The sequence below is a fragment of the Mixophyes fleayi genome, chromosome 5, assembly GCF_038048845.1.
Source record: "Mixophyes fleayi isolate aMixFle1 chromosome 5, aMixFle1.hap1, whole genome shotgun sequence".
In the NCBI taxonomy this organism is placed as follows: domain Eukaryota; kingdom Metazoa; phylum Chordata; class Amphibia; order Anura; family Limnodynastidae; genus Mixophyes; species Mixophyes fleayi.
The window spans coordinates 52,621,114-52,693,202 of record NC_134406.1 but is presented as its reverse complement, the minus strand read 5'-3'; positions in this window follow the sequence as shown (position 1 = coordinate 52,693,202).

Below are 72,089 nucleotides of genomic sequence, written 5' to 3'. Positions count from 1 at the left end.
TTTAGTGCCCCCCCCCCTCCCCCTCCCTGCATAGAGGCACCAGTCCACAGGATTCCCCTACGGCATGGGGATCCCACGCTTGTGGTCTCCCTTTTTTAGTGGAAAACAGACCATGCTAGGGACTGGCTAAGGATTGTGGGAGAGGGACATACTGATATTTATTAGACAATTTTTGACTGAATCTTGAACGATTTGCAAATTAATTCACCAATTGCAAAACTCTGAAATTCAGCTGTATTTTCCAAATTGACTGACTCAATTTGCCAATCTCCTTGCAAATCCACATTTGCGCTGTGAAATGCAACATTTAAAAGATGTTTATGCATTTTAGAGTAGGATAGAGGAATATTAGAATATGGTATGTGTTTACTGTTACAGTGTATACAGTATTTTGTAATTATGTGTTTCTTGTTTTGAGTTAGTAGTAGTTAAAGAAAATATAACTCATGCTTAATGGTAGATGTAAAAATGCAGTTAACCGTAAACGTGAATAACATGGTATACTTGGTACAATCACATGCTATGGGTTAAGCATCTGTATATAAAGCTGCTCTCCCTACAATACTTGCATTATACTGGCTGCAGTAGAGGGTTTGGAGAAAAACACACAGCCTACCCCCCCCCCCCACCCTTGTAATTAACCACTCCTAAGGGATCAGTAAAACAGATGTAGGTTGACGACAATGAATGCCACATCTTGTATGTTAATTAAAAAACATCATTATGTGTACATGGTTTACAAGTACACATTAATCATTTTCCAACCACACATGTAGATTACATTTTTATTTTTGTAACATTGTTTGCTTTAAATGCCCCAAGTTCAATTGAAACTTAAAGTGGAGATACATTCAAAACAAATGAGGTATCTATTCACACTTATGAAAGGGACTGATGAGTATTTTACATAATTTAAGGAACAAACTCACAAAGGATGTATGGCTATCTGTGGTACATTGTGTGTAACGTGACTGTCCACTTTGAGGACTACGTTGTCAGTGTACATGGGCAGACCAAAAGTGCATGACGCAGCATTCAGTCTTTCCAGTATTTAAAGGCAGTACAGTAAGTACTGACAGTGTTGTCCTCATAGTGCTCAACTAAATACGCACATATGTTGTTAACCAGTATATCCTTACTGGGTGTCAGAGCCGTATCTAGCGCCTGAGGCGAGAAAGACAAATGCCGCCCCCCTAGCCCTCAATTTTAACTGAATGAACCTAAAATATTCCTAAATTGTGCCCCCTGCTGGGTGTTATTACTGCTGCTGTGCATTTAACTAGGACCTACTACTATTACTACTGGGCATCTTCCTGATAATACTGCTACTGCTGTGCTTATTACTGTACATCTTTCTGGATATTACTGCTTCTTCCGGCATTTTATTGAGCATTACTACTATTGAAGAAGATATAACCGGATATCTTATTATGCATTACTTCTACTGATGGCATCTTATTGACAATTACTTCTACTACTGCTGTGCATATTAATTGTCAGTACTACAGCTGGGAATTTAACTGGACATTACTGTTGCTGCTGGGCAATATATTTGACATTGTTGCTGCAGGGAATGTTAGCAGTTATTGTTACTGTTGCCGTATTTTTGGGCATTCCTATTTCTGCTGGACAGATTGTTATGTTAGGCATTGCTGCTAATAGAAATGTTATCAGACACAACTGATTTGCATATTTCTGGGCCGTTCTACTGCTCAGCAATTACTTTGGAATACTGTTACAGATGGGTACTATCAGTGATACATTATATATTCTGCCTTACAGCACTGGGGTCATGAGTTCAATTCCTGACCATGGCTTTATCTGTGAGGAGTTTGTATGTTCTCCCCATGTTTGCGTGGGTTTCCTCCGGGTGCTCCGGTTTCCTCCCATAATCCAAAAACATACTGGTAGGTTTATTGGCTGCTATCAAAATTGACCCCAGTCTGTCTCTCTCTCTCTCTCTCTCTCTCTCTCTCTCTCTCTCTCTCTCGGTCTGTCTGTGTGTGTGTGTGAATTTAAACTGTAAGCCCCAATGGGGACTGATATGAATGAGTTCTCTGTACAGTGCTGCGGAATCAGTGGCGCTATATAAATAAATGGTGATAATGATGATGATATAGAGCTGAACACTACCACTGGCGATGGTTTGTAAAGTTTGCCTTCACAAGGCATCTCCGCTTTAAATTTCCTCTGCAAAGTAACCGATTTCCGGAGACTTGCAGAAGCGGATGTTTCATGCATTTACCCCATGATGATGACACCAGCAGCACAAGCTAACTACATCTGATTGGCTGCTTGATCCCTCCAGCTGATAGTACTTCATTCAGTAGTGGCTATATCGCAGACACGCCATCCATTCGGATTACTTACTTGTCACTTCCTTGTGAACAATTGCACTATAGAATATTCCCATTAGACTTATAGAGCAGTAAACAACAGATATAGGGGTGGTTTGTATTTAATTACATTTTATATGGAATATGTGAGTTTTACATTTATTACTGACAATGTCAAGACACTATTCTGTGAGACAGCAATGCTAATGACTGTTCCACCCTGCTGCCCAGCCACTGTGCCACCATGCTTATTAATAATAATAATTATAATAATAATAATAATAATAATAGTGATAATAATAATATTATTACTATTATTATTAGTACCATTATTACTGTTGTTATTATAAACATTATTTATAGAGCACCAGCACACTCCCCAGTGCTCTACAATAGGTGAGATACAGTATTAGCAAACAGACAAAGCGGTATGGGGGCCCTGCTCACAAGCTTACAATATACTGTATAGGAAAATAGGAACTTGATGTGTAATAATAATATATATAATAAAAACGAAGATGTACACTATAATCAGTAAATATATACAAGCATTTTGTCATCTAACACATTGTACATTTGAGTTATATTTAACCAACCTAACATTTTAAAAGATTGACTCATCTCAGACATTTGTGAGAGATGTTTTTTAAATAAATAACCCAAAGAACGTGGTCTAGAATAATGGAGCACTCTGAATATTGATAATATACACATATTCATTTAAAGAAAGTATATAGACTAAAGTCAGTAGTTCAAGATATTTATGATAATTGTCTAATAAGAGATGCCCCTTTTGTGGACCCTTATGCACTCAGACAATTTCCATGCAATAAATGTTCAACATGTCTAAATACGCCACTCTCGGCTATTGTAGTGTCACAAATTGTTCAGAATGAAAGGTTTTCTTAATGTTTAAACCAGCTGGACATAATTTTTATTAAATAAAAGCACCATTCATACTCTGATTTCACAGAGGATGCCTGTAGTTTAGTTGGAGACAGGTCAGGTATTTATAAACTCATAATGACAGTGGTTTAATATGTGAAACTCTACACATGCTAATAAATCATAATGTCTTACAAATGATGACCAACAGGACGTCATGCAACAGAATCCATAACTAATCCATAACTAACTGATCTCAAACAGGTTAGTACAGGGTTCATGTGCGGTTTGGATTTTTCATCTATGATGGTACCTAACTAGTTTCAAAAGCTGGGTACACACTACAGAAATTTCGACCAACTTTTTATGCCGAGCGATTTTACATGCGATCGATGTTCCGATCGCTCGGTCCATGGACTGCATACACACTAGCCTTGTTTAGAACGATAAAGGGAAGAGCGGACGTCCCTTTAGCGACTTTTTACAGCCATGTTGTCGTGAGCAATGACTGTAATTTCGTACTCACTGTTGTGGATCGGTGGGAAGTTTATACACACTACACAGCGGAAACGAGATTGGAATGAAAATATTAAACGGTACGACCAACCGAATGGGGCGATAATCGTCCATTTGGGCAGACTTTCGACCATCGTGTCACTACACACACTGACACGACTTTTGAACGAGCAGTCGTATGTTGGCTGATTGAGCCGATTATTGTACGAAAACAGTGTAGTGTGTACCCAGCTTAAGTCTGAGAAGACGTAGTGGTGGTTTTATCACTGACAGATTTAATTTGGCTACAAGGACTCAGTTAAGTAAAGTACAAACAAATGTTTGCACCCACTATACAAATAAACACACTGTCACACATGATTTTACTAAGCTTCTCAACATGGCCTTCAGAGAAGTTCTGCCTGAATGATGAATACTATCTGTGCAAATGCTGTCACCTCTACCTACAGACCGCAGAATCCTTGTCTTGTCTTCCAATCTGTTCCAGCTTTTCTGTCACATCATCTGAATACTGTGGATGTTCACCTGTGTAACTCATTAATCAATCATTGCTTTTATTAAGAACTGTTCAGTGATCTCCCCTATCATCTGCAATGTTAATGTATCATGTGCTTATTTATATTGAAAAAGACTCTCTAATTCTAGAGGTTATTGAAATTTTGAATATAAAGTTTAAGACATAATAACACATGGGAAGAAATGACATGAAATGGTGACAGATAAAATGACATTAGAAAGAAACCATGGACATTTTGATGTGTTGGAAAGTTGAACAGCTAATGACACCTGAAAGCACCAACAAGAGGTAAGATAGAGGAAGAAAGAGAGGAAGAAAGATGACGAGTTAAAGCATTGAGAAGATAAATACTATAAATGAATCTGATAATCTGATTTCCATTGTCAAAATGTGCTGCATAGATCATATGTACATTATTTGCATATATTTTAAGTACTGTTTGTGAACGTAATGTAATACAGTATGTTTACAGCTAGATGGGCATCAAGAGTAGGGGCCTGATTCATTAAGGAACTTAAATTAAGAAGTTTCTTATTTAAATCTCCTGGACATAACCATGTTACAATGAAAATTAGTTTTCTGTTTTGCACATAAGTTAAGTACTGACTGTTTTTTCATGTAGCACACAAATACTTAATAGCTTATTTGTACACTGAAGTTGATATTTGTGTGCTACATGAAAAAAAACAGGCAGTATTTAACTTATGACTTAAATAAGAAACTTCTTAATTTAAGTTCCTTAATGAATCAGGCCCTAGGTCTTCCACAGCGTTTTGCAATCAAGGCACCATGTGACATGAAGGGTCTTCCATACATTCAAGTCACCTCTTGCTTTATTTAGCTGTCAAATGAAGTAAAGACATTTTGGATCCTATAAATATTATTTATGTTAATCTTCATAGGTCAGATGTCAACAAAGACTGACCTGGAAAAACAGGACACATGAAAACCATATGATGTTACATAATAACATATGATAAAAGTACTAGTCAATCTTGCAAATGTTAGACTAGTTTCTGCAGCATTTCCCCACCAAGAAATGTATGCTATAATGTTTCGGCTTACAAACCCTCATCCCATTCTACACCTTACAATGCCATTTTCAATGTTATTATAAGTGTCCCTTAATCATAAAATGCCAACATATTATATAACACTATACATTGAGAGGATCATAATACAAATAAATTATATTAAATGGATGGTAAAGATTGCCATGCCCAAACACTCTCAGAGGTGTGGGGAACAATTGATACATAAAGGAGCAGAATATCTGGTGGTGGCGAAAGTATGTGTGGCTGCTGAAAAGCAGAAGCACTATCAGCGATAAATCTTAAAGCAGCGATTGACGACTGGTAATTCTCTGCAGCTACCGGTGGGGTGGTATGGTTGGGATGAGAAGAGACTGTGGAAAGTGGAGACATGAACGATGAGCTTGTCATTGTAGAAATGTAGACAGTCACCCGTTGGTAACATTGATTGTCCTTTATCATTTATCTTCCCTGAATCTCCATCTTCTTCTGGTTCTGGAGAAGGTTTTCACTTTTATACTGCATGGTCAGTCCTGTGGCATCTGCCAGCACAGAGCTGCTGCGTACCTGGCACTTTTCTTTGGCATCAATCTAGTTGTGAGACACAGAACTAGGAATTATACTCCTAGGCACCACCATGCAATTTTCCACTGCCCTAACATTGTTTCAAGTGTTTTATGAGTGTCTGTGAGAAGATGATTAAGTAAGATGTAGCGTCATCATGCATTATCTATATATACGTTTTTCATCACAATTATTTTTTTTCTGTGTGTTCTTTTGTGACTTTATATTCCACATATGTATTGATAGTGCCCTACAGTGTATTGTCTATTAGAGTAGAAGTTCCTTTTGATCCGTTCCTTGATGAACATGCGTATGCCCGATGTACGTGTATTTTTTTTTTAACGCACATTATGTTTGTTTTGCGTTTGTTATTGGATCAAGCCCTCCATTTTTTTTCGTCTCTGATCTCACTGGTCTCACAATGAGAATTTTAAGAAGTTGCATTCCAGTTCAGACCAGTGTCAGCTACTGTCAGCTTATTTATGAGTGTCTCTTAGGTATTTACTTGACTTCCCATCGTTTGAAGCCAGTAGCAATACAAAACAATGAAAACATAACAAAGGAATGGCAGACTTCTTGCTGTTGCTGATAAACTACAATTATGACTGTCACTACTCTTCAAGCGTTTCCCACGAGTCTCCAGGATTAAACTGGTAGACATTTCCTAATTTGAACCATCAATTGTACAAACTCTTTAACAAGCAGAAAGAAAGTTTACAAACTCTCTCTATTTTCAGTGGCTGTGAGAAAATGTAATGAGATATTAAAGAACATTTATGAAAGTGCAGCCCACACATCACAAATGCCATTTGGTCTTATTTTTGCACAACTGTGCCTGATCTTACACAATGTGCACAAAACTGGCATGTTGACATTTTGGGGTCTGAGGGGTGCAAAATTTTGCATTTTGTTGTCGGAGAAGCTGGGTGGATCAGAGGCGGTCATAACTACATGCAAGTTAGGCATTCTACATCTACAAAGTTAGACAAGTTAGGCATTCTACATCTACAAAGTTAGACAAGTTAGGCATTCTACATCTACAAAGTTAGACAAGTTAGGCATTCTACATCTACAAAGTTGGACAAGTTAGGCATTCTACATCTACAAAGTTAGACAAGTTAGGCATTCTACATCTACAAAGTTGGACAAGTTAGGCATTCTACATCTACAAAGTTAGACAAGTTAGGCATTCTACATCTACAAAGTTAGACAAGTTAGGCATTCTACATCTACAAAGTTAGACAAGTTAGGCATTCTACATCTACAAAGTTGGACAAGTTAGGCATTCTACATCTACAAAGTTAGACAAGTTAGGCATTCTACATCTACAAAGTTAGACAAGTTAGGCATTCTACATCTACAAAGTTGGACAAGTTAGGCATTCTACATCTACAAAGTTAGACAAGTTAGGCATTCTACATCTACAAAGTTAGACAAGTTAGGCATTCTACATTCTAAAAATTCTGCATCTAATTTTATGTTCCCTAATGCCAAAAAAAGTAATTTATATGAACGTCAAGAGGTGGAAAAAGGCACAATTACAGGACACAACTGTGATGGACGTGGGATGTAGTGGTAGATATGGGACTGTTAAGTACAGGGTATTGTACTGTTGGTACAGAATAATGTTATGGTGGGTGCAAGGTTATTATGCACAGGACACAACTGTGGTGGGCACAACTTTAAGTGAAAGGTTATTATGATTTGGTAAGGGTTGAATATGGTGGTCACAGGATAATGGGGGCATGAGGTTGTCATGCTGGGCTCTACATGGTGGGCATGGGGTTGTATTATGATGCTGTTATGCTGGATGCAGGTCAGCATAAGTCTAAATTTGCTGGGTGTCAGGCTATATGCGGTGCACATGGGGTGTTATGTTTGCTATGACACTGCTATGTCTGCATTTTCACCATACTATGCATGCCAGTTATTGCACTGTATACCATGCTTAGCTAAGGATACTGTGATTATCCGTTTTGCCCATACTACACAAACTATTTCCATCATAGCACGCTTTGCTTTCTGGCCCTCCATAGCAGAGAAGTTGGACAGTACTGAATACATAAATGAGGCTCAACAGAATGTTTTTTGTAAGAATAAATGAACATTTTAAATGAATGAAGGTGATGAAGTGAGAGAATGCTGGAGTTTGAAGTGACAGTTTTACACTTTCCACCATGCGCATTTCTGGCTGGCTGCGTAGAGCGTTTTCACAAGGGAAGTTAAAAAAAACAAAAGGGTTTTGTGGCAGTCAGACTGTTAGGAACTTTGGACAGAAAAGAGATGTGCAGCATACCAGCGTGTCTTACAATTTATAAATGGTTCTTAGAATACACGACAAGGTGTCACCCTTGCAAAATAATGTCAAGCTACAAGTGTGATGCTAAACTGTAAAAAGTTAACTTTATTAAATGAATATGATTGTTCAAACAAAAACAACAATATATCCCTATAGATTGTAAACTTGTGTGCAAGGTCCTCTTACCTCTTTGTCTGTTTGCTAATACCCGGTGTTGTCTTTCTCACTGTGTTTGTTTCCAATTGTAAAACACAGCAGAACATGCTGGTGTCAGATAGATAAATGTTAATAATAATAGTGATAATAATAACAGTTGTTGTAATAATAACAATAATAGTGATATTAGAGACATCAGAACTCTGCAACATGAAACCAATAAGAAAATGCCCCCGCTGAAGGTGTAGCATCCTCCTGTGTTTGTTGGTTTTTATCAGCAGGTCTTGTATAAGCAAGGGATGTTTCTTTAGGATTTAAATATAAAAACAGAGGAATTAGAGCATTTTCCTCCTGGGTCTAATTAATATCACACTAGGGGTCAGACCTCCTTCTCCTCAGGCTGATAATCTTCTTTGTTCTTCTCCAGTATGTGGAATGCATCTTCTTTTCCTTGAAAGGTGACTGTAAAAACTTCCCTTTTTTTTTAAGTAATTTGTCATACAAATACTCCACAAAGCTGCTAAGTATAGCATGAGACTCACAGTGACATAAAGCAAAGTATCTCATGCTGATAGCACAATCCTGCTTAAAGTGACAATGAGTTAACTATTTATTAGCATACCCTCTGGTTTAAAGCCTGACTTGAATTTAATAGACATACCACTTTCAATTATACTAATAAATCTATGACAGACAACAACATTTTTCATACTAGCTTTACTCATATTGGTGAAATGGGCACATTTGCATTGAAACTATAGCAACCAAAAAGGAATTAACTTTTATCTGCTGAGTGCAGGATAGGCAATGAAAGCAAAGTTCTGATTGGCTGCTGTGTGTAAATCAATTTGCCTGAAAAAAAAAACCAACTATTTCCCCAATACTGCGCAATTAAAGCAATGAAGATGTACACAACTCTACTAGTAAGTAATTACTAATCTTCAATCCCATCTACCAGCCAAAGAAACATTTAATGGTACAAAATGAGTGAGTGAGGAGCAAGTTTTGTGGTCTGGTTCAGGTATCAGTGTTAAATGGGACATCTTGGGGGATACTGTATACTGATTAATAAGTTGGTGCAACATTTTGAGGCGTCCACAGAGATAATGACATTCCGTGAACCTATGGTAAATAGCTCCATAAACCATTATTTTAAAACACTTTGAAACGGTGAGTACAACAGATATATGAAAATGCCAGTTGTACTGCTCATTATTTTAATGCAATACATGTTTTACATGGCAACCAATGAACTGAATCAGCATGGATGGCTTCACCAATGTAAACTCACACTATGGTATATAAGGTATGTTATATATGTGCTTGTTTCGTCTTGAAAAGGGCAAATTTTCTCATTTAAATATAACCTCCTTATAACTAACAGACCTGGGAAGCTTTTTCCCACCAACTCCTTTAGTCCCAGGTTATTCTAAGTTCACAGTCTGGAGTTTGAGCATTAATAGTTGCAGATAGAAATTGTGGACGCAGCTAATTGACGCACTTTGGCGTCAGCCACTATCTTCAGAAATGTACATTAAAACTCTAACTTGTGATCATGGCACTACGAGCACCAGGGCGAGTGAGGCTCCCAAAATGCAGGAGTTTGATCCCAAGGTCCCCTGCAGTTGATGATCAACGTGTTATTGTCAGATTGTCATTGTTCACGGAGACTGACCACGTGATTGTGCTACTTGGAGAAGGATGGATTCATTCCAAAAATAACACATTTTCAAGGGATTCACCTTTATTGGAAAGAAGCGTAGCATAAACAATGTGTGTATTAAGGGTTTCATTTAATATGTGATAAAGAGAATATCTAACACCATGATGGAAAACAGTCAGTAGTTCAGATGTTACTAAGTTGTGTCTTGAATGACATTCGTGCAGGAACTGACCTATCAACCACTGAAGAGCTGGAGGACGCCCATGTGTCTATCTATCTATTAATAGATTATTAATATATAAATTAAGTGAAATATTTATACACTACGCCCCAACTAATAAATATGAGAGAAAAAACACATACAAAGTGATCAATAAAGCAAAAGTTTACATTTATTAATTGAAATTATTTTGAATACAACTTTAATAAAACAAAGCAGCAACGTGACAAAGCAGAGTGACACTAATATTTTTAACAGTACATGTTATAAAAGTTTTTTGTCATTCATTACACAGGATTTAAAATATTTTGCTAATCATTTTTTAATCTTTACCAATAAAATATATAAATATTTTATGGAAATATAATCACTTGTGAATAATCCAATGGGAGTTAGAAATTAAAACGCCCCTTCACTCCCCTAAAATCTCGCACAATTTTTAATGCGCGGGGGCAGCGTTCCCTCTTTTTCAATTGAATTGCAAGAGTTTTCCCGCTGCGTTAACTCAAATACTTTACAATGCACAAATCTATAATTTTAACAATTTTGAGATGTTTCGGAGGTTTTAAAAGATGTCAATTTTGATGGATATGCACCTTTAATATATTTTTAGATCTAAAAATAGCCAAAAATAGCAATTTTAATGTTGATTTCAGCAAATCTCCACTTACTAGAAACCTCAATACATCTGTATTGATATTATTAGCAGAAATATGTTCTTCTATATATGTTATTATATTACCAAACCTTATGAAAAACCTACGTGGAACGTAGATTTTAATGTAAATAATTAATACACTTACAAATTAAAGGATACTGACAATGCAAAAATTATATACTATTTAAATTTTCAATGTATGAAATACATTGATGCTAATTGTTGTCCTATAAATATTTCATAGTATTTTAGGGACTGAGAAGACTTAACTATGAGATGGTGTATTCAATTTAATCAACATGGGTCCCATAAATGCTATTAGGCAGCACTGTACAGAGAATATGTAATTATTTGTATCAGTCCTTGAGCCATTGGCGCTTGCAGTCTAAAGTTCCTACAGCGCAAAAGTTCAGCAGACAAATAACCTATCAGTATGTGTTTGGAATATGAGAGGAAACATCTGCACCCAGAGGAAACACATGGCAATACGGGGAGAACATAAAAACTCCACACAGAATAGAGGTCATCACCCCAGCGCTGTGAGGCAGAGCAATGCTAACCACTTTGGCACCATGGTGTCTATTTAGAGCGCCATGTCTAAAACTAAAAGCCCATTTAAAAATAACACAATCTCTTCCACACAGCCCCAGATATTCCCCTACTCATGACATTGTGTATGGCATAACTGCTAAGCAGCAGCAATTGTTTACTATATACAGGGCAGTATGGTGTTTTTTCCTGATTTTGAGATAATAATTACGTTTCCATTTATAAACTGGAGTGGAGAAACCATCTTGATTTGTCAGTTTATTTTCTAAGATTCCAGATGTTAGGAACATACTTAAATTTATTAGAATATGCATTAAAATATTGTAGAAGGTGGCAAACACTGACACCCAGAATAAGGAAACAGAAAATTGGAAATTATAATAAAGATCCAGTACTGTTGAAGCTATAAATCTCATCCTTCTGGCTCCCAGCTGATTGAGATGCCAGCTTGTAGAATTCATTAGTGTTCTACAAGCAAATTGATATTATGTAAACAACATACTCAGTTTAGATTACTCTCTAGGAATGTGCTTGGGATTTAAATAGCCAAATGTAGATATAGCATGCAGGAATGTTAGCACACATTTCTTATTGAAATACAGATAAGCAAATCTAGTAGAAAAAAAATCACTGATTAAAGGATAATTCCACTAAAAAACTATTTGTTTTATCATCGTAATTAAACGAGATATATTAAACAAGAAGCTGTCATTTGCATGCACTTCTCCAAAGTCCCCCATCCAGTGGGTCCTGTTCTGCATCTAAGGTGCAATTCAATTGGTTGCGAGGTGTCTCCGAAACTGTCAGCGGAGACAAATCACATCTGAGTTTTTACTAAAATATCTGCTAGTTTTCACCCGCCGTGTCCCATAGAGACGCGAGTAGAAAATGAGCAGAGATCTTTGACCGTATTGGACAACAATTTGCGCCGCCGGACATCGAGGAGAGGTCTGGCTGTAACTCACGGCCAGTAGAACTCTTCCTTAAAAATCCAGAGCAGGAATTCTGCTCTCCATTGAAAAAAAAATCTAATAAAACATAAAAAATGGTTCCAAGATAATATTCATTACCCTTTCCACTAAGCTATGAACTGACACAGTTTAATTTTGGCTTTTTGTTGAATTTTTCACAGTAAAAAATGTCAAAATCTCCGAAGTTCCAAAATGATTTCACTTCCCTAATGACTATCATAACCAAACCACCAAATCTTATTATCACAAACGAGCTTTTGTTATTTAAAAAAAGTTGGCATGTATGCATTACTTATTGTTCACAGTTAGTAACTGACCTTCAGTTGTGTGATTTGATTCTAATTGAGAATTATTCAGTACATACTAAGAATTGCATCTTTACGGTAGGTCTATTTTGTTAGATGCCTTGCTAAAAACAACAAGAACAAGATCTCACCTAAACCATCTCTCTTTCATATGTAGCCAAAAAAGACAGAGCAAACATAGGGGGCACGGGAAATTATATGTAAAATATAATGAACGGCTGTCGCACTTCCATTTCTGGCATTGCAAAAATGCTTCCTCTGCTTTGTGGAGTAGTGGTGTGCGTTACCTCTGTGGGCCTGAGTCATTAAGGAGAGCAAGGCAAAAAAAGGAGTAAATTTGATCCTGGACAAACCATGTTACAATGCAAGGGGTGCAAATTAGATTATTATTTTGCACACAAGTTAAATACTGGCTGCTTTTCCATGTAGCACACAAATACTTGATAGCCTTATTTTTACACTGAAATGTAAAGTTAATCTAGGACATGCAGGACCCCAACTATAAACCTGTCCCCACCTCTTACATTTACCTCCCCCTTGAAACCAACATGGTTTTGCCAGGGTGCAAAGTAACTCCTTTTTATTTTGCTTCACTCTTATTAAAGACTCAGGCCCATATGTGTAATGTGTGTAGTGCATGTGTTGTAGTTTTTGACAAAAACATTAAACATTTGAGTATTTTTACCCAACTCTCCCGAAATGTCTGGGAGACCCCCGAAATCTGGGTAGGTCTCCCAGACTTCTGGGAGAACAAGCAAGTCTTTACTAGCCAAAATGACGAGATTGCAGTGAATCGCCTCATTTTGGCCCCCGTGACAAAATGGCGCTTCTGTTGCAGGGCCAGGCCAAAATGACGCAATTGACTGCACCCTGCCCCTTCCAGACCTCCAGCCACGCCCCCTGTCCGGGATCTTACAGACTTCATTATTTAAAAGTTGGCAAGTATGTTTTTACCACATATTTTGGTATACTTATATTTTTCTTTAATTGTGTATTTAATGGGAGAAAGAGACCTGTCAGACAGCTGTGCTTTGTGTGCTGATTTTGTCTGTGAAAAGCTGGTGAATAGTAGAGGAGCTGAAGTAAGTATGGTGAAGGGTTGTGCTGGGTGTTTATGAGCAGTGTAATCAACTGTGAAGTGTATAATCTTAGTCACCTTTATCATGGATAAGACATGTCCTAAAATGGACACCATAGTGAAATATACTGCATGCTAGTGGCCTATAGCAGCCAATCAGATTCTAGCTATCATTTATTGAGTACATTCTACAAAATGACAGCAAGAATCTGATTGGTCGCCATTGGCAACATCTCCACTTTTTCAAACCCACACTTTAGTAAATATACCCCAAGGAGATTCATGGTCATCCAAAAGAGCAAGGCCTAAGTGCTGTTTTTTTATAATGAGAAAAATATACAGCTGTGCTTTGTGATAGAATTCTCTTTTACATGTCTGCACAAAGTTAGCCACCTTTTGAGCAGCTATAAATATTCATAAGTATTAATGAGAGTGTGAACATTACACCTCATGTACTGGAGGGAGCATGCTCACAGTGCTCCTGAGATACGTGTTGTGACATCATCAAGTTGACACCTTTCAGCACATTAGCTCCAAATGATCACAGATTAAGAACTTCTGACCACACCAGCGGCTAATTTAAATTCTCAAGTTGGGGCTTTCGGTTTCGCTGTGCATGAGCGAGCTGAATATCCCCAGAGACTGGCCCAGCAATGCGGTGGTACATTAACCCTTGCAGCTATGGGCCAATATTGCCACGACAGCTGAGCGAAAGATTTTCTTGCAGCCACAAGTGATTTGTTTATCGCCACAAGAAGCGAGTAATAATAAACATCCTTATCACCACATTTTGATGAATAGGGACTTATATTTCCAGCTTTTTATATTTCCATGGTTTTTATCACTGCTTTAAATTTGGGGAAAAATGTATGCCTTCAGCCATGTTTCAAAAAGAAAAAGAAAATAAGAACATAGTATAATTACAGGACCACAATATAAATCAGGATCATTGTAGTTTTGCGCCAAGTCTCACCAACAGCTTGTCTTCTGTAGGCAGAAATTATCTTCTATGGAACTATTTTCATAATGATAATTTTACAGTTCCTAAGATGAACCCATAGTATTACACAATAGAGTTTAAGAAAGATCACTATTCTGTGGTCTGTCACCAATACTGAATACGTCATTGCTAGATGATCAGGCTGCTGTACATATCTCTGATATTGGTCACTTTCCTACTCTGACCTACACTACACCATTAACTACTGAAGATTTGCTCTTTGGACTACGAATAAATTACCATCAGACAATACTTAGACCAAAATGGCTTCTGTGCTCTACTAAGAGTTTGCTTGCCAAGAACCCCCCTCGGATCTCAGTCAATTGTGAAATAGTAGTAAAGCCAGATGCCAAAGGCAAAAGTGAATGTCCAGTTAACTTTATAAAATCATGCTCTACCCTTTGGGCGTCACTTCTTAGGGAGATTGCTGGGCCTGATTCAGTAAGGAAAGTAAGGCAAAAAAATGTAGTAACTTTGAACCTTGGCAAAACCATCTTAATTTGGAGGGGGGGAGGATAAATTTAAAATGTGAGGACAGATTTATAATTGGGGTAGAGCATGTCCTAGATCAACTTTAAATATCAGTGTACAAATAAGCAATCAAGTATGTGTGTGCTACATGAAAAAACTGCCAGTATCTAACTTATGTGCAAAATAATAAACTAATTTGCACCCCTTACATTGTAACATGGTGTTGTCCAGGATAAAACGTACTCAAAAAAAAAAGAAATAGGTTCTCCTTTCCCTCAGCCTCCAGTCAGCAAAATTACCTAATTTAAAACCTTTCTCTAAAATAATAATAAAAGCAAAAGCCTTGTTGCTGAGCTATGTATTGCTATTTTGTACGGCACAAGGCATATCTCAGGTGAAAACTCTTGCAAAACTCTATGTAGATGCCTTCTTTATTTCTACAGAACAGAATAAATGCAGAGCCATCTTAACAGCATTATGGTCCCCCGGGCAAAGCAGTGCGCTGGGGCCCCTACCTACACAACCAAAATCAGTGTTTAAACATTAAAAAAACATGCTGTATAACTCTTACCTCAATGCTGTATCCAGCGGAGGAGGGTTCAAAGGACTACATATAGTCTCTTAACAGTACTTCACAATCGCTGTGGAGGGAACTATTAAAGTTGGGATAAAAAAGTCATAAATACCCATAACACCATTTCACATGCCATCAAACCTAACTAAATGCCCCTTGCATGCCCATCAGATCTCTACATATCTCCTTAACATCCACATGAGCTACTTTTGTCCCCCTTCATTTATCCCGTTTCACACTCTGTGCCCTCCATTACGCTGCTATTTGCCCCCATCACTTACCTTTCTATTGCCTTCTTATCTTATTGTTGCTCTTTACTGTTTTCTTTCTTCCTTGCTTGTCCATCATGGCTCCTCTTGGTACACTCCTCACTGAAAATGTTTGGCGTGATGACGTCCCGCCCGACATTCAATGCGAGCGCAGCAGGGAAGAGGGAAAGCGGGATGGAGCCGGATTGCCGCAGCGAACTGATAAGATTTTTTTTTCTTAATTACTTCCGGGCTCTGCCTATGGGGCCCCTATGCCTGTGAGGCCCCCGGGCAATTGTCCAGCATGCCCAATCGAAAAGATGGCTCTGAATAAATGTATCCGAAGCTATAACAACTGAGTGCATACACCCTACATGTCTGAAGTGCTTAAAAACCAAGTTTGCCAAGCAAACATTGTATAATTTATCACAAATTTGACACTTGGCAGATAATATATTTTATCTTGTCAGAGCATCATTAGAACAATCCTACTCAAATTAGTACAAATGCAGTGCAGATAAATGTATGCCTATAATATATGTACTATAGTGACCATATACAATGGATGTACATTTTAGTTCTGCACTGCTGTGTTTTCAGTCTATCTGTAGAATAGAAATAGTTACATAACCATTATATTATCACCATGCTTTGAGCATAAGAGTGTCGCTTATGGAATAGTTTCTGGATTATATACAATGATAAAACTGGGCCTATTCAGTAGCATGCCAAGTACTAATAATAATGACAATCTCACCATGCAGTAGCATTTTTTATTGTCACCCGAGTCATTGTACTGTGTATACCTCCCAAACGTCCCGATATAGGCGGTATAGTTCTGGTTTTAGGGCTCGGTCCCGGCATCCTGATCGGGACAGCTTTGGTGGGAAAATTGGGAGGTATACTGTTTACTATAAACGGCTGCTGTACTCATGGCAATTAAGGGGTTTGGAGGGGAGGAGAAAACTGGGCATCCCCACACGTGCCAGTGCTGCCCACCCAAATGTTGAGTGTTCAGTTGACAGTTACTTTTTAATGGATGGTTTTGTGTTGGTGCCATCTGGCAAAAAAAAGGCTGGAAAAGTAATAAACTGAGCAGGACAACAACTCTGTATATTTACCATATAGACAAACTATTTACTATTCACATTTGCACTAAAACAATAGCAGCGAATGAGACTTTTGTTTACATTCTTTCTCACCTGTACTAGACACATGAGAGCTAATTACTGATTGGCCGCTGTAGTTTTAGTGCAGATTTGCTCCTTTAAGCAATGATAGTAAATAACCCTCTCTGAGCTACAGACAATACTGTCAGCAAATGACAGAATCACTTCATTTAAAATTTAAAGAATTCCTCCTGACCATTTAAGAGAGAGAAGAGAGATAATCATTGTCCACAATATTTCCTCTTTTGCACAGTGAATACATACATACACTTAAATATTACATTATTTACTTGAAGAATGCTAGTATTAAAATAAAGATATATCAAGTACTGATCCACTGCACCAATACAAAAGATTCTACTTAGATTGAGTGAGCGGTCTTGCCACTTTTTCAACTGAGATTTTTGTGAATAAATTAGCTGCTGTAAACTAGTGCCGTGTGAGCTCAAATTTTAGGCTGGCACCACAAGGAATTAAATTAATGTAAACATTTGCAGTGAAGATATAACAGAGTTGTATCAAATATATATATATATATATATATATATATATATATATATATATATATACACAGGGTGATTCAAAAGTCGCAGTACACCCTTTTATTTCAAAAACTCTACAGGAATTGGGCCGATTGGCCGATTTCAAGATGGCGCCCATGTCTGGTACATACCGTAAAAGATAGACCACGTCACCCATACCTTACTGGAGTATTCAGGTTTCCCATTTTCCTGTAGAGTTTTTGAAATAAAAGGGTGTACTGCGACTTTTGAATCATCCTGTATGTATATATATATATATATATATATATATATATATATATTACACCACCAAAATATAAGTACTGTGACATTCATGGAGACATTTAAGTTTATATCATTTAGCTTTGTGGTTTAAATGGAAATTTAGAAGTGGCGGTATGAAAACTGTAAGTGAGTGGAATGTACGTTTACGTTTACAAAGAAGGAAGTAGGAGACGTGGCGGTATGGTATACTAGCATATAAACCCCGACATCCACCACTGATTTAGCCTCATATATCCTTATATCGCCTAATATACCTCCATACAGAATAAGTCTTCACTCCCTGACTCCATCTCTATCTCCTGCTTCTCATAATATAAAAGCAGGGAGCATAGCGACAGAAGACTTTGCGATATGGTCCCAAACTATGTCAGTTGGTGGGACATAAGTGTGACTTCACCACACAGTATTACTCCCACACACAAACTACTATTTATTACTGTGTCTTTACTGTTTGCCTTGCTATTACTTTAATTAAAGGGATATTACAATAAAAAAAAATCAAAATCTGTTGTGCACCAATTTCTCCAGCAAGATGATATATTTTGCAAAATAGCAACATTTTGTCTGGATAATGGACAGTCAGGGAGCTTTACAGTCTAATTGTCATTTTTTAAAATGTGCAAAAATCCCTCTGATTTTGGCAATCAATACTTTCAACGGGAAGTTGTGTGTTCATTCTAGAATCTACTTCATAAGAGACAGTGGCTCTAACGCACAGTGGAACTAGTGTAATTAAATACAACTAATGAAAATCTTGATGAAAGGCATCATGTACATTGTGTGTTATTCTATACCTCAATGAGCACTACATTAGGTGAAATCTGGAAAATTTCAAAGGGGGAGGGGTGTTAAATGTGCCAGCGGAAAATGTTTTGTCATGAGTTTTTATGTTTGTAACCCTGCACACAAGTACAGTCATGGGCAAAAGTTTTGAGAATGACACAAATATTGTTTTTCACAAAGTCTGTTGCCTCAGTTTTTACGATGGCAATTTGCATACACTTCAGAATGTCATGAAGAGGGATCAGATGAATGCAATTAATTTAAAAGTCCCTCTTTGCCATGACAATGAACTTTATCCCAAAAACAATATTTCCACTGCATTTCAGCCCTGACACAAAAGGACAAGCTGACATCAGGTCAGTGATTCTCTCGTTAACACAGGTGAGAGTGTTGACGAGGACAAGGCTGGAGATCACTCTGTCAAGCTGATTGAGTAAGAATAACAGACTGTAAGCTTTAAAAGGAGGGTGGTGCTTGAAATCATTGTTCTTCCTCTGTTAACCATGGTTATCTGCAAGGAAACACATGCAGTCATCATTGCTTTGCAAAAAAGGGGCTTCATAGGCAAGGATATTGCTGCTAGTAAGATTGCACCTAAATCAACTATTTATCAGATCATCAAGAACTTCAAGGAGAGAGGTTCAATAGTTGTGAAGAAGGCTTCAGGGTGCACAAGAACGCCCAGCAAGCACTAAGACCATCTCCTAAAGTTGATTCAGCTGCAGGATCGGGGCACCACCAGGTAGAGCTTGCTCAGGAATGGCAGCAGGCAGGTGTGAGTGCATCAGCACGCATAATGAGGTGAAGACTTTTGGAAAACGGCCTGGTGTCAAGAAGGCCAGCAAATAAGCCACTTCTCTCCAAGAAAACATCAGGGCCAGACTCATATTCTGCAAAAGGTACAAGGATTGGACTGCTGAGGACTGGGGTAAAGTAATTTTCTCTGATGAATCCACTTTCAGATTGTTTGGGTCATCTGGAAAAACGCTTGTCTGGAGAAGGAAAGGTGAGGCTACCATCAGTCCTGTGTCATGACAAAAGTAAAGCATCTTGAGACCATTCATATGTAGGTTTGCTTCTCAGCCAAGGGAGTGGACTCACTCACAATTTTGCCTAGGAACACAGTCATGAATAAAGAATGGTACCAAAAGATCCTCCAAAAGCAACTTATCCCAACCATTCAAGAACAGTTTGGTAATGAACAGTGCCTTTTCCAGCATGATGGAGCACCGTGCCATAAGGCAAAAGTGATAACTAAGTGGCTCAGCAAGCAAAACATCAAAATTTTGGGTCCATGGCCAGGAAACTCCCCAGACCTTAATCCCATTGAGAACTTGTGGTCAATCCTCAAGAGGCGGGTGGACAAACAACACCCACAAATTTTGACAAACTCCAAGCATTGATTAGGCAAGAATGGGCGACCATCAGTCAGTATGTGGCACAGAAGCTGATTGACAGCATGCCAGGGCGAATTGCAAAGGTCTTCAAAAAGAAGGATGAACACTGCAAATATTGACTCTTTACATAAACTTATTGTAATTGTTAATAAAAGCCTTTGACACTTATGAAATGCATGTAATTTTACTCCAGTATACCATAGCAACATCTGACAAAAAGGTCTAAAACACTGAAGCAGCAAACTTTGTGAAAACCAATACTTCTGTCATTCTCAAAACTTTTGGCCATGACTGTACAATAAGTATATTAATTGTACTGCTTTCTTGGCAGTGACCAAGGAGTTGCAAACACATTAATCCATATACAATTGAGCTAAATGAGATATTCTATTATTTGCTCAAAGCTTAGCCTATTCTTTCATTTTCATTTCACAATGTTTAAAGAACAAATAAATACAAATATTCTAAAAACTGCACAGAGCAACTTCAATTATATATTTCTATTTCTTTAAAATGTGTGACATAATGCTGAAAAATGTTATAGATATAATGGAACATCTACATGTGTGACTGCTGTGATCAAACACAACCTATCACAACCTATGAATATTCCCCAGAAAATAATATGTCATTTAATTGTATTTCGTTCTAATGACTCTAATGCTGCATCTCTTCAATGCTGCATTTTGTGTAGAGCATTTAGTCCTAAGCTAAACAGTTTGATGGGCAACAGTGGTATTAGCTGCAAGTCATTAAACTCTTGCCAATTAAACTTCCAGGGCCTGAGTCATTAAGGAGAGCAAAGTATATAAAAGGAGTAACTTGCACCTGGGTAAAACCATGTTGCATTGGAGGGGGAGGTAAATTTAAAATGCAAGGACAGATTTATAGTTGGGGTAGGGCATGTCCTTGATCAACTTCAAATTTCAGTGTATAAATAAAGCTATCTAGTGTTTGTGTGCTACATGAAAAAACAGCCAGTATTTTTCTTACATGTAAAATAATAATCTAATTTGCACCCAATTCATTGTAACATGGTTTGTTCTGGGGAACATTTACTCCTTTTTTACCCTACTTTCCTTACTGACTCAGGCATAACAAAAATACAATTAGTAAAATGTTAGGTACATTAATAAAAGTGTCTTTGTTGTAACTATGTTGTACCTAGATATACTTTTCTTTTGAACCATATTTACCAACCATCTTATGACACTATTTTATTTCTTGATCTGTGCCATGTAATATGTGTTCAAATTCTGATTTCATAAGAGAGCAAGAACATAATTGTGACATTTATATTTTATACACAGCACTGATTTATCAATCTCAGAACAGAGAAAAAGTGCTCTACTGGTCATGGCAGTAGAACACATAGTGACGGATTAGAAACATTTTCATGTGCTTACACCGTGTGCAGTACTTGTCTTCATCATCATCATCATCATCACCATTTATTTATATAGCGCCAATATTTCCGCAGCGCTGTACAGAGAACTCACTCACATCAGTCCCTGCCCCGTTTGGGCTTACAGTCTAAATTCCTTAACACACACACACAGAGACAGACACACAGACTAAGGTCAATTTGTTAGCAGCCAATTAACCTACCAATATGTTTTTGGATTGTGGGAGGAAACCAGAGCACCCGGAGGAAACCCATGCAAACATGAGGGAGAACATACAAACTCCACACAGATAAGGTCATGGTCTTTGTCTTGCAACTTTCTGTTATTATGTCTCATTTTGAGACCATTTAAAATATTACATGTGGCCTATTTTTACACACAATAATATTTTTCCTAAATGTAATTGCTGACTTTCTAATGAAATACAAAGTTCTATGATATGTATGTATGTATGGAAGTTCACAATAGAATATGCAAATATGCCGCCTATAGTTTTAAAATAACATATTTATCCTAAAACACAATGGAGGCAGATATTTTGTAGGCTGAACCAATATTCATGATAGTGTAGTACAGAGGTTCCCAAACTGTGTGCCATGGCTCCCTGGGGTGCCTCAGCGATCTCACAGGGGTGCCACGGACAGGGCTGGTGTTAAGCAAGGTGGGGGACTACTTGGTACTTATTTTGGCTTAGGGGTGTCTTGAAAAAATTATGGAGATCGTAAGGGTGCCTCAAACTGAGAAAGTTTGGGATCCACTGGTATAGTATAACAATTCACTAGCAATCGGTGACATCCTTTATAAGCAATATCCATGAGACATTGCTTCCTGGTAAATTGATAAGCTACACTCTAATGAACATTTGTTAGCCACAAAATGGCTGCCTCCATTGTCAGAACAGTGTCAGGTGTTCTTTAACCCCTTAATGACTTGAGGTATTTTGTAGTACAAGCACCAGTCCTATTTCAACATATTTGCAATCCTTCAGGTTCTCTAAAAATATTTTTTTTCATTTTTTTACTGTACCCAAGCAAATGTTTTATTTATAGTGGAGGGTGGATAGGATGGGAGGGTCAGTGCAAATAGGACTTCGGGAAACAGAAGGAAATGGTTCCTGGACCCAACACTGGATCCCCAGGCTCTCATTGACCGCGGGGGTCTAGCTGGCCGCTTGTGATAAGGCATTCAGGGATATGGGATCTACAGAATGGCTTTTTATAACAGACCCATTGGTTAAGAGATTTGACAAAGAACAAAATTAACTGTCAAAGAGAATTAAAGAACAAAGATACCTTTTCTATATGTAACATATGTTGGTATTAGTATCATAAGTTAAGCCATTTAAAATGCAAATTAAGCTAATATTTAATTGATATAGTATTTAATGAATGAATTACATAAAATTAGATTGTACCCTGTTGTGGTCTGGAACTGCAAAGTGTGTGGGGTTGGTGGCATAAAACTCATGACAAAGTATTTCCTACTTCTACATTTAACAAGATCTGATCACAACTGTAACAGATTTATCTTAATGTATTCCTGAAGTTGGAACTATGCAGTTAAATAAAGTCTAATAATATTTAGTTACATTGTGACATACAACTCGTTAGCAAGTGAACTATTTATTAGTAATCATTCACTTCCTGCTCTTGTGTCAACGATTCTACTGACACTTATTTCCCCAGTTTTCTGATTACATTACAAAACATAATTTTTGATCTATTTCTGTTGCAGCGCTTCATGCTATTGGAGGTACAGATACCTAGAGGAATTGTCTATTGCTGAGCTTGAGAAACAAGTGAGGCGACTGTTACAGGTTTCATTTGGGGCAGTTCAAAGAATCCTGTTTAATAATAGCCTCTTACATCAGACTGAATTATGTAGACTACTAAGGAATCAATGTTGAATTAAATCCATTCAGTTGTACTTAAAATAATTTGGGGATATTGAAAAAAAAAGCAATTTTCTTAAAATAGAAAGAATAAACTCACAGGCTGCTTATAACCACTGTGCACTGAAAAACAGTTTTCCGACTTTATATATTACTTTTCAATTGCATTTTAGCTATCTGATTAATATAAATATATATATATATATATATATATATATATATATATATATATATATATATATATATGATGCTTTTACCTTACTGCAATTGCAGCAACAGACTGTCCTAAAGAAATGCATCAGTTTATTAAGTAAGGTGAACATATAATGATGATACTGTGGGACTATTACTTGGTTGGTAGCTATTAGGTCCCCTATAAAATACACATACATACACTATAATCTGCATAAAGGAAGACTTATAATATCCCTGACTACATTACATAGATGCTATATCATACTGAGCTTGTAATTGGTTCTTGGATGCAAGATTGCAGATATAAAAAACATTAGTGCGCCAGGAGTGGGCCTTCCGCCTAGTGGGATACACCACATGGGTCATCACCAGGTTCCTTTGAGTGGAGACAAAAACCACCATTTCAATGCATGCTCTTGTAATAAAAATAAACAAATACTAATCTGACTCACTTAATGGGGGTAAAAACAAAAAAAACAACATTGAGAAGTATACACATATATATTAACATTTAATGGTTACAATATGTGTAGCAAACAGCATTCATATTGGTATCCGTGCAAATATTACAAGTGGCAGTATAGATATATGGATATATGTCAGATTGTATCCAAGATACATATTTCCTTTTTTTAGTTTAGTTTCTTTATATAATCCAAATAACATAAAGAGATATTTATTTCATACACAACCAAAGAAAACAGGTAGGGAAGGAGTTTGCCCCTTAATAGCATACGTGTAACAGTCACAATTCAAAGTAACGTGAATCTCACTAACGCTTTGATCTAGTGCCAGAATTATTTACAGTCAGTTTTTCAGCAAGTCGGAATTGACTGCAGCTCGGAATTACAGCATTCGGAATTTTAATGTTGCTGTAAGTGCTGTCGGGATTATCGTGTTTGCAGTAGTAACTACCACCTTAAGAAAACACCCTGAACAAATGCAACATTTTAGTATGGACAAAAGCTATAAATCCCTGGAACATTAAAGGACAATGGAGATGTAATTTGCACATTATTAATTACAAAATATAAGCGATGGTTCAGAGGATTTTTGAGATGGACACGGTAGGGCATGAGTATTCAACTTCAGCTTCAGCTTCTTCCCCAAAGGTTAAATGGCACAAGCGGCATGTCTATAGCACTGACATAGACGATCAATAATAACTGGCATGAAACTGGCAGGTCCATTAAATCTTTTTTTATGTACATAGTGTAAACTGTTATAATTGTTACTTATGCTATCTTGGTTAATACTTAATGTTAATTGAATTAAAGTTTGCTTTTATCTCTTTAATTCTAACTACCCTTCCTTTTTGTTCCCCTTTTCCCTTTTTGACCCCTCCTCTTTCTCAAATAAATGTAAAAAAAATAATAAGTTAAAAAAATAAGGGCATGTTTATGTTAAAAGAGATTCTGGTTGGTACAAAAGAAAAATTAAATATCGATAGAATCTGTAAAAAATAAGGTATTTACTTGCATGGCTGAAATTCAATTACAACTATGGCTTTCATGTGGCTTGAAAACACAGATCATATGGAGAGAGAGGGAGAGAAAGAGAGGTAGAGAGAGAGAAAGAGAGCGAGAGAGGAGAGAGAGGGAGAGAGAGAGAGAGAGAGAGAGAGAGAGAGGGAGGGAGGGAGATGGGGAGAGAGAGGTAGAGATAGAGAGAGAGAGAGAGAGAGAGAGATGGGAGAGGGAGGGAAACTGAGAAAGAGAGGGAGCGGGAGAAGAAAGAGAACGAGAGAGGAGAGAGAGGGAGAGAGAGAGAGAGGGGGAGAGAGAGAGAGGTAGAGATAGAGAAAGAGAGAGATAGAGATATGGGAGAGGGAGGGAAACTGAGAAAGAGAGGGAGAGGGAGAAGGAGAGGGAGAGAAAGGGATAAAGGGAAGGAAGATAGAAAGAGGGTTTTTAAACCAATGCAATAGCTTATAGCTTTCTATGCAGAAACTTTTTCTTTACCAGGTTTGATGTACTCTATATTGATCCTGCATTACGAGGAAAAAAGCACCAAAAGGCTGTTTGACATGTTTGGTTCCTGACTCTCTGTCTATGAGTTTTTCTTTCATTTATATAGCTGATGCATAATTATAAAGTAAATGATCAGCTTCAATGGTTTTATCTCTTTTTAACTTGTCTTTTTTTTTTTTTTTCACAAAATCACAAATTATTTTTTTTGCTGATTCTTCCTACAAGATGTAACATAAAATAATTACAGTAGCTGCCGATTAACAGTAGATACCACAGTGATTAAATGACGGGATATGGCAACTTATACATCTTAAACAAGAATGCAGAAAACTATTTGGCTTAGAAAATGCATCTTGCACAGTGTATGCCTGGGAAGCAAATCTAAAGAGCGGTATTCTTACTATCACACTAATTATATTATGCAGATAGCTAAATTGGAAGAACCCTGTGACCTGAAAGCCATTACAAGCTCACTGACAACACATTTAGCATGTGATAGTGGAGAACTGAAAGACATACTAGAAAACTCAAAAGCATCAAATTGTTACTTCCAGAAAGATTATTAATAATGTTATTTTGACATACTAAAATGAATACAGACAAATATACTGTTTTCCATTAAAGGCTCAGCAGCCACCGCGCGGCCATAGATAGCCCACTTATTGTGTTAAACAAAGAGTAACAAGCAGTGGGTGACATATAAGTACAAATCTAACATTTATTAAATTGCTATATGCATCAGCTTTTGTTTAAATAATTGTTCTGTTGCTAGAAAGTTAACACATGGATTTTTTAATAATATATTATAATAATGTAATTACATTACACCTTACCAGCCAGGTCCAGCATACTGGATATTCTAGACACTGAAATAAAAAAAAATATGACTTGTGTCCAAGTAGATTGACAAATATCAATTTATAACATTTTGACATATAGCAATTCATACAATGTCTCCTTGTTTAGGAAAAACACATACTTGTATTGTACAGGTAAGTGAGGGATGTGACATAATATTGAGACAAATGCAAATGACAAAGGATAAATTCTTTTCTGACACATTTCTGTTTAACTAAGAAAATGGGGTGGTACATTAATTAATAGTGGATCGTGTGAAATTTGTACTTATGACATGAATAGCAAATGAGCCTATTATGATTCATGATATGGCGATGAATACCAAATTAATTATTAATAATGGGACACTTAGTACTAAGTGTTACAGAGTGCTGGGAACAACACCTCTAGTACAATTAAATACTGTCTTATTACATTTGGTTAGAGGTTTGGAAAAACATATCTGCTACATATTTGTGTTAGAAATGTATATAATATTGTGCTGTGCTCTCAGCTACACATTAGATTTGGAAACAATTTAATATAATATGAATTTGAAAATAAACCTGACCTGTTATATAATTGTTTCAATTCTGTAATTCCTATATATGCCAAAAAAAAGAAGAGGATCCTACGTACTATACACACAAAGATATGTAATAAGCACAGGTGTACATTTGTTACTTTAAGTTAATTGAACAGTTACTATAAGCCCTGTTTTTTTTGTATTTTTTTATTTATTTATTTATTTTGGGGGGGGGGGGGGTATTTTTGTAACAAACCATCAAAAAATGCCATAACAGCAATTTGTGCAATATTGCTTTCCAACCTGCTAAAGATAATCTGGACTGCTCTCAACCTCATTACAGCATTTATGCACTTAGATGTAACACATCACGGCATTTCATATTTAATATGGATTTATCAAGACTTGAAGGGATAAGTGGATTTAATCAGACATGTAATTATTTTTATGCCTACAACTCAAAATATGCAGAAATGAATTTATGGTTAGTTGGCAATCAGTAGAAATAGTATTTAAACATTTTGCAACATCTGCTTGCAAATGTATTTGCAGAACCATAAAAAAAAGCTTTTAAAATGTATTAAGAACTTGGGCAAAAAAAAATAATAAACGTATATGTATTCTAGCTATTTTGCACATAACAAGTGTTTTCAGATTTATCACAGATTTTGTTTTCTCTGGTAATTGCTGAATAAGGTACAATCATTACTGCTGTGGTGCCTCTTTCTGTTAAAATATTCCTTGGAAACTTGAATGACTCTTTCCTGTAGTAATAAATGCAAGATGACGATATGAGAGGAAGCTGTATTCACGTAAATGTACCTGTCTTAGTGTTTGCAACACAATTGTAAGTTTTGGAAGTTTGATTATTTGCACAATCTACCTAGATTTCATGTTACGATCTGGAAGAGAAACCAAAGATCTAGAGAGATGATACCAAAAGGTTAATAAAAAAAAATGTTCTTTATAGCTTACAATATTGGGATTTGAATGTACTAAAGAATTTGGCAGCGGTATTCCAATGACTCACATAGTTCACAGTAAGGTATGTTTGGGGCATATTGCAGCTGGAGACTAGGTATATCTGTAAAGCTATTTAAATAGCCTTATTTTATTATACCACACAGCTGTGTTTGATCACATTCCTATTCACTGCATTTGTAATGGTACCTAACTGCAAAATTAAGAAAGAAAAAAAAAAAGTCTGGCCTTAGAAAATAAAGAACTGAGCTTGCAGGCTGCAGTGTTGGCATTGAAAATGTTCACTGACTAGCTGGCAGGCTGTTTAACTGTTTGTAACCGAATCTACAATATCAGTGCGTCTTGTGTCACAAACACCATTAAGGAGCTGGGTTAATCATGACACTTGACATAATGCAATAATTACTGGAACCACCCAAAACATTCACATAGGTTCAGTCATACTGAGCAAAGTTTCATTTAAGACTATAAATATTTTGTTTGTTGTCATCCTGTTACAGGAAGAAAAAAAAAAACCATTAACTTCTCACTTCACCAAACCAATAAGCTTCCCTTCTACTCAAGGACATAGATCCAGAAATTAACAACACAGTAAACAATTGATAGTTTGGTCAGTCTTGGAATCTTCTGCTGTTTAGCAGCCTGACTTATCTCTGTACTGTGTCAAATGCATCAAAGTTCACTTCTGTTATGAGCTTTTTTCAAAACACATTGAGCGCCCTCTATTGGTCATGCAGGGTTTCTTACCAAGTGTCTTGTAGCCTACCTCACCTTGTGCATTGTTCAATCTAGTTTGTTACTCACTACCTTTTAAAACAATCATATTCGAAATAAATACAGTCCAAAATAAATCCCACAATGAATCATTTAGGTTTTATATGTTAAACATAGATTTATTAGTTGCAACTCACCAGTGAGTCCTTCAGGATTTTCTTAGTCCCATTCCAAAATTGCTGCTGTGTCCAACGTGGAGTTGTAAAAATTATCAGCGTCAGAAAGAATCAGTGTGTAATTCTCCAAAACATGGTCAAATACAAATCTATCCTCTGTGGACGTGGGAACCCCTAAGGTGTAAGGGACTAAAACAGATCTAAGATCAGCTCTTGGCTCCCATGTTATCTGTCCATGACACTGAGGAATTGATAGCTTTGTTCACTGGTACAGTATAATTTCTGAACTTACTGCAAGACTCATCAATCCAGTAAATCCTATAGCAACTTCAGAGCAATAATTCATGAAAGATTTCTTCCTTTCTCTGCGTCAATGGTATAAAATACAACTGTTATATTATTTTGCATGAATGAAACAGATGTTACAATGAATCGTCACATACAGGTTTACATGACTGAGATATACATATTAGTAGTAAACATTTGACATTTTATCTTATATATGCTCAGAAAATAATAGACATAGAATAAGCACCATGTTTTTCAGGTGATCTTTGAACAACAATGTGAACACTAGATAGCGTCTGTCTTATTCCAGCATATTGCATCATTCCAATGAGTTATGTTATTTTCCCAGACTGTTGTGCACATGAAGTGAGCAAGAACGGTAATAATGTTTACAAAAAAAAGGTGCTTTGGTTCAAAATGTAAAGGGCAGCAATGTCTTTTTTTAAAATTATATTTTCATAGTCTACACATTTTGCAATGACATCGCACTTTACAAACAATAAGGACATTGGGAAGGAACAACAACTTTTTATTCCTCTTATTTTTTACACATAAGCTCACAGTGAAAACTCTGGTATATACCGGTGGTGGTCACTTTAACGGTGCTGATAACACCGATAGTCCCAGACAGTGTGATAACAAATCACGATCAGCAGTAAGAACGGCACCGTGTTTTGACGCCATTTTAAATTGCGACCTCTATATAGGTATTTTTAAAGTGGCAATGCCGAGTCCCTAACCCTTACCTTATTGTTATTCCTAACCCTAACCCTAAATCTAACCCTATTCCTAACTCTATTCCTAACATTAAGCCTAAGTGCAAGAGTTAGGTCGGCTGAGGACCAGCATTGCCACTTTAAAAATACCGATATAGAGGTCGCAATTTAAAATGACGTTAAAACACGCTGCCGTTCTTACTGCTGATCGTGATTTTTTTATCACACTGTCGGGGACTTGTTTTGTCATTATTAAGGTCAGTCATCATTTATTATCAGTCGCCCAAATCAGTTTAGTTTATTTCGGTTCGTCCTACTGCCTGTCGTTTACACCACCTCTTGAAATTCGTACTCCACCCGTATATACATCAAGATAATGTATTCAATAACAATTGTATCAAATATTGGAATCTATGAAAATTAGGATTATTCACTGACATAGATACAACTGTCTCACGGAGCCCTCACACCTGAGAAATCTTCATCTATGACATTTGCATTGTTATAGTAAAAGTGAAAAAAATTTCTGAATCTTAGTATATTCATCTGCAATTAGAGTGTGATTACTTTCTTTGTGGCTTTGCTAAAGTTGCTAAACAGACGGTTTATTACTATTTTGTAGAGTATTTCATTGTAATTCTATAAGTAGTCAGCTGTACAGAGCATCTCAGAATATTTCAATCAGATTGTTCTATCATCTTCCATGTTTACCGTGCTTGGCCATGGTCCCACCAGACATGTACCCAGCTACCATTATTCCAGCAATCCTATTACACTGTTATTAGACAGTAGTTAATATGTAGTATCCCTAAATTTGTTCTGCCACAACTTAGCCCATACTATCAGCCTACTTTTCACAGTACAACCTAAGGGACTCAATTATCAGTGAGGTCCTAGAAGAACCTCAAACGGTTACTGCGCACAGTATCTGGAATTATGGCACAGAAACCTTAACTCATTTTAATCGAGTAGAGAGGGGGGCAGATTCAACTAGCGGGGAGTTACCGTACGAAGCTCTCGCAAGGTCCCAACATGGGATGTTCATGGTTAAAATCACTCATTTTTGCTCATCTCTTGTAGAATCCCGTTTGATTCATCCTCAGTTATATAAGCATCTAACATAGCCTACCAGCATACCTTTGGTGGTAACTAGTGCTTTTCTTGTAAAAAAAAAAAAAGGTGCCGGAACTCACGTCTTATTAATCTTTTATGAAAAAAAATAAAAAATTATATATATATATATATATATATATATATATATATATATATATATACACATAAATGTACTCCCTTCCTTGCCCCTCACACACTTGACAATTGTAAAATAAAAATAATAACTCCTACCTCCTCTTGGTTGGCTGGCAAGGCTGCAGTCCAGATGACTGATGGAGTAAACGCAGGATATCTAGAGGGGAGGCCCCATATGTTAATTTAATAAAACAAACATAACAACTGGACATCACTCACCTGTTACACACTGACATGTCCCCTGCTGCGGCTGCCTATCAACTTTTCTCACATATGGCCGTTAGCTATTCTCACCCCTATTCTGCACCCTGGTTTTTTTGTGGCCCTCTCTTTCCACCTCCCTCCTTTTTCTGAAGCCCTCTTTCTGCTCCCCTTCTTTATTCTGTAGCCCTCTTTCTGCTCCCCCTTTATTCTGTAGCCCTCTTTCTGCTCCCCCTTTATTCTGTAGCCCTCTTTCTGCTCCCCCTTTATTCTGTAGCCTTCTTTCTGCTCCCCCTCTATTCTGTAGCCCTCTTTCTGCTCCCCCTCTATTCTGTAGCCTTCTTTCTGCTCCCCCTCTATTCTGTAGCCTTCTTTCTGCTCCCCCTTTATTATGTAGCCTTCTTTCTGCTCCCCCTCTATTCTGTAGCCTTCTTTCTGTTCCCCCTCTATTCTGTAGCCCTCTTTCTGCTCCCCCTCTATTCTCTAGCCTTCTTTCTGCTCCCCCTCTATTCTGTAGCCTTCTTTCTGCTCCCCCTCTATTCTGTAGCCCTCTTTCTGCTCCCCCTCTATTCTGTAGCCTTCTTTCTGCTCCCCCTCTATTCTGTAGCCTTCTTTCTGCTTCCCCTTTATTCTGTAGCCCTCTTTCTGCTCCCCCTCTATTCTGTAGCCTTCTTTCTGCTCCCCCTTTATTCTGTAGCCTTCTTTCTGCTCCCCCTATATTCTGTAGCCTTCTTTCTGCTCGCCCTTTGTTTTTCTATAGCCCTCTTCTACTTTCGCCCCTTCCCGCTTTCTGTAGTCAGTATTACTTACCTTCTTTGCATACTTCTCTTCACTCTTCTTAGTTCGATCGCTGCTCCTCCCGCTGCCCTGCTTCCGGCCGACGGAAGCAGGACACACACACACACACACAGATGCGGTGCTGCACTGTCCCAGCGTTCAATGGGAAAAAAAGCACTGGTGGTAACTATCCAAATTGTATGTTCCACAAACATTTGTAGGTTATTCTGTCAATAGTCTAGATCAGTGTTTCCCAAACCCAGTCCTCAGGGACCCCTAACAGTGCAGGTTTTCCAGATCACAAGTGAAATAATTATACCACCTGTGGATCATTCAAAATGTGTCAGGCAGTAATGAATACACCTGTGCTCCAGCAAAGAGATATGGAAAACCTGCACTGTTAGGGGTCCCTGAGGACTGGGTTTGGGAAACACTGATCTAGATGATTCAAAAGCTATAGTTTTACTGCAAATACAAAAACATCAACATTTAATCAAAATTGTCTTTTACTGAAACTTTTTGAATCTCTTTTAACTTTGTCCCAGGTCATAGCACTATGCCTTTTCATTAAGTCTTGAGTTGTTGCTATTGGACAAGTAGATATAGCTGAATTCCAACCATCCCATGCTTGGGAATAAAATGTTTATAGGGAAGTCCACCTATACAGAAGTCTATCGTCCAAACAGGTTAATTTCACTTACCCTTGGATGCAACAGCAGATACACTCATGTCTGCGCATTGTATACAATTGTATCTACATAGCAGAACTGTTCATATCTAAGGGCACTGAAGATAAGCAAACATGCCAGCACACTTCTCAGGAGGTGGAATTCAGCTATAAACTGCATATTATAATTCCTTCCAGGCATATGTCTAAAATAACAATCTCTACATCCTATTTACATTCAGGACCTCATTTAGAGTCGGACACAAAGCCCGTGTAAGAAGTGTAGGAGTGGGAGGGTGCTGCAGCTTGGTAGGGTATTACGAGTAGCAAGCAACCCCAGTTGTGTCCCACTCGTAATACCCTGCGAGCGGTTCCTGCAGCTAGCTAACCGCTTGCGCTACCTAATTCTTGCCGCGCAGTTTTAGCCCTTTTCTGACGTGTGCTGCGTCTGCGTCTCACTGCTTCTAGGATTTACTTACATGGTCACGCCTTCACAATTCCGCGTTCCACCCATTCTCTGGTAGTAAGCCGCAAGCTGTCGCAAGTGTTAATTGCGTCCAAGATGCAGGCGGATATCGTGCTTTCTGCACATGCGTGGTAGTGGTTTTTTGTTCAATGCGCCGAAAACGGACTTTGCGTCCGACTCTAAATGAGGTCCTCGATGTGTAAGGTTGTGAAGAATGTAGATCACAACCTTTGTAATTTGTGGTATAACACTGGATTTCTAATGTTTTTGCAGTGAAGTCTCAATATAAGTATGTATGTGTAATGATAGATAGATAGATAGATAGATAGATAGATAGATAGGTAGGTAGATAGATAGATAGATAGATAGGTAGATAGATAGGTAGATAGATAGGTAGGTAGATAGGTAGGTAGGTAGGTAGGTAGATAGATAGATAGACAGACAGACAGACAGACAGATAGATAGATAGATAGATAGATAATTTACACTTTCCTAATAACTATGTATAGGCCACAAACTAAAGACCAGTAAGGCTAAATTGGTGAACGTCATAAATAGTGTTGCATATCCCTGCAATATCACATATTAAATATACTTATTTTATTTATTAAACTATTTATATAGTGCCAACATATTACAAAACTATTTATAGAAAAGGTTTAATCATTCCCATCAGTCATACCAATTTTACTCTAATCTTAATCATAATTAATTCCATATAGTAATGATGATGTTGCATTCAGGATAGATACCACAACCCTAACAAACGAGGCTGTCAATTACATCAAGTATTTTTCTCCTTTTCAGCACTTCACATGGATCATAATAACTAGACGAAGTTGGCAGTCAGACAAAGTTGTGTGTGTTTCTAAATAAAGGTCAGACAGAAGCAGCTGTACCCATAGTTAGCAGTGGGGGGAGAGATTACACCCTATTTAGCATACAGCGATCCTACTTTATTTTCAAGGGGATAGCTTCCTTTCAAGTAATATTGTTAAATATTTTATTCACACAAAAATGAGGAGGGTTTAAAGAGCTCAGCAACATACTACAATGGGCAATATAGCTGCTTAGCGCATGTGTCACACATTCCTAAAATGTTACTGTCCAAATTAAACTTCTAAAGCCCAGTAAGTATCATTTTGGCTCTAATGGTAGAGACAGGCACTAGTATTCCCCTTCTTTTTAATTGTATTGTAGATTTTAGCGATAGTTTAATAGTTCAATTGATATAGTTTTATAAGGAGAGTCATGTTCAAATCCTAATTTTAGATAAAACAACATCTAACCCTCATTGTTACCTAATGTGAGGCAAAAAGATGAAGGGCACATAAACATTAAGGGGCAATACTATAATGTAAGTGGTCAATAGCTCAGTATGATTAGAGGGCTATAGACAACTAATAAATGACCACAATTCTATCAGATGCACTGTATTTATGCTACAAGAAGATGATACCCATTTTCTAAAGTTTTAGAGAAGCAATATAATGTAAATCCTATAACATAAAAGGATTATTAATCATTGTGTTTACATGTCCCCTTTCAGACTGATTTCTATGGTGATCGCACCAGAAGCTCAGCCAGAGCCGTAACTTAGAATTCTACTGCCCTGGGCGAGAAAGACAAATGCCGCCCCCCCTAGCCCTCAATTTTAACCAAATTAGCCTAAAATTTTCCTAAATTGCGCCCCCCTTCAGCGTTGCGCCCTGGGCAGTCGCCCCTGTCGCACAGCCCTAGTTACGGCCCTGCTCAGAGCCTTCTGCTTTTGGTGGACTATGGGTTGTCGTGCAGGTGCGTGAAAATGGACAATCGTTCTTGATATAGCCAACATAGAGATCAATGGTTCCTATTGCCAGAGGTGTACCGAACAAGGGAAACATGCATTCATCTCTTCATGTCACATGGTAAATAAAGTCAACCAAAACAAATTCAAAGCATATTAAATCTAAATCCACTATCATGAACTTTTTCTTTTTTAGGGAACCCCCTTAAGTCCTATATCCCAGAGTTACTCCTCATGCTCACAACTTGCAACAGTATTTTCAGCCTAACGTATCTGACACTTGTGGCCTTGAGCTTTGATAGGTGGATCAGGGGCGTTCACACGCATGCTAGGTATAGTAAAGCTGTGGGCACACCTTTTGAGATGCATTCTATACATAAATTATGTGACTACACAAGACGGGTGCAAACTATACGAGATGCAGAAGGATATTTGCACAGCAGGCCCAGAACAGTAAGAGTTAACTTATAACGCTTTGCCTGACCAGTCAAGATGTGAGCATGCTTTGGCTTTAGACCCACTAATGATCCACTCATGAAAAAAAGAAAATGTAAAAAAAAAAATTGTAATATATTTCTAAAAATATTATTTTTTAAAAATACTACTGAATTTATTTTATTCTTATTCTACTTTTTTTTTTACTTTATTCTCAGAATATTTATGTACATAAGGTACTTGTTAGATTTGCATGGTGACAGTTTTGGCAAATCTTACGGCTGATAAGTAACCCCTTTCATTGGGTGATGTGATAACGAGGGCTATTGCTGGGAAAAACATCTGTTTTAGCTGGCAATTGGGCCCTTTTTCTTGATGATAAATATATTCCTAAACTACTAAATCTACTACACATATGGAATCTTCCGTTACCATATGTGATTACGTTTTCATGTCAAGATACATTTTGCAATTGATGTCTAATACCTATTATAGAACATTTTAAACAGAGTATATATAATAGACATGAGTGGAGAAATCCGACAGATCCGGGATTTGGTGTTCCCGAGTAGATACAAAACACGACTTGATTCTTCATGCCAAAATATTATCTGAAAATAAGGCAAAACGTAATTTCCAAGAAAATATGGAACCAAAACGCTTGTTATACAGGAAGTACATCATTGCACTTCCAGCTAATGCATTCCAAGTTGGAACGTACACCGCCGGAGTGTGCATTTGATAGTGGAGGTGCGCTTTTGCGCCTTCTTAGTACAGGTCTTAGGTAGTCATGGGGAATACACACCAGCTCGCTGAAGACTTTGGCCAGGAGTAGTGAAAATTTGGACAGTTGTGAAGAGATCATTAGAGAATAAACTGAAAATGACTGTAAATGAACGTTAATGCTATAAATAGTAATATAGGAGCAAAAAAGCTCAAAATCACATAATTTTACTTTTTCACAATTTTTAATTAAATCCAGATCCAAAAACCAAAACAAAACCTTTCACGTTTGTGGGACAAAACCTGTAGCTAAACCAAAACACAAAGAAGTTTTAGAACCAAAACCCCATCCAAAACAAAAACACAGGGGTCAGCGCACATCTCTTACATTAGAACCGTATACAGTATGCTATTTGTGAGGACGTATGACAAATCGCAGTTAGGACTATATTGCTGAAACGAGCCATCAGATTGAAAGGGGCTTCGCATATTATGGTCAACCAATGACACACAAACCAGGGCAGCCATTGGCTGAATGAAATTTCCCTCTCGCCCAATCTAAATCAGTTTGCACTAATTGATCCTGATGGTTCCTTGGTGCCCCAACACAAAGTGATGGATCACTGTGGTCCAGAGGGACCAAAATAAGCATTTCAATTATTTATAAAACTTTTCGATTGCATTTTCCACTGTAAAAGTCACAGAAATGTGTTGATTCTCCCTTGTATCTCATGTACTATATAAACAAAATAACTTGAGATGACGGGGATAAAGTCATAAATTGGTCAGCGGATAGATCAGGTATAATGGTAGAAAACACTATTTTACTGAAAGGGTAGTAAATGCTTGGATCAAACTCTCATTAGGTAAAGTGGAAAAGTAAATAAATATAAACATGCTTGGGATAAATACAGGTCTGTCCATAGACAAAGGGGTATGTTTACTAAAATGCAGGTTTGAAAAAGTAGAGAAGTTGCCTATAGCAACCAATCAGATTCTAGTTATCATTTATTTAGTACATTTTACAAAATGAAAGCTAGATTCTGATTGGTTGTTATAGACAACATCTCCACTTTTTCAAACCCTCACTTTATATATAGCAACCAATGGTATATATTTATTATTGAGAAAGCCATAGTTGTGATAATTCTGATTATCACGCGGCCGTAAAAAAAATCAGTTATCAACGAAAATTACTACAAAATATGGCCGATGTAGCTGGGCCAGACTCGGTTGCCCTTGTAATACTAGCCTGGAAAGGTAAAGGTTAACTTACTGCATCTCAACAACAGTCTTTGAGTCACATGATAGTCCGTGAACAGATGGGTTAATCTGTTGATAGCCTTTATCAGCAATAGTATGTAATAATGTCAATATCTCAATCGCACGGTTTAAATCAACCAACCAAAACTATTGTTGTCTGAATCCCTTCCCCAAATCCCCAACTTTATTTTATTATTTGTTTTAGACCAGAATTTATTAGTATGTGTAAATGATTCAGGTATAATAACTTTATATGTTGATTTTATTTATAGCCATGTTCTCATTGGCCAGAAATGTATATCATCTTGATAATGAATAAAAGTTAAAAAAAAAAACAACAAAAACCACCCATGCATATAGGAGGAATAACCCTTACATATAGCTGTAAAGCTAGGGTAAAGATCTCACAACTTGTTTGTTGCATGTGCTAAATATTTGTCAAGTACAATATTACTCATAGACCACAATTGGATTTTCGCAAATAAAACTTTGTATTAACACATAAAACGTATGTTCCAGGAGCCAATTATTGAGTCTTTTATACCGTATCTATGCGGCCTGTTGCTGTCTGGTTTGTGAGTCTGGATATCTCATAATTAAGAAGAACATCAAATGTTATGGCACTTTTTTATTTCATTTCATTTAGAAGGATGTTTTTTTTAAAAAAAGTACTGTATCAGTGCACATTTAGCTAAAGCACATAATAAGAATTACAGAAGTAGGATGTCTTGCTCCTGTATGACTATTCCTTTTAGATGAAAATATTGAAGTAAGCAATTTAATGGATTGTGGTGTAGCTTTGTTTCTCTCAGATCCTGACTTAAACGCGCTCCATGGGGTGCTCAGCACATAGATGTGGGAATCAGTTTCTCCTGAATAGTCCTGCACATGTATTTTAAAACGTGCATAATTATTAGCACAAAGAGAGGATATATCTGACTCTCTCACCAGCACACACTGGGCAGTATAAATGAACCGATTGTTCACTCTCAATTTCAAATCGTTCCTAATGTTTTCTTCAAATTACTGAGCTGCATATGAACACATGAATCTGCGTAATAGTGGTGACAAAGATGTTGTCTTATCCTTTCAATCAACAATGACCATATTGTAAAGTCTGGCATAAGAGAGCCATAATGCACTTTATTTGCACTCTGCTCTGGGCTGCCAATTTCTTTACCATTAGCTGAAAGTTAAAACCAATCTGCTTCCATAATCTATTTTAAACAATCACTTCTTGAGAACATGTTTTGAGATACTGCGATTTAACCCAATGATAAGCAGTCAGAGGTATTGTATTTGGCAACAGTAAAATTAAAATATGATATCATATGGCACTTGGTAGCAGCATTTAATATCTGACCAATAAGCTTAGGATTTCTAACTTAGGATGCTACAGGACTGGACCGAACTAATTAATTAGTATTTGTAATGCACATAAGTTGACCTGTAATGTTTAGGAGTCACAGGATTCCAAAATCTCCAACAAAACATTTACACTGTAGGATTAGGCAACGCTTCCAAGACATAGTGCAAAAAACGTTATTTAACAGAGATTGCAAATAAGATATGAATAATTTTACCAGTTTAATAATCTTTTGCAGATCACATGTTATAATTGGTGTGTTGTGAGGTTAAAAAGGAAATGAATGATTAGTGACATTATCATCCAGAAGTGGGAACACAATTAAAGCTAATTTATGTATTTTCCACTGTAGGTGATAAGTATATTTGAACTCACTATGATTTCTGGACAATTTTTATATGGTCACTGAACCCATTGTATTTTTCCTATCTATTGCAACAATCAACAAGTTGTGTATTGCACTCATAACAGCAATTGTTCATATACCTCCTGTCTTTTATTACAGATTGTTTCTCAGTTGAGTGATGTATAGATCTGTGTGATAAACGTTTCCAACGGCTTAAAATAGTGTCTGTATTCTACATTTAAAATAACAGCTCTGTGTCCTGTTATGTGTTTCAGTGTTTTGATGTATTTGTAGATGTGTAGTTTCATGATCTTCTGTATTTGAATATCTGCTGAGGTATCCATATATGTCTATGAAAGCAAAGAGCAGGGCAAAAAGTGCTACAACAAACTTAGTGTCAACCTTTGTCTATTTCAAATGTTTAAATGAGGGTATACTGTATGTTGTTCCTCTTATTCAGTTTATGTATTGTACTATGTTAATGTACAATTTATAGACTACATAGTAATATATACAGAGATCTGCAGAGCAATGTTCTCAAACATTGTATATAGTTATATATTCTGAGACACACCAAGATGAGCATGAAAATTGAACCAAGCTCTTTACTTCATTAAAATATTGTGTATTCTTGTCTATCTCTATTATGTTTAATCGTTTTCTTTCTGTTATCCTGAACGACTTATTGTTATTTCTAAGCAACTGAATTATTTCCTGGAGTCAGGGCCGTCTTTCCCATTGGGCACAATGGGCAGGTGCCCGGGGGCCCTGCAGCCCAGGGGGGCCCATCGGAGGCAGCAAAAAAAAAAAAAAACTGGAAAAAAAAAAAGACAATACTTACCTTGCGGTCAGCTGGCGATCCGGCTCCCTCCCTGGTCTCCTCTTCCGTACGGCACTCGGAGTGCATGTCGGGCGTGACGTCATCACGCCTGTCCGACATCCATTGCGGAGCGCGACGGAGGAGGAGACCATGGAGGGAGCCGGATCGCCAGCTGACCTCAAGGTAAGTAATGTCTTTTTTTTTTTTTACAGGTTTTTTTTTTTTTGCAGCCTCCGACGGGCCCCCCTGGGCTGCAGGGCCCATATATATAATCATTATTTTTTTTTTGTATATATAGGGGCCCCGGTGCACTGCTGTGCCCGGGGGTCCAAGATGTTCTTAAGAGGGCCCTGCCTGGAGTGACTGTACAGGCAAACTGCAATGTCATACGACGTGTGGTGTTCAGGAAAGTTCAAAACGATTTACCTACTGATAAGTGAATGTTGTTTGGAAGAGTCAGCATGTCTATATATAAAATAACTGCATGCCAAATATTCATATATTTCATATATTATTATTAGCCGTTATTTATATAGTGCCATTTTATTATGCAATGCTTTAAGAGAGTTGTTTTTAATCATTCACATCGTTCTCATCTCAGTGGAGTTTACAGTCTAACTTTTCTAATGCACAAACACACATGTACTCACAAATAAGTCCAATTCATCAAAAGCCTATTAACTTACCAGTATGTTACCAGTACAAACTGCACACAGATAATGCCTGGCTGGAATGGAGCCCATGGCCCTAGCTCTGCGAGGTCCCAATGCTTGTGTCACGGTGCCACCCAATATATGATATAGTTTACACGCTGCATCAATGCAGACCATTATGATTATTAGCATAAATCAAAGTATTTTGCTATGTTATTCAGTTTAAAGACAACTAATGCATTATACCACACAGTACAAAAAAAATCCTGGAGTTTTTCAGTACTAAACCTTATAGACATCTCACACAAATTGTCCACCAGAGGGCAGTCACAGCTACTGTTGAATACTTCAAACACGGGCTCGTACATAAAGAACTATTGTTCAGTGCAATGCTAAATTGCTCTGCTAAGACAATAATGTATTTAATTATAGCATTTCAATGCACTGTTCTAATGTTTGATGTCATTATAAGGCATGGAAGATATGAGAAGAAAATATTCCTCAACAGTAATCATAACCTTGGTTTAAAACTTTCAGTAACCCTTTTGTGTCTGTTGTACTCAGCCATTTATTTTGTACAGACAGCACATTGTTTAGGTCTGGAACAAAATAATCTATGATATTTACCAAAGAAACAGCCTCCTTAATATGACTATTTGCCACAATGTGCCTAGGAAAGCCATTGCATAACTAGTTGCAGCACAAAAGGCAGACAGATTTGGTATACGAAACTGATCAACCCTAAAAAATAATATTTATTATTATTTACATATATGTTTTACCCCTGAAACATGAAACATCTTATACCTGCTACTCTTTTTTATTTGGTCTGGGGCAAACTGACTGGTTAAAATTCAATGCTGTATACAAATTGTATAAACATACAGTATTTGTCTGAAATTATACCTTTAATATGTGTGTTAGGACCTTTTTTGTTTTATAAGAGACATCAGCTGCCGTTTAAACACCAAATTCAGATGCCACTTTTGGGAAAAGCTAAAAGCTCATCTAGATATGCTTAAGCAATTGGATGACGGGAAACAGGATCAAATTGTCACTTCATCATCATCATCCACATAATCATCATCATCTGTTTATATAGCGCCACTAATTCCGCAGTGCTGTACAAAAAACTCACATCAGCCCCTGTCCCATTGGAGCTTACAGTCTAAATTCTCTAACATGCAAACACACACAGACCGAGAGAGACTAGGGTCAATTTGATAGCAGCCAATTAACCTACCAGTATGTTTTTGGAGTTGCTACCCTGTAAGATTACCAGCCTGTCAGCAACCATTGATTACTTTAAAGGGCATCTTTTTTAAAAGAATGTTAAGTAAATTCTTTGATGCCAATGCTAGCACCATTTTATTGCTCTCTCCTTGTATAAAACAAGGGTACTCTCATGTCTGAGTGATGCTTTGTTCAAATGGCTCTGTTTTACTGAGGCACAGGCATGATATTTCACTTTAGCTCTGTCAAAGAAGCAATACAGCAGTTCCCATTCATAATAGATAAACTTACTTTTATGGTACTGTATATATATCTAGGTACATGGCTCAACTTGAGCATGTGCATCTAATGTGAACCATCATTGATGTTTAGATGGATTGGCTTTATACGACTTGCACAAGATCGAGAACTTATCGCACCTATTCTGAAGCTGTGAGGAACACTCCCTGTGCACCCAAGTCTGGCCAGTTGGTGCCAAGTTTGTTGACTTTACATTTTGCCCTCACAAAATCAGGCACAGCTCTTTAAAACTAGGTTCACAGTCAGCAAAACACTTTGTGACATCACTGGTGTGACTCTAAAAATAATCCCTAGATCAACACTTGCATCAGTGCAGAATACAGGTCTGTAGTCTTCTCCCTTTATCCACCGACCTGCATCTGCAGAACAGTGGGAGATAATAGAGATCACATTCTCATATATTGAAATGCTATATTATAGAATTAAAAGTCCCCCCATCTTCCATACTGTGTACACAGAATCTGTATGCTCTAACTACAAGGTCATGAGTCAATCCATAGTTCCTGGTCCAAACACTGAACTCCAGAGCAGTCAATAAGAGCTGGCAGAATCTCACTTATTGTGGTGCACACTATAATGACCACCATGAATTGGGCACAACCACATGGGTGCTAAAAAACTGACCTGTAAGTTCCAATTCTTTGTAAATGTAGACAGAGCTACACACTTGACATACGAGAACCCATCACAGTATAACTATAATAGCATCATTTGTCTATAACACTTTCCAACACAGGAACAACAAGGAAGCATAACACATTAACAGGAAGAAGAAAACACATTGCCTAGCAACCATTTCCCCTCTCTGCTGTAATCAGTTATATGTAGCTGATAATACTAAAGGTGCTGTGGAATAATTTCTGTTTGTTGCCAAAAGTCCCATATAACCCATCATCGCGCTACAGGGACGCCTACAGGCTATTTGCCCACACTGACCAGTGGAGAGTGCACGTTGAATAAAACGGTGACCACCGAGCTAAGACAGTGCTGACAGAGCTAACGTTCAGCTAACACCTGCTCCAATACAATTGGAAAGTACTTTTACACCCAAGACAATATCTGATTAAAGAATATATTAGTTAACAATTAACCAAAAGAAGTATAGCTTTTATGAAATGGTTAAAACAATCATACTATAACATTGTAATATTACATACAGGGAAACAACACATTACGATTACTGGTATCTCTATAGACAACCCCTGGCATATCAGCCTCGGGCACAATACCTTGGCAATAAGGCTCTGGACGAAACGAGTTTGTTAACACCTTAACCTGTCCCTCGTTTCTCACAAAATGTGTATTGTAGCATGTCCTTTTTTTTGTTCCCCAGCTCAACAGAGTACAACTGCAGTGTCTAATTACATGTAGATAAGTGGACATTGTAGCCATGCCTAGATAAGAGACTTCTTCATTCCATGTTACTCATTGTAAAAACATGTTGCTTGTTAATTCAGTGATGCTGTTATGCATTGTTCTCAAATTGAAGCCAGGTGGGTTATGGGTAAAGATCAGGTGGTGTCCAGGATACAGGTGAGGGGGCTGGATCTGCATTCATTCTCCCCCTCCTTTCTCTACAGGAAGCATGGAACAGCTGGGGACCCTGTGACATCACAAAGTAGTGTAAAGGGTTAAGTGTTATCTGTATTTTGGAGGTGGGGAAAGCCAATTGGTACCCATTGTCCTCCACAGGACTGACTGAGACATTCTGTTTGGGAAATCGAGGGGGAGCCACTGTGGAATAACAGCTCATCTCCACTCCCCCTTTAAACCCCTTGTCCAGCACTCACCAATGTTTAAGAAGGAGAGACCCAGGGTTTGCCCAGGGAGGGGAAAACACTGTGGAAATTTGACCCTAGATATAAGGAGCCACTCCAGGGGAGAGGGGTTGTTCATTTGGAGAATTGATGTCTGGAAACGGCAGGGTGGCTGGTTTATGAGTTGCCGTTCTCTACCAGTGAAATACATCGGTCATTAAGTCAGGACAGCCAGGTGACTGTAACTCCTTAAGTTAGTGGTGAAAGGGACAGATAATGTGGTGAACCTGTCTGGCATTTATTTACTGTGTGTACATAATATTCTAGTGTTGTTTTCATTACAATAAATGTATTGTTTTTCTTTCTAACTGCATTTGCCTGAGTGACTATACAAACCTTAGAAGGTATTGGGGTGGGTTTCCCTGGCATAATAAGGCAGCCCTGTTTGACCAGCCAGTGTGAATTGGGTAGAATTGGTCCAGAAAACCCGGGAATCTTCACAGGCTCCTTTCTCACAGCAGTGCAGAGGTCCTGCTTTAATGTCACTCCGCTTTTGGTAGGCACACACTACCATAAAACCCACAAGGAACAAGACTCACATCTCTCTCAGAACCCGGGAAACTGCAGAGGAGTAACTTAGCTTTACTGTATATTTTTTTCCTAAAGTCTCAAGAACACTAAAGCCAAAAAAAAGACCCATACACTAGAGCCAAAATTAAAAACAATAAAAGTCGCCATTTTGTTAAAGCCAAAATTCAGATCCCCACAAAAATAGGTCTTAGACTGTAGACGTAGTAATATAGTTTCTTTTAATTCAGATAGGTGGAGGAAGTTCCTAGATGCTGTTTTCTCCTTACAGTAACCGATTTCCTTTTCTGGTCTCCAGGCAAGACTTTTTATCCTGTCTCCAGTTTTCATGTTTGCCCTTTTGGTGCTTCACGTTCTGGCTTCCCGACTGGTAACTTTTATCACTCTGGGGCTGGACTGAGACCCAGGTGTTGTCCGTCTTCCTCTGGGACTCCCTGCCAACAAAAGAGCCTAATCACTGCTGATGTAGTGAACGGTGGTATTCTCACTAGATTATATTATTTGGTGCTTTCTGCAGTTTTAATTAGCTCCAGGCTGACCAGAACTATCGGTAGAGTCTAGCCGGCCACTATATCCCTAGTCCTGGTGTCCGCAGCGGAATAGAGCCAACAGAGCCAACCCTTAGTGCACCTTTGTTGTAGGCTGTGCCCGGTCCAGTCTCTGTGGGACTGGTCTCTACAATGAGGCTACGACTGTTTCAGAGACATATTATGTACACAGAATTATGGTATACCTAACATCACATATATACATAAGGAGGACTATGATTTGGCTATCTATATTGGATTGGGTCCCAGGAGGCTTAACCTTATTCGAACATACCCAGTACGCACTTTTCCTTAACCAAGGGAATAATTGTGGAAGGGATAAAAAAAAATATCCTGGCCACAGTCTTTTCAATGTGGGCAGCAATGTGCAGTAATGTTAGGGGAAGTTTAACCCCTCATTTTCCCTATATCCAGTTTCACAGCATATTGATCTTGTCCCATACAGGATGCAGTTTGTATTTTTTTCTGGCTCACATCCTAAGCTTATTTATTTTTATTGTACTAAACATAAAAAAAGATATAGACAATGCAATGTAGTAGGATGACAGTACTGTGAGCGGGAGGCCGAGGTAAGTAACTATATTTGCTAGCTAAGACTCTGCATATTAGACTTGGCACAAGATATAATTCCGTGTATTTGAATGGACTTAAAATATAGCTCTGCATATTAGTCTGAGCACCAGATATGGCTCTGAATATTAGACTGGTCACCAGATAAGATTTTGCATAGTAGACTGGGCACCAGATATGGTTGTGTTTATTAGACATGCTCTGCATATTTTTTGATTCATTAGTTTACATTACTTCGCCTGTACCTCTACAACCTCATACCCTGTTGTTTATTTGCTATATGGATCATTGGCAACCCTAGTCTGTTATAACTCTAACAATGAGCTTCATTGGACTCAGGTCCATGTTATGTGTATTTGCAGTAGTTATACAGCTGGTTATACAATATATCTCCCTGTAGGTAAATGAAAGAGAAGCACTATTTGATGATTAAGCAGTTGTTTTGTTTCTTTATTATTAAGTGCTCTTCAGGTAATTGACACCACTCAAGGAAACAATGAGTTTGTGATTTAGTTAATTGCTTTAATACAATATATATATTGCTGCATGGTTTATTTTTAATTTGAATAGCTCTAGGTTCTTTCTTATTTATTGAATCAAACACCTACAAGCTAAAACAAGTAAACTAATACTGTGTTCCTCTGTGTGTTCACAGTGTTATTTTGCACAAATAACTATGAATTCTCTTTAACGTTGCTAGTCGAACAAATAATGTAAGTGAATGGATGTGTACACTAACACGTTCCCACAATGGCTTCTCATAAGTCTTTGCTTCTCTTTACCTCAATATTCACTTGTCTGCAGCATTCCTTAAATCATGTCATAATTCCTATTACACTATGACTGAGAATGACACTCACTCCCCCAGGCATTACATAGTTCAAAGAAATAAAGTGGTCTCCTACCACTGTGGTATGTGAACACTGACTAATACCACATTGTTTTCACAGTAGTCATTTGTCATTGGTTAGGTTACCTTCTACACTTCTACTTAATGTTAGACAGTCACGGCGGCCGCGGACATCACCGCGACACACATTACCTTCTTCTGGCGCCCCGGCCGTCGCTATGACGACCGGGATGTCACTTCCGGTATTTAAGGCCAAAAAACAGTCTGTAGGCGCTCCGGCAGGCTGAATAGCTGGGCGTATGAGTGATAGGTCCGCCTGTGGGTTGATTAATCTCATTTGACAAGTAATTAAATTGGGGCTGTGGATGATTTCAGAGCTAGGCTCTGATTGGCTATCAGCAGTGTTTAAGGCAGTGAGGTCTGAGCCTCACTGCCGGTTATAGCCTGCCTGACCAAGTCTGCTGACCTGCTCCTGTTTCCTTGCATTGTCCTGTGGATACCTTGTTTGATCTCCCGTGTATGACCCCCCCGCTTGGATTATTGGACTCTGCCTGTTATGCTCGTGACCCTGACACTTATTGCCTGTACCTTGGACTTTGCTACCGTGCCTGTGACCCCGACCTCTGGCGTGTTTATCGATTACCCTGCTTGCCTGTGACCCTTGACCTTGGCTATCGTTTTGACTATCCGCTGCTCTCTACCAGTCTCCTGGCCCGCAGCTGTGGTCCTGCATTACCAACCCACACTACACTTGGAGCTAAGTCCTGGGGGCATCCGAGTACCGGTGAGTGCGTCAAGCTCTAAGGGGAAGGCGGCTGCTATAGGTGAAGATCTCTGTCATCTAGTTCTGTGGGTTGGTGATCAGCAGCCTAACACTTAATTTGCTCATTTAGTTTATTGAGATATTGACTTACCGGGCACACAAACGCAAATTAAACAAGAACTGGAGCTCGACATTTGTCCGAAACAAGCCTGATCCACCTCTATGGGGGAGATTAAATTCAGAGCATTTCTTGGAGACACATTGCACTGATGTTGAGGAAGGAATCTTTACAGAACCATTTAGTAACATGCTTGACAATAAATCGATCAATTTCAACTGGATTATAATTGGGCATTGTGGTCATTTTCGTGCCACACATGAAGTGATATAGGGCCACTTCACCTATCCAATCTCAGCTATGCAATTGCAGAGTGTGGGGCCAACATTAGAAGTTGTAGTTGATAAGTAAAATGTTGTTGTCAATTATGCTTTAGTAGAAAGAAATCCTTAAAGGAGATGTCCAGTCATTTTTCTTAAATTCCTAATTAATAATAGGATGACAAACAAATCATACAAGTATTTTTGTATATTTTTCTTTTGCCTTACGGGTGACAAACAGCATATAACCTCATCAGCTACTCTGCAGCTCTTAACGTTGACAGTTGACAGATCACCGACTCTCACAAGATCAGCTCATTAATTTTCTGATGTACTTTCTGCTGTTATGGACATAGGTATGCATATAGGTTTGAATATAGGTGTTTCTATCCCAGAAACCTTAAAAGCTGGGAATATACAGACAAACAGGAGATTTAGGGGTATATTTATTAGGGATGAGCGCACTCGGATTTATGAAATCCGAGCCCACCCGAACGTTGCGGATCCGAGTCGGATCCGAGACAGATCCGGGTATTGGCGCCAAATTCAAATCTGAAACTGAGGCTCTGACTCATAATCCCGTTGTCGGATCTCGCGATACTCGGATCCTATAAATTCCCCGCTAGTCGCCGCCATCTTCACTCGGGCATTGATCAGGGTAGAGGGAGGGTGTGTTAGGTGGTCCTCTGTCCTGGTAGATCTCGTGCTGTGCTGTTTAGTTCTGTGCTGTGCTGTTTAGTTCTGTGCTGTGCTGTGCTGTGCTGTGCTGTGTTCTGCAGTATCAGTCCAGTGGTGCTGTGTGCTGTGCTCTGTCCTTCTGAGGTCAGTGGTGCTGCTGGGTCCTGTGCTGTGTCCTGTTCAGTCCAGTGGTGCTGTGTCCTGTGCTCTGTGCTTCTAAGGGCATAGTTATTTCCCCAATATTCCCCTGTGTTTAAAAAAAAAAAAAAAAGTTATTTAAAAAAATACCAAAAACTACTTTAATTTTTTTTAATTACCACAAAATTTGCACAACCAATCCTGCAGTATAAGCCCATTGGTACTGCAATATTACCAAGTTCACACATTCAGCAGTAAAAGTCCAGTGGTACTGCAATATTACAAAGTTTACACATTCTGCAGTATCAGTCCAGTGGTGCTGTGTCCTGTGCTCTGTCCTGCTGAGTTCCGTAGTGCTGCTGGGTCCTGTGCCGTGTCCTGTTCAGTCCAGTGGTGCTGTGTCCTGTGCTCTGTGCTTCTAAGGGCATAGTTATTTCCCCATTATTCCCAAGTTTTTAAAAAATAAAAAAAAAGTAAAAAAAAAATTACAATTAAAAATTAAAAAAAAAATATATATAATTATAACCAAATTTGCAAAACCAATCCAGCAGTATAAGTCCATTGGTACTGCAATATTACAAAGTTCACACATTCTGCAGTATCAGTCCAGTGGTGCTGTGTCCTGTGCTCTGTCCTGCTGAGTTCCGTAGTGCTGCTGGGTGCTGTGCCGTGTCCTGTTCAGTCCAGTGGTGCTGTGTCCTGTGCTCTGTGCTTCTAAGGGCATAGTTATTTCCCCATTATTCCCAAGTTTTTAAAAAATAAAAAAAAAGTAAAAAAAAATAAAAAATTTAAAAAAAAAAAAAAATATATAATAATTATAACCAAATTTGCAAAACCAATCCAGCAGTATAAGTCCATTGGTACTGCAATATTACAAAGTTCACACATTCTGCAGTATCAGTCCAGTGGTGCTGTGTCCTGTGCTCTGTCCTGCTGAGTTCCGTAGTGCTGCTGGATCCTGTGCCGTGTCCTGTTCAGTCCAGTGGTGCTGTGTCCTGTGCTCTGTGCTTCTAAGGGCATAGTTATTTCCCCATTATTCCCAAGTTTTTAAAAAATAAAAAAAAAGTAAAAAAAAATAAAAAATTTAAAAAAAAATAAATATATAATAATTATAACCAAATTTGCAAAACCAATACAGCAGTATAAGTCCATTGGTACTGCAATATTACCAAGTTCACACATTCTGCAGTATCTTGTGCTACATATAATGGAGACCAAAAATTTGGAGGATAAAGTAGGGAAAGATCAAGACCCACTTCCTCCTAATGCTGAAGCTGCTGCCACTAGTCATGACATAGACGATGAAATGCCATCAACGTCGTCTTCCAAGCCCGATGCCCAATCTCGTAGTACCGGGCATGTAAAATCCAAAAAGCCCAAGTTAAGAAAAAGTAGCAAAAAGAGAAACTTAAAATCATCTGAGGAGAAACGTAAAGTTGCCAATATGCCATTTACGACACGGAGTGGCAAGGAACGGCTTAGGCCCTGGCCCGTGTTCATGACTAGTGGTTCAGCTTCACCCACGGATCTTAGCCCTCCTCCTCCTCCCCCCCCCTACAAAAAATTGAAGAGAGTTATGCTGTCAGCAACAAAACAGCAAACAACTCTGCCTTCTAAAGAGAAATTATCACAAATCCACAAGGCGAGTCCAAGGATGTTGGTGGTTGTCAAGCCTGACCTTCCCATCACTGTACGGGAAGAGGTGGCTCGGGAGGAGGCTATTGATGATGTAGCTGGCGCTGTGGAGGAACTTGATGATGAGGATGGTGATGTGGTTATTGTAAATGAGGCACCAGGGGGGGAAACAGCTGATGTCCATGGGATGAAAAAGCCCATCGTCATGCCTGGTCAGAAGACCAAAAAATGCACCTCTTCGGTCTGGAGTTATTTTTATCCAAATCCAGACAACCAATGTATGGCCATATGTAGCTTATGTAAAGCTCAAATAAGCAGGGGTAAGGATCTTGCCCACCTAGGAACATCCTCCCTTATACGTCACCTGAATAACCTTCATAGTTCAGTGGTTAGTTCAGGAACTGGGGCTAGGACCCTCATCGGTACAGGGACACCTAAATCCCGTGGTCCAGTTGGATACACACCAGCAACACCCTCCTCGTCAACTTCCTCCACAATCTCCATCAGATTCAGTCCTGCAGCCCAAGTCAGCAGCCAGACTGAGTCCTCCTCAATACGGGATTCATCCGAGGAATCCTGCAGCGGTACGCCTACTACTGCCACTGCTGCTGTTGCTGCTGTTAGTCGGTCATCTTCCCAGAGGGGAAGTCGTAAGACCGCTAAGTCTTTCACAAAACAATTGACCGTCCAACAGTCGTTTGCCATGACCACAAAATACGATAGTAGTCACCCTATTGCAAAGCGTATAACTGCGGCTGTAACTGCAATGTTGGTGTTAGACGTGCGCCCGGTGTCCGCCATCAGTGGAGTGGGATTTAGAGGGTTGATGGAGGTATTGTGTCCCCGGTACCAAATCCCGTCGAGATTCCACTTCACTAGGCAGGCGATACCAAAAATGTACAGAGAAGTACGATCAAGTGTCCTCAGTGCTCTAAAAAATGCGGTTGTACCCACTGTCCACTTAACCACGGACATGTGGACAAGTGGTTCTGGGCAAACGAAGGACTATATGACTGTGACAGCCCACTGGGTAGATGCATCCCCTTCCGCAGCAACAGCAACAGCTGCATCAGTAGCAGCAACTACAAAATGGCGGCTCGTGCAAAGGCAGGCAACATTGTGTATTACAGGCTTTAATAAGAGGCACAACGCTGACAACATATTAGAGAAAATGAGGGAAATTATCTCCCAGTGGCTTACCCCACTTAGACTCTCATGGGGATTTGTGGTGTCAGACAATGCCAGTAACATTGTGCGGGCATTAAATATGGGCAATTTCCAGCACGTCCCATGTTTTGCCCACACCATTAATTTGGTGGTGCAGCATTACCTCAAGAGTGACAGGGGTGTGCAGGAGATGCTTGCGGTGGCGCGCAAAATTGCTGGACACTTTCGGCATTCAGCCAGTGCCTACCGCAGACTAGAGGCACATCAAAAAAGCATGAACCTGCCCTGCCATCACCTCAAACAAGAGGTTGTGACGCGCTGGAACTCCACCCTCTATATGCTGCAGAGGATGGAGGAGCAGCAAAAGGCCATTCAGGCCTACACAGCCACCTACGACATAGGCAAAGGAGTGGGGATGCGCCTCAGTCAAGCGCAGTGGAGACTGATTTCCGTGTTGTGCAAGGTTCTGCAGCCATTTGAACTTGCCACACGAGAAGTCAGTTCCGACACTGCCAGCTTGAGTCAGGTCATTCCCCTGATCAGGCTGTTGCAGAAGCAGCTGGAGAAAGTGAGGGAGGAGCTGGTAAGCCATTGCGATTACACCAAGCATGTAGCTCTTGTGGATGTAGCCCTTCGTACGCTTTGCCAGGATCCGAGGGTGGTCACTCTTTTAAAGTCAGAGGAATACATTCTGGCCACCGTGCTCGATCCTCGGTTTAAAGCGTATGTTGTGTCTCTGTTTCCGGCGGACACAAGTCTACAGCGGTGCAAAGACCTGCTGGTCAGGAGATTGTCCTCTGAAGAGGACCGTGACATGCCAACAGCTCCACCCTCATTTTCTTCCACATCTATGGCTGCGAGGAAAAAGCTCAGTTTTCCCAAAAGAGGCACTGGCGGGGATGCTGATAACATCTGGTCCGGACTGAAGGACCTGCCAACCATTGCAGACATGTCTACTCTCGTTGCATTGGATGCTGTCACAATAGAAAAAATTGTGGATGATTACTTTGCTGACACTATCCAAGTAGACATGTCAGACAGTCCATATTGTTACTGGCAGGAAAAAAAGGCAGTTTGGAAGCCCCTGTACAAACTGGCTCTATTTTACCTGAGTTGTCCCCCCTCCAGTGTGTACTCGGAAAGAGTTTTTAGTGCAGCGGGGAACCTGGTCAGTGAGCGGCGAAGGAGGTTGCTTCCTCAGAACGTGTCACGGGCACTAGGAGTCTTTACCCAGGGATCACCAGGTGATAGGCTTACCAGAGCAGTATAGGTGGTAATATGGTACTCTGGTAGCAGGGTGATCACGGAACAGGAAATAGCAGATGATGAGATGCTCAGGAAAGTCTATGACTAGCAGCACTGGCAATATGGAGGTAGTAATACACGAGGAACTGTATGGACAAAGGACACGTGAAGGTAGTCAGTGGTCTGCGGTAGCAAGTTGTACCACTGCTATAGTGAGGAGGAATGTCCAACAGAAACGAGGGGGTGATGAGAGTCAGCGGTCTGCGGATAGCAAGTTGTACCGCTGTCTGAGTGAAGGAATAGAATCCAAGTGGAGGTATCCGGGGAGTCAGTGGTCTGCGTTAGCAAGTTGTACCACTGCTATGTGAGAGGATACTGGAACAGGTGAAACTGGAAACAGGGGTCAGTGGTCTGCCATTAGCAAGTTGTACCACTGAATATATATGTGAGGAGGTGCACGGGGAGAGACTGCAACACAAGATATACACGGGCACCTTGACTTTGATCCACAGTAATATGCACAATATAAATGTATATATGACTGAACAACACTGCCAATATAGAAAGTCTCTAGAAGTAATCCAGCACGAGATAACACAGTCAATGATGGCAATAGACTCAGCGGATAGCACACTCCAGAGGAGAACCAACACAGTCCAGCAAGGTATGCAATACACAGCACAGTCAATGGGAAGTATGCATACCGTGGTTCAGGAGAAGGCAGTCAGACAGGAGTGCAGAGATACCTGAACGGCAGGAGGCCGGCAGGATGCAAAGTCCCTGGATGGGTGAAGCGGTGGTCTAGCAGGTGCAGCGCACAGGTAGGTAGACCAGCAGGGAACACAGGAAGGCGTGGAGAGCGGATCAGCAGTCGATGGATGAGTAGCGCTGAGGAGTAACAGCAGCGGGTCTCTGCGGGAACACGGAGGTAGCCAATAGCAACCAGCAGGTGCAGTAACGATGGGACACGGGAGAGCAGAGTTGAACTGGAACTGTTGATCACGGAGAGAAGCGGGTAGCAATAGTGGCAGCAGACTCAAGGAAACACGGGAGAGTTGACAAGGACTGAAGACTGAAGCGCACAGAGGCAGCGGATAGGAATCAGCCAAACAGTCACGATGAAACACAGACGGGTTGCAGGTTGAAGACTGTAGTGCACGGAGGCAGCGGATAGGAATCAGCTAGCAGTCACGATGATGAAACACAGACGAGTTGCAGGTTGAAGACTGTAGTGCACGGAGGCATCGGATAGGAATCAGCTAGCAGTCACGATGATGAAACACAGACGAGTTGCAGGTTGAAGACTGTAGTGCACGGAGGCAGCGGATAGGAATCAGCTGGCAGTCACAATCATGAACAGGTGAGTGGATGTGAATGAAAGACTGTAGTGCACGGAGGCAGCGGATAGGCATCAGCTAACAGTCCCAATGATACATGGTAGAGTTGAAGTGGTTAGAAGACTGTAGTGCACGGAGGCAGCGGATAGGAATCAGCTCACAGTCACGATGATACAGTAGATGGTAGAAGTGGTATGGGAACCACAGTAGTAGAAGTGGTTTGGAAACCACAGAGGTAGAAGTGGTTTGGAAACCACAGGAATCAGCTGGGCTGAATAAACGAGGAAACACAGGAACACCTTCAGAGACTCATGGGGAATGAGACTCCAAGATCAGGCAATGTGGTGTTGACCACAGGTGCTTAATATAGGGAGGTTGCCTGATCTGCCAATTAAGTTAAAGGAACATACACTGAAGGTTTAGAAAGGGCTGCGCATGCGCAGTCCCTCAGGATGGAGGACGGCCACGATTCCTAAATGTCCGGGAAGAAGCACTCACAGTCCGGTGAGTGACAGTACCCCCCCTTTTAAAGGTGGGCACAGAACGCCTGGAACCGGGCTTGTCCGGATTTTTGGAATAAAACTTCTTCAGAAGGGCAGGAGCATTAAGATCTTCAGCTTTGATCCATGAACGCTCCTCAGGACCAAAGCCCTTCCAATGAACGAGGAAACGGAGGACTCCTCGTGAAATTTTTGCATCCAATACCTCAGTAATCTCGAAATCCTCCTTCTGAAGAACTTGAACTGGCTGCGGTGCTGAGGGAGGAGCCGAGAAACGGTTGATAATGAGAGGTTTGAGCAAGGACACATGGAAGGCATTGGAAATCCGAAGATTCTTAGGAAGAAGAAGTTTAACACATACTGGATTGATAACTTGAATGATCCTATATGGACCAATAAAACGAGGGGCGAATTTCATAGATGGAACCTTCAAACGAATATTTTTGGTAGATAACCAGACACGATCTCCAATTTTTAGTGGTGGAATAGCCCGCCTCTTCTTATCTGCGAAAGACTTATATTTGTTAGATGTCTTCTTTAAACAGGTTTTGACCTGAGACCAGATATTTTTGAAGGTCTGACAAGCAGTCTCCACAGCAGGAACTTGGGTGGGCGGGAGGGCAGGAAATTCCGGAAAAGACGGATGGTGACCGTAGACCACAAAGAATGGAGTTTTGGATGATGACTCATGGTACATGTTGTTATGGGCGAATTCAGCCCAAGGGAGCAATTCTACCCAGTTGTCTTGGTTGGCTGAAGAGAACATCCTAATAAAAGTCTCAAGATCTTGATTGACTCGTTCCGTTTGTCCGTTAGATTGCGGATGGTAAGACGATGAGAGTGTTAATCGTATGCCCAAGGTTTTACAAAGGACCCGCCAGAATCTGGAAACGAATTGTACTCCTCTATCTGACACAATCTCAGACGGACATCCATGGATGCGGAAGATTTCTTTAATGAAATGTTCAGCCAGAGTAGACGAGGAAGGTAAACCGGACAGAGGGACGAAATGAGCCATCTTCGAAAATCTGTCTACCACTACCCAAATAGTATTGTGATTCTTACTTGGTGGCAAATCAGTAACGAAATCCATACTAATATGGGTCCAAGGCTTGGACGGAATGGGTAGTGGTCGCAGCAACCCTGCTGGAGTTCTGCGGGAGGATTTGAACTGAGAACATAAATCACAGGAAGCAATAAACTCTTTGACGTCTCTCCTCATTGAAGGCCACCAGTAACTTCGAGAGAGAATCTCAAAGGTCTTGTGTTCACCGGCGTGTCCAGAAAAACGAGAGGCATGGAACCACGAAAGGATTTTCCTCCTCAGAGTAGGAGGCACGAGGGTCTTCCCAAATGGTAGCATTTTGGTGGATGAAGCAGCCAGAGAAATACATTTGGGGTCTAGAATAGCATGGTTGGGAACCTCTTCTACATCAGAGGACGTCACAAAAGCTCGAGATAGAGCGTCAGCTTTCTTGTTCTTAGCGGCTGGTTTGAAGGTTATAATTAATTCAAAACGGGAAAAGAAAAGAGACCATCTTGCTTGACGAGGGTTCAAGCATTGAGCAGATTGCAAATATGACAAGTTCTTATGATCCGTGAAGATCGTCACCGGATGGCGAGCTCCTTCCAACAAGTATCTCCATTCCTCTAATGCAGCTTTGATGGCCAGCAACTCCTTGTCCCCGATAGTATAATTTTTCTCTGCGGGCAGAAGACCCCGAGAGTAGAAGGCACAAGGATGTAATTTTTGTTGCTCCGAGCGTTGGGAGAGAATAGCTCCTAAGCCCACATTAGAGGCATCTACTTCTAGGAAGAAGGGGAGTGTCACATCAGGCTGTCGCAGAATGGGAGCAGACGAGAAGGACTCTTTGAGAATTTGAAAGGCTTGGAGAGCCTCAGATGACCATTGCTTAGTATTAGCCCCTTTCCGAGTTAGGGCCACAATAGGAGATGCAATGGATGAAAAGTCTTGAATGAAGCGTCTATAGTAATTGGCAAAACCTAAAAAACGCTGGATGGCACGAAGAGTAGTTGGCTGAGGCCAATGTAGTACAGCATTTACTTTGTCTGGATCCATCTTCAGGCCAACTCCGGAAACTATATACCCCAAGAATGGAATCTGGGGTAACTCGAATGAACATTTTTCCAATTTACAGAACAATGAGTTTTTCCGTAGTCTGGAGAGGACCTCTGCCACATGTTGGTGATGAGAAGGCAGGTCCTGTGAGAAGATCAATATGTCGTCCAGGTAGATAACGACACATACATATAATAAGTCCCGAAAGATCTCATTGATGAAACCCTGGAAAACAGCGGGGGCATTACACAGCCCGAAGGGCATTACTAAATATTCGTAATGCCCATCTCTGGTGTTGAACGCGGTCTTCCATTCGTCACCGGAACGGATTCTAATTAAATTGTAGGCACCACGAAGATCCAACTTAGTAAATATCCGAGCTCCCTTGATGCGATCAAATAGCTCAGTGATCAGCGGAATGGGATACCGATTCTTGATAGTAATGGCGTTGAGTCCACGAAAATCTATACAAGGGCGTAATGATCCATCCTTCTTTTTGACGAAGAAGAACCCAGCTCCAGCGGGAGAGGTGGAAGGTCGAATGAACCCACGCTGGAGATTCTCCTGTATGTACTCAGATGTGGCTTGAGTTTCAGGTAACGAGAGAGGATAGACCCGACCCCTGGGAGGAGTCTTGCCAGGTAGAAGGTCGATCGGACAATCCCAAGAACGATGAGGAGGAAGACGTTCAGACTGAGCTTTATCAAACACATCGGCAAATGAAGCATACTGAGGAGGGAGTCCCGGGGAGGAAGATGAGATGGAAGATTGCTGTACTTTAAGAGGAATAACTTGAGAAAGACAACGATGGTGACATTCAGACCCCCAAGACGTAACTTGAGGGGTGCGCCAGTCAATCTGGGGAGAGTGACACTGAAGCCATGGAAGGCCTAAGACAATCAGACTTGTCGTAACTGGAAGAATTAAAAACGAAATTTCTTCATGGTGTAGTACACCAATCTGAAGGGTTACTGGAGACGTACTCTGGGTGATGAGACCATTGATGAGACGTGATCCATCTATAGCCGTCACAGTAATGGGTGTTTTTAAAGTGATCACTGGTAGGGACCATTGATTCACTAGTGATTTAGAAATGAAATTTCCTGCTGCTCCGGAATCAATCAATGCCTGTGACTCAAAGGATTTGGTAGCAAAGGAGATCGTAACATCAAAAGCGCAGACTTTAGATTTCATAGACAATGGAGAGGACTCCAGGGACCCTAACTTCACCTCTCCAGAACTAGTTAGGGCCTGGCATTTCCCGATCTCTTAGGGCAAGAGCTGAGCATATGCGTGGAATCAGCACAATAGATACAGAGTCTATTCTTTACTCTTCGTTTCCTCTCCTCTGAAGATAATTTGGAACGTCCTATCTCCATGGGAATCACAGAGGATGGAGCTGGACGAAATTGAGGGTTTAAACGAAGAGGTGCTTTGACAGCCGTTGTTTTCTCAGACTCTCTTTCACGAAATCTCACATCTACACGATGGCAAAGAGAGATCAAATCTTCTAGTGACGAAGGAAGCTCTTGGGTAGTCAGTGCATCTTTAATTTTATCGGAGAGCCCCTGCCAGAAGGCGGCAACTAATGCTTCAGTGTTCCACTGAAGTTCAGAGGCTAAGATCCTAAATTGAATGACATACTGTCCTACTGTATGGGAGCCTTGTCGCAAACGAAGGATGCTGGAAGCAGCGGAGGTCACACGACCTGGTTCATCGAACACACTTCGGAACGTGGAAATGAATTTGGCACTATCTTGTAGAATTGGATCGTTTCTTTCCCACAGAGGGGAGGCCCAAGCCAGGGCTTGTCCAGAAAACAATGAGATAAGATAGGCCACTCTGGAACGATGGGTAGAAAAATTTTGAGGTTGGAGTTCAAAATGGACTGAACATTGGTTAAGGAAACCTCTACAAGTTTTGGGATCCCCGTCGTATTTTGACGGAGTAGGCAGGTGAAGCGTAGGAACTGTAGACACCTGGGATGGCACTGGGGAAACGGAGGAAAGCACAGGAGCTTCAATATTAGCTGTAACAGTCTGTCCAGATGTTCCTTGGGAGGTTAACGATTGGTAACATTGAAGTAACAGCTGTTGGCGAGCATCCTGTTGCTCCACACGGCTGACCAGATGCTGCAGCATCTCTTTAGCGGTAGGTTCCGTATCTGGGTCTGTCATGGCCTGATCTTACTGTCACGGGCACTAGGAGTCTTTACCCAGGGATCACCAGGTGATAGGCTTACCAGAGCAGTATAGGTGGTAATATGGTACTCTGGTAGCAGGGTGATCACGGAACAGGAAATAGCAGATGATGAGATGCTCAGGAAAGTCTATGACTAGCAGCACTGGCAATATGGAGGTAGTAATACACGAGGAACTGTATGGACAAAGGACACGTGAAGGTAGTCAGTGGTCTGCGGTAGCAAGTTGTACCACTGCTATAGTGAGGAGGAATGTCCAACAGAAACGAGGGGGTGATGAGAGTCAGCGGTCTGCGGATAGCAAGTTGTACCGCTGTCTGAGTGAAGGAATAGAATCCAAGTGGAGGTATCCGGGGAGTTAGTGGTCTGCGTTAGCAAGTTGTACCACTGCTATTTGAGAGGATACTGGAACAGGTGAAACTGGAAACAGGGGTCAGTGGTCTGCCATTAGCAAGTTGTACCACTGAATATATATGTGAGGAGGTGCACGGGGAGAGACTGCAACACAAGATATACACGGGCACCTTGACTTTGATCCACAGTAATATGCACAATATAAATGTATATATGACTGAACAACACTGCCAATATAGAAAGTCTCTAGAAGTAATCCAGCACGAGATAACACAGTCAATGATGGCAATAGACTCAGCGGATAGCACACTCCAGAGGAGAACCAACACAGTCCAGCAAGGTATGCAATACACAGCACAGTCAATGGGAAGTATGCATACCGTGGTTCAGGAGAAGGCAGTCAGACAGGAGTGCAGAGATACCTGAACGGCAGGAGGCCGGCAGGATGCAAAGTCCCTGGATGGGTGAAGCGGTGGTCTAGCAGGTGCAGCGCACAGGTAGGTAGACCAGCAGGGAACACAGGAAGGCGTGGAGAGCGGATCAGCAGTCGATGGATGAGTAGCGCTGAGGAGTAACAGCAGCGGGTCTCTGCGGGAACACGGAGGTAGCCAATAGCAACCAGCAGGTGCAGTAACGATGGGACACGGGAGAGCAGAGTTGAACTGGAACTGTTGATCACGGAGAGAAGCGGGTAGCAATAGTGGCAGCAGACTCAAGGAAACACGGGAGAGTTGACAAGGACTGAAGACTGAAGCGCACAGAGGCAGCGGATAGGAATCAGCCAAACAGTCACGATGAAACACAGACGGGTTGCAGGTTGAAGACTGTAGTGCACGGAGGCAGCGGATAGGAATCAGCTAGCAGTCACGATGATGAAACACAGACGAGTTGCAGGTTGAAGACTGTAGTGCACGGAGGCAGCGGATAGGAATCAGCTAGCAGTCACGATGATGAAACACAGACGAGTTGCAGGTTGAAGACTGTAGTGCACGGAGGCAGCGGATAGGAATCAGCTGGCAGTCACAATCATGAACAGGTGAGTGGATGTGAATGAAAGACTGTAGTGCACGGAGGCAGCGGATAGGCATCAGCTAACAGTCCCAATGATACATGGTAGAGTTGAAGTGGTTAGAAGACTGTAGTGCACGGAGGCAGCGGATAGGAATCAGCTCACAGTCACGATGATACAGTAGATGGTAGAAGTGGTATGGGAACCACAGTAGTAGAAGTGGTTTGGAAACCACAGAGGTAGAAGTGGTTTGGAAACCACAGGAATCAGCTGGGCTGAATAAACGAGGAAACACAGGAACACCTTCAGAGACTCATGGGGAATGAGACTCCAAGATCAGGCAATGTGGTGTTGACCACAGGTGCTTAATATAGGGAGGTTGCCTGATCTGCCAATTAAGTTAAAGGAACATACACTGAAGGTTTAGAAAGGGCTGCGCATGCGCAGTCCCTCAGGATGGAGGACGGCCACGGTTCCTAAATGTCCGGGAAGAAGCACTCACAGTCCGGTGAGTGACAGAACGTTGAAAAAATGATGTTTATAAAAATGAATAATCAATTCCTCAATGAAGTACAGCACTGCCCTCCAGATACTACAGAGGGACCTGTGGTTGTGGAGTCCAGCGGGGACGAATTGATAATGTGTGATGAGGAGGAAGTACACACTGTAGGGGGAGAGGAATCAGAGGTTGAGGATGAGGACGACATCTTGCCTCAGTAGAGCCTGTTTAGTCTGTACAGGGAGAGATGAATAGCTTTTTTGGTGTGGGGGCCCAAACAAACCAATCATTTCAGCCAAAGTTGTTTGGTAGGCCCTGTCGCTGAAATGATTGGTTTGTTAAAGTGTGCATGTCCTATTTCAACAACATAAGGGTGGGTGTGAGGGCCCAAGGACAATTCCATCTTGGACCTTTTTTTTTTGCATTATATGACCAATCAACAGTCGTTTGCCATGTTCAAAAAGTAAAACCAAATTTAAAAAAATTCAAGAAATTAAACCAAAAGTAAAATGCCCTGTCATAATTTAAAACAAGAGGTATTGACGTGCTCTAAAACTACTGTATTGTTGTTTATATTTTATAAACACTACACTTGAAAGCTTGAGTCTTTCAATAAAAAAGTAACTGTCCATTGCACGAATATTTGCAACAGGGACAATTTTAGGGTTAAGAAAGTCAACTAATAACACTTCGACGCTGTCTGTCTTTATAAACACTACACTTGGAAGTTGGAGGAGGTATTGTGGCCCCGGCACCAAATTTACTACCGGGGCCACTCCACTGTGCAGTCCATATTTAGGTGTATCAGATATTAAACAACGGTGACAGTTGATGCCCAATTTTTTAATTATATTGTGGCCTCGGTACCAAATTGTGTACCGGGGCCACCACACTACGCAGTCCATACCCTTTTTTGGTGGAATTCTGACACGTGGAGGGTTTTTTTAATTATATTGTGGCCTCGGTACCAAATTGTGTACCGGGGCCACCACACTACGCAGTCCAGATACTTGTTTGGTGGAATTCAGACCAGTTGAGGGTTTTATTATTATATTGTGGGGACCACTCTATCTATACCACACTACAACTCTATACCACTCTATTTAATACTTTAATTCTATTTAATACTTTAATTCTATTTAATACTTTAATTCTATTACTAATTACCATAAAGAGGAACAAAATAAACCAATTTTACCAAAAGTATAATATGACTTAGACTTACAAACACTACACTTGAAAGATGGTGCCTTTAAATGAAAAAGTCAGTCTTCATTGCACGACTATGTGCAACAGGGACAGTTTTTTGGTTTACAAAGTCAACCAATAACACTTCGACCCTGTCTGTCTTTAACATACTTGATGGGATCTCAATGACGAATTGTCTGTACCATGTTTGGAGGAGGTATTGTGGCCCCGGTATCAAATTGGGTACCGGGGCCACCCCACTACGCAGTCCAGATACTTGTTTGGTGGAATTCAGACCAGTTGACGGTGTATTTATTTTATTGTGGCCCCGGCACCAAATTTACTACCGGGGCCACTCCACTGTGCAGTCCATATTTAGGTGTATCAGATATTAAACAACGGTGACAGTTGATGCCCAATTTTTTAATTATATTGTGGCCTCGGTACCAAATTGTGTACCGGGGCCACCACACTACGCAGTCCATACCCTTTTTTGGTGGAATTCTGACACGTGGAGGGTTTTTTAATTATATTGTGGCCTCGGTACCAAATTGTGTACCGGGGCCACCACACTACGCAGTCAAGATAGATAGATGCGTATCATAGATAAAGTACATTCAGTGGTGTGGGGCAAATTGAAAAATATTCCAAATGCACTGACATTATCAAAAACAAGAGGTTGTCACACGCTAAAACTCCAACATGTATATGATGGAGAGGATGGAGGAGCAGCCGTATGTGTAGTGTAATGCAGACCTGTTGAAGGTTTTTTATATATTTTATTGTGGTGCCCAGTGCCCACTCCTCTAGGCAGTCCAGGTACATTTATTGGTGCGAATCATACAAGTTGATGGTTTTCTTATTATATATATTGTGGTGACCCACTCCTCTACGCAGTCCAGGTACATTTATTGGTGCGAATCATAAAAGTTCAGGGTTTTTAATATATATTGTGGTGACCCACTCCTCTACGCAGTCCAGGTACATTTATTGGTGCGATTCATAAAAGTTCAGGGTTTTTAATATATTGTGGTGACCCACTCCTCTACGCAGTCCAGGTACATTTATTGGTGCGATTCATAAAAGTTCAGGGTTTTTAATATATTGTGGTGACCCACTCCTCTACGCAGTCCAGGTACATTTATTGGTGCGATTCATAAAAGTTCAGGGTTTTTAATATATATTGTGGTGACCCACTCCTCTACGCAGTCCAGGTACATTTATTGGTGCGAATCATACAAGTTGATGGTTTTCTTATTATATATATTGTGGTGACCCACTCCTCTACGCAGTCCAGGTACATTTATTGGTGCGATTCATAAAAGTTCAGGGTTTTTAATATATATTGTGGTGACCCACTCCTCTACGCAGTCCAGGTACATTTATTGGTGCGAATCATACAAGTTGATGGTTTTCTTATTATATATATTGTGGTGACCCACTCCTCTACGCAGTCCAGGTACATTTATTGGTGCGATTCATAAAAGTTCAGGGTTTTTAATATATATTGTGGTGACCCACTCCTCTACGCAGTCCAGGTACATTTATTGGTGCGAATCAAACAAGTTGATGGTTTTCTTATTATATATATTGTGGTGACCCACTCCTCTACGCAGTCCAGGTACATTTATTGGTGCGAATCATAAAAGTTCAGGGTTTTTAATATATATTGTGGTGACCCACTCCTCTACGCAGTCCAGGTACATTTATTGGTGCGATTCATAAAAGTTCAGGGTTTTTAATATATTGTGGTGACCCACTCCTCTATGCAGTCCAGGTACATTTATTGGTGCGATTCATAAAAGTTCAGGGTTTTTAATATATTGTGGTAACCCACTCCTCTACGCAGTCCAGGTACATTTATTGGTGCGAATCATACAAGTTGATGGTTTTCTTATTATATATATTGTGGTGACCCACTCCTCTAGGCAGTCCAGGTACATTTATTGGTGCGATTCATAAAAGTTCAGGGTTTTTAATATATATTGTGGTGACCCACTCCTCTACGCAGTCCAGGTACATTTATTGGTGCGAATCATACAAGTTGATGGTTTTCTTATTATATATATTGTGGTGACCCACTCCTCTAGGCAGTCCAGGTACATTTATTGGTGCGAATCATAAAAGTTCAGGGTTTTTAATATATATTGTGGTGACCCACTCCTCTACGCAGTCCAGGTACATTTATTGGTGCGATTCATAAAAGTTCAGGGTTTTTAATATATTGTGGTGACCCACTCCTCTACGCAGTCCAGGTACATTTATTGGTGCGATTCATAAAATTTCAGGGTTTTTAATATATATTGTGGTGACCCACTCCTCTACGCAGTCCAGGTACATTTATTGGTGCGATTCATAAAAGTTCAGGGTTTTTAATATATATTGTGGTGACCCACTCCTCTACGCAGTCCAGGTACATTTATTGGTGCGAATCATAAAAGTTCAGGGTTTTTAATATATATTGTGGTGACCCACTCCTCTACGCAGTCCAGAAAGATACCTTGTTGCAACGTTTTGGACTAATAACTATATTGTGAGGTGTTCAGAATACACTGTAAATTAGTGGAAATGCTTGTTATTGAATGTTATTGAGGTTAATAATAGCCTAGGAGTGAAAATAAGCCCAAAAACTTGATTTTTAAACTTTTTATGTTTTTTTAAAAAAAAATCCGAATCCAAAACCTTAAATCCGAACCGAGACCTTTCGTCAAGTGCTTTGCGAGACAAATCCGAACCCCAAAAATAACGAAAATCCGGATCCAAAACACAAAACACGAGACCTCAAAAGTCGCCGGTGCATATCCCTAATATTTATGGCCAGAAAATGGGGGCTATGGCCGGCGATAGGGTTTCACCCTGTACTTCAGGACGATAGCTCCAGCACAAGCAGCGTTAAGATTCACAGACAATAGCGTCACCATGCTTGGTATGGGGCAGGGCCGTCTTTCCCATTGGGCACAATGGGCAGGTGCTCGGGGGCCCTGCAGCCCAGGGGGGCCCGTTGGAGGCAGCAAAAAATAAAAACCCGAAAAAAAATAAGACAATACTTACCTTGCGGTCAGCTGGCGATCCGACTCCCTCCCTGGTCTCCTCCTCCGTCGCGCTCGCAGTGCATATTGGGCGTGATGTCATCACGCCCGCCCGACATCCATTGCGGAGCGCGACGGAGGAGGAGACCAGGGAGGGAGTCGGATCGCCAGCTGACTGCAAGGTAAGTATTGTCTTATTTTTTTTCAGGTTTTTTTTTTTTTTTGCTGCCTCCGACGGGCCCCCCTAGGCTGCAGGGCCCATATAGATAATCATTTTTTTTTTTTTTGTATATATAGGGGCGCCGGTGCACTGCTGTGCCCGGGGGCCCAAGATGTTCTTAAGAGGGCCCTGTATGGGGAGCCTATTGAACAAGAACCACTTACATGTCTTGTTATTGCCATCTCAGGATGGAGCTAACAGAACAAATTTTTGGAGAAAGTCCTTTGTAATTTTAATAAAGCATTTTTTCAATGGTCAATAGTTTTACAATATTTTTTTACATTGTGTTTTCACTAAGTGGAACTTAAAGCCCAAGTCAGGGGGTTCTGTTCCACTGCGCATGCACAAGTGCCGGCTAGATAGCTCACACATGTGCATATTGGCAGAGACTGGCCTGGCAAAACCGTAAGTAATTTTATTGATAAATTGTGGTGAAACCATTATCATTATTGTTGCTTGCTAATAAATATACTCCAAAGACTGATCGCAAAATAGTGCTCTGACTCTAGCAAATGTACCTTTCAATTGTGAGGACTTCCCTCTTAAAGGTTACGGATTTTAGCTACAAGATACAGTATTTCATAATGAAATAGAGTAAGTACAAAAAAGTAGTTCTTAAATAAGCACTCTTGTTTTCATTAGACAGCTTTTGTCATTAACCAGAAAAAGCATTGTATGAACGTCATAGCTGTGATTTACTTTGAAGCGTGACAGCAATTTAGTCACGAGCAATGAAAAAATCTTCAGAGTTGAATCTAATCTCAGCATTACAAGATTTGTGAGATTTGTGTTGGCGGTCATCATCAACATTATCATCATCGTGTATTTGCACCAGCCCACAATCACCCGTATTTGATATGGCTACTGACAGGCATATATGCTTTTTGTGGGCATGCACAGTACAAATGTTCAGCAAATTGGCGTACACCCAAATCAGCTTGAGCCCCTCGAACACTAGATCTGTACAATAAAATTGTGTTCAGGAAAGTAGACTCTTCTTCCAAGTGATTATCCCTCAGTTTCAGAATAACTCTTGCTCGTTTTGTCTGAATTTCAGGGTTCGTTCTCCAGTCATGTCACTCAAAACATCTATACATTCAGGGTTGTATTCATTGTACTGTGAAGAAAGTTTTTTCTATTTGGCCACCTGCAAATGTGGAAAGCAGAATATTGGTCACACTATGAAATAGTTGTCATGATACCAGGGAGGCTCAGAGGCTTGCCTAACTGGTACTCGAAATTTTAAAATACTCGGCACCCACAGGATATTTGCACTGATATTTGGAGAGTGTACCAATAGTTAATGCACCAATTCAAAGCTTATCAGGCTACAGTTCAGGGTGTCATCCGTCTCCAGTAACATGAACGTGGGTAAGTATTTTCACACCAAGGCAAATATCTGAATACCCAAATTTAAAAGTAAGATTGGTAATCTGCACTTCTTAAATGTATGTAATGTATGTATAATATAATAGTACCTACCTCTTTAACCAATCCCTGTTATGTCCAGTCCGGTCGGACACATGGATTCTCTCCTTCTCGCTCTCGGCAAGACAGCGGTCCTGCTTCATGTCACCTTACTTTCAGTGGGCACGTACTTCCACCCAAGGCTACCATCAGAAAATGTGGGGATGTGATGCCCAGTACAAATGAAACAGGCAGTCCCCCACCCTGCTTGACTCCCATCTCTTCAGGCCCAATGAACACACAGGAGGGGCCATGGCGCACAGAGCAATTGCTTACTATGCCTCTGCACTGTTGATGGACTGTGTTGTTCTCTCCTACCTGTTGTTCACAACCTGTTGGTTTCTTGTCTGGATTCTGGAATGTTGGGGCCTGTTTGAAAAATGTACATGTACATGAATTATGGAACACTGAGCTATTAATGAACACAGAGCATGCAGTATATAATACATACAAACAATACGTTACAATACAGACTTTCAGAATGAGATTGATTGGCCGCCTATGACTTCCGGTTGGGGCATCGACAGCTGTACAGAAAAGTGCCCTATTGCATAGCTACGGGACGCAGTCTTCCTGGCCGGCTCAGTGCCACTAGTGCATGCGCAGTGGGCATGTTTTCTGCTGCTAGGCAGCAGGGCACATATCTGCACAGCTGTTGGCGGTAAGTGTTGTTATTGACCACCCCAGCCTATCAGGTCAGTCTGACCTCTATTTGTAGCTGACTGTCACGACTAGTATAGCGTACCTGCTATCGTTGGCACTACTCGGAGGAAGGCGCGGAGTCTAACGTGCCCCTGGTGTTCACCAGGGACCACCCCAAGGAGGTATGGGCTTAGCTGCAGGAGACACGCAGGTCGCGGTCCTTCCACGAGTCAGATAGCGAAGCACGAGAGGAATGTCAGACAGGCAGGTTCGGCAATGGTGCGGGCAATGCAGGTACACAAGGAGAATCCGAACGGGGTGTGAATCAAGCCGGGTCGATAACGTTCTGACAGCGAGGTACAAAAGGGAGATCCAAAAGGGGTAGTCAAGGCAATCCGGGTCACAATGGTCACAGGCAAACGGCAATAAACTGGAGGAAGGCAAGGGTCAGGAAACAGATAAACACAGGAACACTGGAACGCTGGAGGACAGGAAAGGACCTGAAACTCTGGCACAGGAGGTGAGGTCAGAGGGACTTAAATAGTGCTGCTAGCCAATGCCCTCAGCACTAGTAGTGCTGTCATAGCTGTAGCGCCGTAGCGCTAGTCATCCTGCAGCGCCGTAGCGATCTCTTCAAGCAGCGTCCCGTTGCCTAGCAACGGGGACGCTTCTGGGTCTGAGCTGGCCGGCCGGGCGGAAGGGGAAGTGACGCGTCTGGTTGCTAGGCAACCAGACGTTCTGTGTGGACAGGCGGGCGGCCGCCGAGCGGCGCCTGACACTGACTCTGGCACCATTAGGTCTTCACCTCTGCTCTAGCATACAGATTGCCTTGTTCCTGGTTACCGATTTGGCTTGGCTCCTCACTGTTCTTTGGATCTTGATTCGGTCTCATTTTGGCTCTCCTGGTTTTGACCCTCAGCTTCCCTGACTCTCCGCTGAACCTTCATTTTGTATCTCGCATCCTGGATGGCTTTTGAACTCAGACCGTCTGACAGTTCTCTGTTCACCTACCACTACTTCACTAGTAACTAACTCGGAGAACCGCAACCTGCGCTTCACTTGCAGCAAAGTCCATACCTGACTTGCGGGGGGACCCTGGTGAATACCAGGGGCACGTTAGACTCCGCGACCACTAGTTCAGTTGCTGATACTAGCAAGTAGCCCCATCCTGTACCAGTCTCGTGAAAATCTCCCTCTGGGAGCTGCCATTTATTGCATCTCTGGTTCCCATGTTTCGTGGTGGCACTCAGTTTTCTGTCTCCCTGATTGTCAGCTTTTATTTCCCGGGAGCTGGATCTGCTCAGCAATGCCAGGTCTGGCATATATGTCACTCATTCAGTCTTTTAGCTGCCCTATAAACTTGTGCTTGTGATATGGAGAGATCCCAGGTAGCAGGTAAACCACAAGTACAGCAGAGAGGAATCACAGCAGCATGTAACAACAGGAAGTGACAACAGAGTGTAACAACAACAACCAGCAATGTATGCTGGGAGTGACAACTTCTCCCTATCGGACCTACCACACAGGCTCTATCATTCCCTTTTTTCCTCAAGGTTTTCCCAGGCTAATATCATACCAGCATCTATTGGACTTATTTATGTTGTGTTATTGGACACTGGATCTCTTATTTATGATGTGACTTTTGGATTTTAATTTGATAGTATTGTCACCTCTTTTACTGTTCATATATTTCTCATCTGTATCTGGTCATTATTTTAACCACATTGTGTTATGTGGAATTAAATGGTTGTTATTTTAATTTCTACATCTGCTGTTTCCACCCCATAACAACAGAGCAATCATTAGACCTTCTTACAAATATTTTATGAATACTTATGAGCATTTTGTTGCATATTTAATGGAAGTTATATCTTTATTGTAGTTCTTCCTCCCTTGATCCTGCATTGAACATTAGGACTAATACCGTGGAGGCATAGATTACAAGCACAAAACCTCCACCCACTCCATAAATACCCAACTACAATAGGGCAATTGAGCGCTATCACTATACAATGATCAGTATCTGACCTATTAAAGTCCATCTCTAGCAGTACAGCATCAAGTTTAATGTACCAACATCCTCACTTTGTTTAGGACCATAAAGTGACTTTTTTAGGAGGCAAAGTCAAGCTGATACAACAACAAATCATGGATAGTGTAGATGGCAATTACTAACCTCAGGGTGCTGTATCTGGCAACAGGTGAGAAGATCTCTCTGTAATCGATCCCGGACTTTTGTGTGTAGCCTTGACAACAAGGTGGGCTTTATAGCGTGCAATGATACTGTCCGCATTAACTTTCAAAAGACCCACTTGTTCCTGATCGTTTTGCGGTCACTGTCAGCTACAGTACATGTATGATTGTCATCCAGAGCTTTTACCTCTGTATCAATAGCCGCTTTCCACTGTTCCCAGTTGTTGCTTGATTTTGCCTCTTCAATGTTTTGCGGTTCACAAAAAGTTAGATTAGCAAACTCCTCACTATATCTCCTAGGGGGAATACCTTTGTTACTCCTCATAGAACTTCTGTTTTCTGGTTGGTTATCCACAATTCCTTTTCAGTCTCAGACACTCTTTCTATTGCCTGGACATCCAGTGTCACTAGCTTTTCTTGTGGTTGCTGTTCCACTACTCCTCTAGGTGGCATGTTTTCATGAAATACCACATCTCTGGATTTAATAAGACGTTTGTTGTTACTGTCCCAAAGTCTGTATCTTTTACTCTGTTGGCAGTACCCGAGCATGATACACTCCACTGACTTGGAATCATACTTACGTCGCTTTTCTTTAGGAATATGTGCATACGCCTTACAGCCGAATATACGGAGATGACACTTGACTTTTTACTGGACCACGCCTCCAGTGGTGTTTTACCTTTTACAGCCACTATGGACGCTCGGTTTTTAAGGTAGACTGCAGTGGACACTGCTTCCGCCCAAAACCATTTCTCCAGGCCTGCGTCATTCAACATAGTCCATGCTCGTTCAACAATTGATCTGTTTGCTCGTTCACTCACACCATTCTGTTCTGGTGTGTAGGCAATTGTTAGTTGGTGCTGTATGCCATATTTTCTTAAGAATTCAGCTAAAGTCGTATTGTCGTATTCTCCGCCATTGTCGAATCTCAAGGCTTTTAGTTTCAGATCCATTTGAGCCTCTACAAGGCTCTTGTATTCCACAATTTTCTCTACGACTTCACTCTTAGCTCTTATGAAGTAGACATGCGTCATCCTTGTTGCGTCATCAATAAGTGTTAGAAAATATCTGTAGCCACTGAACGATTTCACCTCCATTGGACCACACACATCAGTATGCACTAGACTCTAGCCCAGGGAACCCTAAATATCTAGGTGGTTAATTCAACCAAGTCACCAGTATTTCTGTAATAACAGCCATTATTCTGGTCATGTTTGGGGCTCCCAGGGATCTGGTTTCAGAGTTACTGATCTATAGATCCAGAGGAAGGTGAAGAAAACCCCCGGAGACATTTCATTTTTCTCAGAGGGGAAAAAAAAACAAAAAACTAGAGTTAGGGGTACTTCAGCTCTGGTTGCTGACTTGGGTAAGGGACAACGAGTTTGCTTACCCTTTATGCAACTCTTGCATGTCGGTCTCTCCGAAATGTTCACAGTGATGCCTGTCACCATCCCATCAGCGAGCTTCTGGATGTTGTCATATCCCAGATGACCCAATCTCCTATGCCACAGCTCCATTGATTGACTTTTATCTGAAGCTGCCATCGCATGACATTCTACGGTGTCTAGGACATAATGCTGGTTACACTGTGTGCTGTTGCAATTACAGTACCTTTCTGGTTATTAACCAGACATTTGCCCTCTGCGAATTTGACCTCATAACCTTTTTTCTTAAAGATGCTTATAGTGATAAGGTTGGTTCCCAACTCTGGTACATACAAGACGTCTTGGATATTTGTGACAATGGTTTCATCCTTTATATTCAGGCGGACTGTGATAGTCCCGACTTTTGATGCAGTAAGAACCTTTCCACCAATTAATTTTACTGTAACTGGATCACATGCTTTTAACGAACTGAACCATTTCTTATTGTAGCTAAAACATCTCGTGACGCCCGAGTCCATATACCAGTAGTTTTTCTTATGACTATCTGTTACATTCAATGCTGACTCATTAGCTATTTCCCACTTTTTCTGTTGCGCACCACTTCTAACTTTTAGTCTCCATTCAGATGCCTTGTGCCCCATCTTATGACATGAAGCATTTAAACTTAGGTTTCTTGGACTTTGTACTTTTTGTGAATAGAGCAGTATTCTCAGCATTTGCTACGACAGGAATTCTCTGTTTGTATTGCAGCAGCTTAGCTCTCACGATTTCTGTCGTTAACTTGGTATCATTAGACTCCAAAGCTATTACTAGGGAATCATACTTTGGTGTGAGATTCTGCATCATTGCCATTGTGACTGCCTGGTCATCCACCTGTGTTCCCACAGGTGCCAATTGCTGGGATATCGACAGCATTTTGTCTATGTACTCATCCATATTCACACAAGTACTCAAATTAGTCCCGTACATTGTATAGCCTCAAGTTTATCCTTCTCATCAGACCTTACGCATATTTCAGAGCAGTCCACAGCTCACTTGCTGAATCTTTATCATTAATGATACACATGTTAAGCCAATGGTGCCCATGGCTCTATTTACTTTGTCAGCATTTGGACTGGCTTCTGGATCTTCTGGGACTTTCCACAACTTTTCCGGCATTAACTACATTTGCATTGCAAATTTCCACTTTGCAGAATTCTCAGAACCTTTTAATTTAGTAAACTTCATACTGGTACCTGTGCTGTGCATTTTTTTTTTGTGTTCTGAATAAAGGACTATTCCTCTTCCTTATTTTCTCTTGTACTTTTATTATCTTTCTTTATGTTCAAGTGTTTATCATCTTTAAGTGCCTGGGCCCATATCCTGTTGGTTATACCTTTTGATGTTAATAAAGGTGTTCAGCGGTATTAATGTGGATGTTAAGCCACTACGCTTTTGTATCTTAAACAGGTTTCTGTTTATTAAAGATGATAACACAGAATGCAGGTAC